The sequence below is a fragment of the Corythoichthys intestinalis genome, chromosome 22 (genome assembly GCF_030265065.1).
Source record: "Corythoichthys intestinalis isolate RoL2023-P3 chromosome 22, ASM3026506v1, whole genome shotgun sequence".
Lineage (NCBI taxonomy): Eukaryota > Metazoa > Chordata > Actinopteri > Syngnathiformes > Syngnathidae > Corythoichthys > Corythoichthys intestinalis.
Window position 1 is genome coordinate 7,890,289 of NC_080416.1, and position 66,387 is coordinate 7,956,675.

The window sequence follows — 66,387 nt, forward strand, 5'->3', positions numbered from 1 at the left end:
AAATAAACCAAACTACTATTTTAGTATCAAGTTACCGGTTAAAAACAGTAAATAAAGTACTCAAGTCCCCATTCTGTATCAGCAGCTTTAAACTACATTCAATTAATTTAATGTGAATCAACCGTTAAAGTTGTTAAAATTGCGCCCGTTATTCCATAATTTCCCTCATGTCTACTTTCGACATGTGAAAGTTTCAAAACTGTTTCATCATTTAAAGATAGATTCAAGTCAAGATTTTGCCGATGTAGGGGTATTTTAGATAAAAAAGTAATTAGGTTCTCTACAACAGAGCCTTCTAGAGAAGTCTACTGCTTTAAGATGGCGCCTGTTTACTAGCGCGGGAAAGTCTGTCATTTCACATCTAGTCTAGATATATGTGATATCTACCATAGCCTTATGTTGCCGTATGTTTGTAGCAACTAGCAACTGGGCGCTGTTTGTAGCGGCTGACGGCCGCAGTCAGGTATTATTGTTTTTTTTTTTTTTTAACCAAGCGGCATTAGCTGCACATGATATTTACTCTCGGTCCGTTCCTCATTGCGTCCCGAAGACCGCGCTGACTGCGTTTTATTTCCGCTTTACCTGGTATAATTCAATAATCGGGTCCTGAAGACCGTGCTGACTGCGTTTTATTTCCGCTTTACCTGGTATAATTCAATAATCGGAATTTGGATGTTTGTGAATCGTTCTCGAATCTTCCACGGCCGAATCGCGAATAATCTAAGAATCGAAAATTTTGCACGCCTCTACACATAACTATCGCTAAATTGTATTTTTTTGTTACTGTCGCATTTTCCTCGATTTGTTAGATAATAAATAATCGATCCAAACAAAGAAAATTTGAAAAAAAAAACGTTTAAAGGGTAAATATATGAAAACGAAAATTTCGACCACTCCTTGATGTGTGTGATTTCTGCATCGCGACCCTTGTTATATTACCATGTTTCACCAATGAAATCCCCAAAAAATCCAGTTGTGGCCATTCACACATGTGTCTTGACACTCAGTGATACATGCGACATGGAGTTTTTGGATCGAAACAAGGTAAGTACGTGATAATATCTTGTTAAAGTCATGGCATCTGTAATTCTGCTCTCGCGTGCTCTCGCCTCCAGATAGGGTTTTGCTGTTTAAAAAACTTTTAAAAAAAATTTTTTTTTAAAAACCCTCATGTCCAAAATGTTTCTTCCCCCAGAAAGTTGAGATTTTAAGCTTTCCAATGATGTATCACACATACATATTGGACAATTTTGAAATTTGGCCAAATTGGGGGTCTCACAGCGGAACTTCAAGTCACTTGAGTGGTTTCCGCCATATTTTATTTCTCTCTATCATGCTTATTTTTGGTGGGGGGGGGGGGGAAATCCAATTTATACTAGGAAATATATGTTTAAAAAAATAGCCGCATGAGTTAGCAGTGCATCTAGGAGTGTTTATTACTGAAAAAGATTGTTTATTCCGATAATATTTTTTTAAAAATAAATATGATATAAAATGGATTGTATTGTCGTGTAAAAAAAATAGACAAGAACAGATTGACTATGAACGTAAAAACTACAAAATATTAAGTATAATGTCATGTTCTCCATTCTTGTATTGCCATTAATGTCCAGCAGAGGGCAGTCAGAACATTCAAAATCTCAGAAAGCATGTGAAAGAAATGAGGAAGTATTAAGTCATAAGTATGATAAATTAATGAGAATTTACTTGAGTAAGAAAAGTAAAAACAGTATAAGGTTATTTTAATTGGATTCGCTGCCATTGACGGCGATAGACGTCCAATCCAATTTGACTGGGAGGCTTGGCAGCGATCAAACTCACTTCTAGCCCGCCAAGTCAAAATGGATTTGACGTCTATTGCTGTCAATGGCATCCAATAATATTAGGTGTAGCTCTTTTCTCCGGCAGCAATTTTAAGCTTCATTATTTGTATTCATCCGCTTCTGCTAAACCTCTTTACTTCAAGTACTCTGCCCTTTTTCACACCATTTTGCAATCAACCCATACATTCCGATTTATACAACACTGCAACATTTTTCCACAAGAGAAAACACTAATGAATACATGCGAGAAGCAAATGTCAGGTAAGGATTTAAAGAGGCCTATGAGAATGTAGAGATGCAACGGCGATTCCCAGCTGAGTTTTGAGAGCTTCCTCTCTTGTCCCTCGTTCCCTCGACTGGAGATTAAAGCCGGCACAATAAAAAGGGGAGAGCCGCCCACCTCTAAAGCGCTTTGAAGGGGAAACTTCCCTTTCTATAGTCGCTCCTGTCCTTTCTTCGCTCAAATCGGCTTTCGGAAATTAATCCCTGCATTATGGCAGAAGTGAGTAAACAAACCGGGAGGGACAGAAGAAGCAAACGTTGAAAGTTTTCGAGGTAAAAGCTCGCCATGAAGGTTACGTACGCTCGTGTGGGAAACGAGGGAACAAAGCGACCAAGGCCCGAAAGAAGGGGAGGAAAAGGCGGCCGGTCTCTAGGGGAGCAGAGCGGAGCGGCTTTTTAACAGCTTGATCTTAAAGCACCTCGCTCTGTCTGGTCTACGTCCAGCTTAGGGCTGGCTTTGTCTTTGCCGGGCTTCGCTCAGCCACTTTGCCCGAGTGGTGAAAAGTCATTGTCTGCAAATCCTCCTCTTGAAGCCGTCGCCGCTTCCCATGGCATCCCTCCGCTGAGATGTACTTATGTGAGGCGGCATAGGTTCAGTCTGACAAAATCTGAACTTCACACTGAGCTGAGATTAAACTCGGAGTGACCGGGCTGATAACTTCTCTTTCTGTACTTTGCTGTGTAGAATTTCTATCTCGATTTGTGGAGACTTTTAACTCATTGGCTGCTACTGACATCTGATCAGTGGCGTTCCCTGTGCCCTGGTTGACAAGACATCCTCACCCCCACTAAAAACAAAAAAACAATTGCGAAAATAAAGGTAAACCCACAAAGTATAACTAGCACAACCCAACAGCCAAAACAGTATTTCATACCTGTCAAGTTGTACGGTTTCGAAATAATTTGTACAAGTGAGCACCGATTTTTAAATGTGTACGCCGTACATTCAAAATCTGTACGTTTTTCGTGCATTATGGGTTTTTTTCCCCGTTCGGATTTTGTCACCGTTTCGGCAATGTGCGTCCCCGTTACTACGTTGGTTGAATGACTCGAGAAAAGTCAGAGACACTGAGAGAGAAGAGTGTTTTGACGCTGTAGCAAACGCGACGCTAGGCTAGGTGGCTCCAATATTTCCTGACTGTAGCCCACAATCTACGCCTAGATATCAAATGCTTATAGAACTACATGCAAAATGACAGACTGCAGCGTTAATAAACAGCCGCAATTTTGAAGCAGTAGACCTCTCAGAAAGGCTCTGTTGTAGTGAACCTTCCTAGCGAACTTAAGTAACTTTAATACTCCTAAATCGGCAAAATCTTGACTTGAATCGATCTCTAAATGATAAAACAGTTTTAAAAGTTTAACAGGCGGAAAGTAGACAGAAGGGAACTAATGCAAAAACGGTAGCAATTTTAACAACTTTAACAGTTGATTCACAACATTAAACAGTTTCCAAACATAGCAAAGGTTACTACTTTTTTTTTTTTTTTTTTTTTTTTTTTAATGAAAAAAAAAAAGATGAAAGGTAACACCAGTTACTTACCAAGTAACTAATTACTCTTACCTTCAGGTAACTGAGTTACTAAGTCAATTACTTTTTGGGAGAAGTAATTTGTAACTAATTAATTATTTTTTTAAAAGTAAGATTACCAACACCGGTCATATAGATGAAGTCTGCAGAATGTAAAGTGACGAAAGCAGAGATTTCATTCTGCCAATTTGTTGCCGAACACAATTTGCCTGCAACTATTGCTGATCACTTCTCAGAATTAGCAAAAGAAATGTTCCCTGACTCAGATTGCATCGGTAAGTTAATTTTATCGCGTGACCTTTTTAATTTATAATTGGACACACTAACAAATTACCTTCAAGTCAACCTGAATTGCGAGCTGAAGTGCCGTGAAGTGCAGCCATCAAGACATGATAGGAATTGTGCCACATACAATTATAACAAAAGTCACTGTTAAATTTTAGTAGTCATGATTTTGCTGATATTGATTGTTCTTTGATTCCACCAGGTTATATGTTACAATATTAAAAATAAATTCATGTTATTTTAAAAATAGTTTTATTATTGTTTCATATTGCACGCTATATAGAACGTTGTAAGATTAGTCACCAATTTGTAAGGGCATACGTCACTTTTTGTAAGATTACCAACGGCCTAGGGTTGACAGGTATGGTATGTGCTAAGTTACATTTATTAACGCTATCAAAACAGTTGAAAGTGCACATCACAAACATTAATAAAACAATTGCAGAAATAATAAAGTGTGGGAGATTCTACCTGTGACCAGTGTTGTCACTAACGCTTTACTAAGTATTGCGTTACTGTAATCTGATTACATTATTTCAGTAACGAGCAATCTAACACGTTCATTTTTCCAAATGAGTAATCAGATTAAAGTTAGTTTCCTTAGTGTCTGTGCGTTGCTATTTTGTTATCGGCTCATAATGTGCAGCGGGGCAAATAAGTATTTAGTCAACCACCAATTGTGCAAGTTCTCCTACTTGAAAAGATTAGAAAGGCCTGTAGTTGTTAACATGGGTAAACCTCAACCATGAGAGAGAGAATGTGGCAACCCCCCCCCCCCGAAAATCACATTCATTTCCAATTAGAGTGGAAAATAAGTATTTGGTCACCTACAAACAAGCAAGATTTCTGGCTGTCAAAGAGGTCTAACTTCTTCTAACGAGGTCTAACAAGGCTCCACTCGTTACCTGTATTAATGGCACCTGTTTTAGCTCATTATCGGTATAAAAGACACCTGTCCACAACCTCAGTCAGTCACACTCCAAACTCCACTATGGCCAAAAGACCAAAGAGCTTCGAAGGACACCAGAGACAAAATTGTAGACCTGCACCAGGCTGGGAAGACTGAATCTGCAAGAGGTAAAACGCTTGGTGTAAAGAAATCAACTGTGGGAGCAATTATTAGAAAATGGAAGACATACAAGACCACTGATAATCTCCCTCGATCTGGGGCTCCATGCAAGATCTCACCCCGTGGCCTCAAAATGATAACAAGAACGGTGAGCAAAAATCCCAGAACCACACAGGGGGACCTAATGAATGACCTAGAGAGCTGGGACCACAGTAACAAAGGCTACTATCAGTAACACAATGCGCCGCCAGGGAGTCAAATCCTGCACTGCCAGACGTGTCCCCCTGCTGGAGAAAGTACACGTCCAGGCCTGTCTGCGGTTCGCTAGAGAGCATTTGGATGATTCAGGAGAGGAGTGGTCGAATGTGTTATGGTCAGATGAAACCAAAATAGAACTTTTTTGGTAGAAACACAGGTTCTCTTGTTTGGAGGAAAAAGAATACTGAATTGCACCATACCCACTGTGAACCATGGGGGTGGAAACATCATGCTTTGGGGCTGTTTTCCTGCAAAGGGACCAGGAAAACTGATCTGTGTAACGGAAAGAATGAATGGGGCCATGTATCGAGAGATTTTGAGTGAAAATCTCTTTCCATCAGCAAGGGCATTGAAGATGAGACGTGGCTGGGTCTTTCAGCATAACAAAGATCCCAAACACACAGCCAGGGCAACAAAGGAGTGGCTTTGTAAAAAGCATTTCAAGGTCCTGGAGTGGCCTAGGCAGTCTCCAGGTCTCAACCCCATAGAAAATCTGCGGAGGGAGTTGAATGTCCGTGTTGCCTAACAACAGCCCCAAAACATCACTGCTCTAGAGGATATCTGCATGGAGGAATGGGCCAAAATACCAGCAACAGTGTGTGAAAAGCTTCTGAAGAGTTACAGAAAACGGTTGGCCTCCGTTATTACCAACTAAGGGTACATAACAAAGTATTGAAATAAATTATTTAAAAATCAAACAATGTGATTTTCTGTTGTTTTTTTTTTTCACAGTCGGTCTCTAATGGTTGAGGTTTACCCATGTTGACAATGACAAGCCTCTGTAATATTTTCAAGTGGGAGAACTTGCACAATTAGTGGTTGACTAAATATTTATTTGCCCCACTGCATGTAGAGTAAAAAATATTGTAGTCATGTACAAAGCATTTTGAATAGACAATGTTAGAAAGGTTCCCACTACGCGTTAGTTTCCATTGTAACCGCTCATAGTTACTTCCTGTTTTAGTCTCGAGTCACACATGCTAGGTGCAGCCACATGTTGAGATGTGCGAGGGAATGTTGATTTGTGTGCGTCCGTGAATGAACGTTAGTATTTTTCCTTCATTCTGGAGGGTTCCAGGTATAGGTTGGAGCGGGCGGGTAGTCATCACTCCAAGTCGGCAAGCATTGTTTACATCATATTCTGTTGCACATTTATGCCCTGAGGTGACGTGTTCGTTTAGCATCTTTGGGATGTGGTATAAGTCCGATGTGGTGGCAATTTAGCAAAATTACAGCTAAGCTAAATTGACAGCGTGTGTGTACGAGGGTACTTCTGCCTAATTCATGCCTGCCCCCACCTTAGTGTTTATTGCACAATTCATTTTTGTGTTGATAATTATTGTGCAGTCAATTTGCATTGTTTTACATTGACACTGATCTGCTGTTAACCCTAACCGCTAAACCCTAATCCTAACCTAATTACCTTATATAGTTAAAAAGTGACTCAGACTTTGGTCAAACTCTATTTAAACATTTATAATGTTATACTAGATTGCAATATTTAGTCACAATATACAAACTATGATGCTGGGAGCCATTATCAGGAGTCTTGTTTGTTGTGAAAACAACACTCAAATGAACATAAATCACAATGCAATCGCACTGAACAGGAAACTACAGCGTCGGTCGAGGGACAAAACGCACTCATTGGCTTGATCTCTTATTAATTTAAAACTTGCCATTGACACCTTGTGGTGTATGTAAATCACTACTTTACGTAGTTAAACAGTGACACGGTAAGGCACAGGTGTCAAACCGATTCTAGAAAGGGTCGAGTGGGTGCAGGTTTGCTTTCCAACCAATGAAGAGGACACCTTTTCACCAATCAGATCTTTTCCGTGTGTAATCAGTTAAACTTTGTCAGGTGCTGCTTGTTTCAGTAGGAAGTTCATTGGTTAAACTCTCTGCATGGTATCTGTTGGAACAAAATCCAGCACCCACTTGGCCCTTTCTGGAATCTGTTTGACACCTGTGCTGTGTAAGGTATGGCAGTGTGGCCATGTGATGTCACCGCCCTGCGACGTCAACAATAAGAGTGTGACAGTATCTCGATACAGCGATATATTGCGATATTTTGCAACCTGATCGGTTTATCGATATGCTCCCGCCAAGTATCGATACTTTTATTTGACATACAATGCAGTATGGATACTGTAAACTGCTCAATGTTTGTTGAGCAATTCCTTGGCGGTCCTCTAGGGGCGCTCAAGAATGACGGTGAAGGTAAAGTGCACACAAGTCGTCTAGAGAAGAAGAGCAGAAGCTCCATGTAGGTTGAAAAAAAAAAAAAGCTTTGTGAGAACTGTGGAGGAAAAAGTGAGAAATATATTGCTACAAATCACACATGTGGACACACTTTAGGTTTTCACCAACAAAAAAAGAAGTAAGGTGAACAAGGATTTTGCTGTATGAAAGAATTGTCTAACAAAAATAAGGTTCACTGGCAGCTGGTGACGAATTGGACACTGGATTTCTTCACTCCTTCCCTTTCATCACTTGAAGTAAGAAAATTTTACAATGTAATTTATTTTTTAATTTAAATGTATTATTTTGATGACATTTGGCGTTGATTGATATAAAATAAACCAGGACCCTAAACTGGAGGAAAATGAATATCAAACAACCTACATTAATTAACTGATTTATTTAATATTTTTTGAGAACCACTTTCCATCTAGTTTACGACACAAACTGTTATTCCTGCCATTTTGATACAATAAGCTATAAAGATGGTTTGAATAGCTTCCCAGATATATAAGGTGATGTGCATGATAATTAATGTAGCCTACATATTAAAAAGAGGTAATTATTGAATTTTTTCTATACATTCAATTAATATATTTTTTTTAATTCACTCAATACTTCCTACACAGAAAAAAAATCAGGATTTCAATTCAAAAGCTATTAAGTAGCTGATATGTTTGGTTTTATTTTGTTGTTTTTAAGGTGAGGAAGAATGTGACTGACTGAGTCCGACATCTCAAAAGCTGAAGTAGATGGTGGAAGTGCTCAAACCCATGCTTTGGCAACAAAGGTAATATACAAAGAAAAGACCCACCAATTTTATCCCCACTCCAAGCTCAATTGCTGACTGACACCTACAGCACTGTTAAATTTTCATTTTAAAAGATTTTAAACTTTAAAGAAATTAAGGGTGCCATTCATCATGATCTCTCCAACAGATATCAGTGGTTGTGGTTTGTTTTCTTTATATGTACAGGTACACAATTTGCAGTAGATTTATATTTTACAGCAATGTTGCACAGAAAAGGTGTCACTGTTGAATCAATGACCTAAACAGTATTTTTTCTATTTTGAAATATCTATTTTTTCCGTTTCAACAGTTGTATCGTAGAATATCATGTATCAAATTTCTGACCAATATATCGATAATCGCTGTATCGTGATATCGTGAGATAATTATCGTGAACCTTGTATGGCGAGGTGCCCTGAGGTTCCCACTCCTAGTCAACAACAATGGCGAACCACTAGTTTATTTTTTGATTTAAGATTTTTACAAATTTTATTGAAACGAAAACCTTAAGAGGGGCTTAATATCAACTCGTACTAACATTTTTCTTTTAAAAACTACATGTCTCGCTATCCTCGGTACCCTTTAAGACCTGCGGTCTGAACCTAGCAGTAATGTCTTTAAACTAGGAAGGCTGGTAGCAAATGATAGACTATTTAAGTGACAAATATAATTATCTGTGATCGATTAAGCAATTCATTCTGTCTGGGAGGGCTGCCAAAGATTGATACGGAAAATTAAAATGACTATCACAATTTTCTGTAAGTATTCTCGATTAATCGTGATTAATCGAGCAGTGGGCGTCCATTTGGACAGCAAGGGCTGGCAATAAAAGCTACGGACCATTAAAATGAGTATTACAAATTTCTGTAACTAATTGCAATTAATCGTGATTTTAAAAAATATATGTTTTACTTCCAACCAAATCTCGTTAAATAATGTACTGAAAATCATGGAATTAAGGCAGACTCACCAAAATTATATTGATATTTAAAAAGATTCAGATTAAACAACGCTTAATCCCAAAACTCCCAATGTGAGCACTTTGCGACCCTAGCTAACAGTCTGTATTCTCCCTCTTAGTGTCATGACATTTACAAACAGGCTATTCATCACTGTCCTCCATCTTACTTTTCCTGCACCATTCATCATAGATATTGCCTTCTTTTCTTTTTCAGTTATTCCCAACCACAAATCACCATTCTTTTTTTGTTTCTACAAATTGTGCATCCAAATTTGCCATGAAAGCACACAGGGAGAGTTTCGGCAGTGCCACATTGCCACATAGTGGACATTTAAATTACTACAACACGTACAGTAACCAAACATTCTGGATCCTCATAGATATTCAGCATCTGTATGTGCAGACATTACTTATTAATATATTACTTTAGATTTCCTTTTAAGATAATCTCAGAAAACATATAATACTACACAAAATAATATCTGCAAATCTGCAAGAAAAACATCATTAGAGCTTTTCGATACTGTGCCAGACATTGTGAATAAGTAGAATTTAATGAGCTGTTTAATAGCCTTATTAATTGCAGCAGTGCAGCTAACTACTGTTAGATTATTCAGACGTGAGTAATTAAACTAAGACGATCGTTCAAGGGATTGTTCCGTTGCCTTTCATGCATATTTGAGGGGGAAAAATCGTGTAAAACAGTCCAATGTGTAGATATTAAGTATTTAATTTGTTAGCTCCCATTGACGGTTATAGACATCCAATCCATTTGAAATGAAGTTTATGCCGCCAATGGCGACTGGCAGGATAAGGAAAATATGACTCATATTTATCTAACTCGCGCAGCGCATATTGTCATGTGATGTGATAACACAAGAATAGTGACTAAAATGCAAAGTGAAAGTGCAGAGGGGGAAATCAAGGTAAAATTGTTGTGATTACATTTAATTCATTGGAATGTAAGGTGAAGGTTGCAGTTTGGAATTCTTCTTCGATGATATCATTTGTCATTTGCCATCTTTGGACAGGTTTTGGTTTTGATTTAGTCTGTTAGTTGTTGTGTAAGGATCTAATCTATCTGCGTCACATTCAAAAGGTTCAGACTTTTGACCTCAAGTACAGATTCAGGTTTGAATTTATGGATATAGATATGTGGATTTAGTCATACGTAGAGATTATGGGGGGTGGGGGGCCGAAAATATCATTGCATGTAATTGACTTTCCATTATATGAATTAGGGATGTCCCGATCCAGGTTTTTGCACTTCCGATCCGATACCGATACTGGCCGATACCGGCCTATCTGAGCATGTGTTAAAGTTTAAAGTTATTTAGCCTCCTTGCTTAGTTGTCAGACTCATGTTGAAAAAGGTTTGAGTACTCTTGATAACAACTAGCCAGCTGAATTAGGTGAGTTTGAATAACAAACAACGGTTGGTAACAAGAAACTGACCTGTTTATTCAGTGACAAACACTAAACATTATAAATAAACAGAAATGGTATAGTCAGTCAGTAAAACGTGCAAATAATATTGTAAACTGTCTTAAAAAAGCAAAACACACAAACAACCTCAGTGGAAAATCCCACAACCCCCCCAAGCTATTAGATGCTTTTAATGTTTTGTGCATTAGTTACAAAAATTGTATAAAAAGCCTCTCAGGTTTAAATAAACGACTATTTCAGTATCAAGTTAACATTTTAAAACAGTAAATAAAATACTCAAGTCCCCATTCTGTATCAGCAGCCTAAACTACATTCAATTCATTTAATTTTGCGAATCAACTGTTAAAGTTGTTAAAATTGCTCCCATTATTCCATAATTTCCCTTCTGTCTACTTTCAACATGTGAAAGTTTTAAAACTGTTTTGAAGATAGATTCATGTCATGATTTTGCTGATTTAGGAGTATTTTATATAAAAAGTTAATTAGGTTCGCTTGGAAGGTTCACAACAGCCTACTAGGGAAGTCTCCTGCTTTGAGATGGCGGTTGTTTACTAACGCAACTAGTTTTCAATCCTTCAATGTTGCTAACGCCGTCGAGTCTGTCATTTTGCATCTAGTTCTATATACATATGATATCTATTATCTACAGTAAAACGATGTTGACGTAGTTTGTATCGGCTGTCAGCAGCAGTCAGGTATTCTTGTGTTTTTTATCCAGCGGCATGAGTTGAGCTAAAGCCGTGAGTTGAGCATTGGCATTACCCAGGTCTATGACGAGCATGATGTTTACTCTCGGGACGCAATGCGGTCCGTTTCTCATTGCGTCCCGAAGACCGCGCTGTGTATTGGTTCCGCTTTACTTGACATATTTCAATAGTCGGAATTTGGATGTTTGTGAATCGTTCTCGAATCTCCCACGGCCGAATCGCTCAAGGATGTAATGACGGCTGGGCATGTTGTACCGTGGTTCTAAGTGTTGGATGGTGCGTCTTTACTCACGAGAGATAATTGCTCGTCATCCAGAATGAATTCTTCGGCAATGACTCTTGTTATTCCCTGGGCTTTGGGACTGTCGAGTGCCAGTTTGTCACGCATAGCAAAAGTTTCTGCCAGTGTTAGTTGCGTAGGACCTTTCCTTTTGTCTTCGGTTTTCTTAACATAATTCTTGTATTGTTTGTGGTAGTATTTCGCTAAATGCTTGATTAGGTTGGTTGTATTAAAACTTCTTACAGCTTTACCACCATGCTTGACTTTATTGTGGCATATGTTGCACTCTGCCTCTTCGTCATTGTCGTCCTTTAAGGTGAAATGATCCCACACAGCTGACATTTTTACCGATAAAGTCTCTGGGTAAATTGGGAGACGGTAATGTAAGTAGTGTGTTAAAGGTGTGCCGTAAAATGCAGACCGGATTTTAGGGAAACCGAAACAAAAACTGGAATGGATTATGTAAATTGGTGCGCTGGAAAACCTGTACCGGACTTCAAAAAAAAAAAAATGGATCGGAAGTCTGGATCGGAATTTTTCCGTGTTGGCCGATCCGAGACCCACGCTCATTTTTTTTTGCCCATATCGGCGTCCGATCCGATCCAGTCGGATCGGGACATCTCTAATATGAATTTAAAATGAAGACTTTGCTGATAAAGTGTTGTCTATAAAAGTTGTAAAGCAATAAAACCACTAATAAAAATGAGGAAATAAACCAAAAAAATATTTTTATAACAGGTCAAAATTAATTTTCGAACAGATCACGTGACTAGCACCTTAGAGAAGGTCATTTGTTTTGCCAAAACTACCTGAGGACAAAAGAAATAAGATGGATATATATTCAATAATCAATATACTGTATATATGGCGGAAAACAAGACTGAAAAAGCAGTTTCTGCTCTTGCAACCTTCTATAAAATAAAGTGCTCTATTTTAAGGCAAAAGAAAGAACTGTTGTGTTTGATAGAGCAATATGTCTATATGCTGCTAAAGCAGATTCATGGCGCATTAAGCCCCCGAATTATTTTTAATTTGTTGCTTTTACCCTGGAAACCCCCGCTTACAGACGTCGCGCAACCGTTTTTGTTTTAACCCAGCCATAAAAAGAAGGTAAGTAATTATATTTATTATTCAAAATGTCTTTCATTTTTAGCTTAGAATCATTAATCGATGTCCAATACTTGCAGTGAGTGATTTCCAGCGCATTTCCCTGCCTGATATCCCGAGGAAGTGTCCCTGAAATGTCCCCAAATCAACAAATAGGAACCCCAAAATGTCACATAATCAACAGGAAGTGACTCCACAATCAACTAGGCGGGTCTTAGATCCTGTATCTAGCAGAGCAAAGCTCCCATCGCCATTTTTGTTATGAATGGTTTACAGTAGTTTCATTTTCTCTTCATTTAATTTGCAGTCTGAATTTACGTACCAAGGTTGGAGAACAACATGTCGGGCCTGTGGGAAGCAAAAAACAACAAAAACGGAGATCCAGACATGTAATCTGTCTAATCCACAAAGCTGTGAAAACGACTGGGGAGAAAAGGGGGTGGGAAGTAGAGGAAGAACATGAGACTGGAGTTAGTAAGAGGGCTAATTTCAAACTAATTTGGCTAAGGTGATTAAGTGAGACTGGCTTGATGATAAATTATCGGGAAAAAACAGGCTGGGGTTGTTTTGCTACTACACAACCTGGACAACTAGCTTTTATATGTTCTTTTTTTGAGGGGTGAGGGCTTCTGATTTATTATGTTATATGAAATAGTGAAATGTAGCATTTGTGAAGTATAGTGTAAAGAAAAAGTTAGTCAGAAAGTAACCCATTTAAGCCAATCACAGCCAACACTTTGGTGATTACCCAACAACCGTATGGCAAAAGGTGGTTTAATTGCCAGTCAATTGAAGAGTCGCCTTAATCTCAGGAGCGCTTGGGGATGAAAGTGGACCAGGCCAAGCGGCGGGCAGATGGACTGTTACGGAAGAAGATCTTCGGGGCCTCCAGACAGCCTGAGCCATGTCCGGGCCGGGCCCCTACGGGGCCTGCGCGGCTTTGACCTGGCCTGCATAGCTTGCTGTGCATATGGGCCTCTAATTGGCTGGAGAGTAGCAGGTAGTTTACTAGTCTGTGGAGACTGAGAGATTAGATTAGCCATGTCAGATTACTGCTAGAGCGCAGTCAGACGGTGTCGTCGCAGACTCGCCCACTGAGAGAGAGGGACGGGGGCGGGGGATAAACTGTTGATTGTTGTGGGATTGGAAATATTGCAAACATTGTAAAGATAAATTAACACTCGCTTTAAATTATTGAAATCCTTAGCCGCCGTCAACAGGGATAAATGTCCAATTTTCTGTAACAAATCGCGATTAATCGAGTGATGCAAGTGATCTGGGATGGTTGGCATTAAACGATACATACCTTTGGTGACTTCATTACAGTAGTCTAGAACTAATGTCGATTAATCGAGTAATGTAAGTGATCTGGGAGGGAGGGCTGGCATTAAATGATACAGATCATTCGTGGCTTAATTACAATTTTGGGGAATTTATGTCGATTAATCGAGTGAGGTGGGTGATGTGGGAAGGCTGGCAGTAAATCAGTGACTTCATTACAATTTTCTGTAAACAAAGTCAATTATTCTAATAATGTAGTTGATCTTGGAAGTCTGCCAGACACAGAACATTAAAATGACTTTATTACAATTTTCTCTAACTTTTCTGTAGCTTTTTGTGAAACTATAACTACCTAATTATTCTTTTAGAACAATAACAATAGTGTGCAAAACGATGAGATTAGTTCAGAACTCCTTATTTCTGTTCAAAATTTTAATGACTGAATTTATGCACTTCATGATGCTTTATGGTCTACAGTAGGTGCTTATACGGTGGTATGAAAAAGTATCTGAACCTTTTGTAATTTCTCCCATTTCTCCATAAAATCAACATCAAATGTGATCTATCTTTGTCAAAATCACACAGATGAAAATAGTGTCTGCTATAACTAATACCACCCAAAAATTTATAGGCAATTGAAACCAATTTTTACCAAACATTTTGTCAGGTGTGTGCCCAAGCACTGATGAGTGGTTTAGTGAGCTGCCCTGCTCACTATCAAACACACACCTGATAAGAAATGTCTTGATGAGAAGCATTGTCTGATCTGCATCACGGCTTGGTCAAAAGAATTGTTTGAAGACCTGCAATCAAGGATTGTTGATTTGTATATAGGTTGGAAAGGATACAAAACCATCTATAAAACTCTGGATGTTCATCAATCGACAGTCAGAGAAGTTGTCTACAAATGGAGAGAGTCTGGCATTGTTGCTTCTCTTCCAAAGAGTGGTCGTCCACTAAAGATGACTCCAAGAGTTCAGCGCAGAATACTCAGAGAGGTAAAAAAGAACCCCAGAGTGTCTGCTAAAGACTTACAGAAATCACTGGCACAGTCCAATATCTCTACACACATCAACTATATGTAAAGCTACGGCCAAGAGTAGTGTTTATGGGAGGAAGCCACAAAGGAAGCCACTGCTGTCTAAAAAAAATTAAACATTGTTGCTCTTTTAATGTTCGCAAAAACGCACTTGGACACTCCACAGAGGTTTTAGCAAAGTATTTTATGGACTGATGAAACCAAAGTTGAAATGTTTGGGAGTAACACACAACGTCATGTGTGGAGGAAAAATGGAACAGCTCACCAACATCAACACCTCATCCCCACCGTGAAGCATGGCGGAGGGAACATCAGGATTTGGGGGTGTTTTGCTGCCTTAGGGCCTGGACAACTTGCAGTCGTTAATGGCAGAATGAATTCAAAAGTTTATCAAGATGTTTTGCAGGAAAACCTGAGGCCGTCTGTCAAACAGTTGAAGCTAAAAAGAAGATGGATGCTGCAACAAAACAATGATCCAAAACACAGACGTAAATCAACTGCAGAATGGTTTCAGAAGAACAAAATACAGGTTCTGGAGTGGCCAGGTCAAAGTGCAGACTTGAACCTCATTGAGATGCTGTGGCATGACCTAAAAACAGCGATTCATGCCACACATCCCAGATATCTGAATGCACTACCGCAGATTTGTAGAGAAGAATGGGCCAAGATTAGTCCTGATCGATGGGCCTAAATGATCTGCAGCTAAAGGAAGCGTCTGGTTGAAGTTATTGCTGCTAAAGGGGGGGGACACAAAATATTAAATGTGATGGTTAACTTACTTATTTTTTCCCCCCTTCTGTCATTGTCTGCATACTATCCTCATTAAAATATGAAAACCTACAACTGTTTGGGTGGTTTTAGTTAAAGCACACTTTTTTTCATCTGTGTGATTTTGACAAAGCTCACATTTGATTTAATGCGGAAATGTGGAAAAATTCCAAAAGGTTCAGATACTTTTTCATACCACTGTACACTCTTAATAAAACACAGTAGCTTCTATAAACAACTACATTCTTTAGATTGTAGAACTAGAGTGAATACTGCATATTTAGCATAAGCTAAGTTGATTGGTAAACACACACAGTGAACATCACCCACTGTACGCTCTCTCAACAGATGGAGCTGCAAGCGAAGCAGATAATCCGTTATTGTTGTGCATATTTTTGATTATACTCGTGGTTGTCATTTCAAAACCATACACAAATCACCTCCTAACCTCGGCTTGATCCAGGTTTTACCCCGCCGCTGCCAAGCTAATATCCTGAAAAGGCCTGTGTAGTCATTCGTATAAACGAGAGTTCCCCATAAGCTCCTCATTTACGACATTGACAACCTAAAGATTTGTCTTATTTAGGAAGCATAAAAAGCCGCTTTACAGCTAGATTTGAAATGTGTTTACAATTCATGCTTTCTGGATGGTTTTAATCCACGAAACCTTCTAAACATGTCACTGGATTTATAGTGAATTTCCTCATCTAGAAACTGATACAAAGATTTAAAAACAGCCCCGCCCCGCTTTTATTTCAGTGTAAATAATCAATAGAGACCATCCTGCCTGTCCAATATTGATTGTTTTTGTTCTGCGGGTCCGCATGACGCCCCGGGGACAATAAAAGACGAGTGAGATTAAGACAATTAGGGGGTTGATTGTTATCCAAAAGACGAGAAGGAGAAGATTAAATGAGGAGATTTAGGTCAAAGTGGGGATGCCCAAGGAAAGGAGGGGCCAAGAAAAGGTGGGAGGATTGAGGTCAGAGAAACTGATCGCTAAAGCGCGCAAGCTAGGTTTCTTCTGATTGGAGAAGAGAGTGATCCTTGGTAGAACTTCATTGGATTGACCCAGTGAGTACGACAGGTTGAACTTCACCTGATTTTCAAGTCGGCACGCCAGTCTGGGGCCAATTCAAGCTCGTGAATCAGCATCGTACGTTGTTTTTCCCGTATCGCTGTCGTCCCTAATGCCCTGCCTTCTTTGGATAACAGCCCTAATTAGCAGACATTTTTATTGATCCACTGGATTTGGTGCTGAAATCCCCTTCGCTGTCTGCCAGACGGATCCTGTAAAGTCGTTCTCTATCTGGTGGTCTGGGAGATTGGGGGGAAATGGGGGGGTCGGGGGTACCAGGCCCACCTGTTGACCACAAGCCAGAAGCGTGCAGACTTTGTTACACCCTTACATCACCCATTTCTTATCCGATCTTGTACTCTGACACCCCTCAGCCCAAGTTTTAAATCCGTAAATCCTCTGTCACCCCTCAATAATTTTTCATGAGCTGGACAGATTTTAATACCACGTCTTAGAATGAAATGATCACATTTTAGTGCCAATGACGGCTATAGACGTCCGAGCCATTTGAATTGGGGGGTTGGCAGCGATCCCGGTTCAAATGGATCAGACATCTATCATCTATATCCCCTAAATGTTGGCTAATTTGTGAAAAAATTAACTCTCACCTTAGAAACTTTTACTTTGACTTAAACATGATAATTTAACACTAGCGCTGGATAAAGCATTAGATATACAAACTGCTACGTCAGAAACTTTCACCTAAACATGATCATTTAACACTAGCGCTGGGTCAAGCATCAAATAAACAAACTCCTACCTCAGAAACTTTCACTTAAAGATGATCATTGAACACTAGTGCTGGATCAAGCATCAAATAAACTTCTACCTGAGAAACTTTCACTTAAACACGATCATTTAACACCAGTGCAGGATTAATCACCAAAAAAAATCCTACCTCAGAAACATTCACTTTAACACGATCATTTAATACTAGCGTTGGTTCAAGTATCAAATAAACAAGTTCCTACCTCAAAAACTTTCACTTAAACACAATCATTGAACACCAGCGCTAAATTAAACACCAAATAAACTCCTACCTCAGAAACCTTCACTTAAACACGATCATTTATTGCCAGTGCTTGATTAAACATCAAATACACAAACTCCTACATCAGAAACCTTCACATAAACATGATCATTTAATGCCAGTGCTTGATTAAACATCAAATACACAAACTCCTACCTCAGAAACATTCACCTAAACACGATCATTTAACACCAGTGCTTGATTAAACATCAAATACACAAACTCCTACCTCAGAACATTCACTTAAAAACGATCATTTAACACCAGTGCTGGATCAAAAATCAAATAAACAAACTCCTACCCCAGAAACGTTCACTTAAACATAATTATTTAACACTAGCGCTGGATCAAGCATCAAATAAACAAATTCCTACCTCAGAAACTTTCACTTAAACACGATTATTTAACACCAGTGCTGGATCAAAAATCAAATAAACAAACTCCTACCTCAGAAAGGTTCACTTAAACATAATCATTTAACACTAGCACTGGTTCAAGCATCAAATAAACAAACTCCTACTTCAGAAACTTTCACTTAAACCTGCTCATTTAACACTAGCGCTGGATTAAACACCAAATAAACAAACTCCTACCTCAGAAACATTCACTTAAAAATGATGATTTAACACTAGCGCTGGATCAAGAATCAAATAAACAAATTCCTACCTCAGAAACTTTCACTTAAGAGTGATAGTTTAACACCAGGACTGGATCAAGTATCAAATAAACTCCTTCCTCAAAAACTTTCACTTAAACACGATCATTTAACCCTAGTGCTGGATCAAAAATCAAATAAACAAACTCCTACCTCAGAAACTTTCACTTAAAAAGATCATTTAACACTAGCGCTGGATTTAACACCAAATAAGCAAACTCCTACCTCAGAAACTTTCACTTAAACATGATCATTTAACACTAGCGCCGGATTAAACACCAATTACACAAACTCCTACCTCAGAAACATTCACTTAAAAAGGATCAGTTAACACCAGCGCTGGATCAAGCATCAAATAAACAAACTACCTCAGAAACTTTCACTTAAACATGATCATTTTACACTAGCAATTGATCAAACATCAAATAAACAATCTCCTACCACAGAAACATTCACTTAAACACGATCATTTAACACTAGCGCTGGATCAAACATCAAATATACAAATTTCTACTTCAGAAACTTCCACTCAAACATAATCATTCAACACTAGCGCTGGATCAAACATCAAATAAACAAGCTCCTACCTCAGAAACGTTCACTTCTACTGAAACATGATCCTACTTCAAATGTATTGTGTGTATATGGTCCTTAATGGCAACCAAAGAAATAGTAGTAAACTCACAACAGAAAGTTTCATTTCCAATGAAACATGACCCTGTTTAGAATAGCCATCAATGGCAGCTAATAAGTTAAAAATAAACTCATACCTGAAAAGTACTTCCACTGCCACACGATTTAACAACACCGCTCCCAGCTCAAATGAGTTGGACAGATGGATCAATTCCAGCATAGGGATATGTGTTTTAATCAGAGTATGTGTTGTGGTAGTTAACAAAACAAGAAAAACATTTATATTGAAAACGGTGATATTTTAAATAGTTATATTTTTAGTAATTAAGTAAATACACTAGGGCTTGGCGATATGGCCTTAAGTACGTATCACGGTAAATTGAGCAGAATTACCTCGATAACGATAAATGACGATAAATTCAGCCAAGCGGACTGTTCTGTAATTTAAAAATTTGAATCAATGCATGGAATATAAATTAACCGTTTCTCGTTAATTTACCAGCTTTCAATTTAACAATTGCACATGCAGTCTAAACATTAAGTATAAAAAAAATATTGTAAACAATAAGAATTCTAGTGTGAACATTTATAACAGCTTGAATGACTTGAAAAATGTACAACACTATAAAAATCAATCTGATGACTGTGCAAACATGTCATTGTAACACAAATGACTTGCAGCTTTAACAGTACACTTCAGACAACTTATTGGTAATGGCTGCTGTGACATAATTATTCAACACAAGTGTTTACGTCAAGGTTTCAGTTTTTTTTTTCCAGAACATTTTTTAATACATGCACCCCCACACAGACACAGCTAGATTAAAGCTGTATTGCTCTGATGCCAATGAAACATTTAAGATTTTATGATGGCAGAATAAAGCAAACACATACAGAAAAATAGCTGTGGCCATTAAACTGTCTTATTATATATAGGCTTCACTGTTTGATTATACTTTATGCTGAGTGCTTTACCATCATGAAAGCTTTCAGAGAAATCACACAGAGATAACAAATAACGCGACATAATGATTGCTAGATGAAGTCCGTGCCCAGTCCACTCATTAATTTCAGCCGTTTCGACAAGGTTGGAGTGGCTATTCGACTCCATCACGTTCATTTCGACAAGGTTGGAGCGGCTATTCGACTCCATCACGTTCATTTGTAGCGTTAGCAGCTAGCGTTAGCCTGTGGCTTGGCTACCAGGAGAAAGCACTGAACGCATCCTCTCCTGAAATCGTGAGAACCAGGGAAGACAGTGGGTGAAAGCCCGTCTGGAACCCGCCAAGAGTTTAATGTCGGGTGAAAATTTGGCGAAGCTCTCTTAAGCCCGACTCCATCACGTTTGCTTGTAGCGTTAGCCGCTAGCGTTAACCTACCGGGCTTTTGTTTGTTTGGCTTCCTGAAAACCACGTGACTCCATACGTAAGCACACTGACTGCTTTCTTAAAGGGGAATGAACATAGCCGAACAACACAGTCAAAGCGGGATGAAAAGACTATATTTTCTTGTTTTATTAAATTACCGAATTTACCGACATGGTCAAAATTACGTCGGTCATCGTGAAGAATTTCGGTAACGGGAAATTTTCGGTTTACCGCCCTGCTCTAAAATCCACCCACACAAAAATAAAAACAACAATACGAAAATTGATACTGTAAGATTTTTTGTAAGATCTTTTGATGTCATTTCAAAAACTGCACAACACATTCCCCATCAGTTCTGGAGTATCAGATCAAATTTGTGTTTCAAATGATGGCTAGATTGTACAGTATACGTTTAACCTTTTGACCTGAAGATCCCATGTTTTTTTCACGCTTCATTTGACAAACAGAGCAGACTCGCTATCTTTTACATTGTATAAATGTACTTCAATTAATCTTCCGTTTTAACAAGAATCGACAATACACTGTATCTCGACTTAAGGATTTATAGTTGACCCATTAAGATAAAAAAGCCTGATAAAACACAGATGCTTCTAGGAAAACAACCAAAGTCATAATGCCATCTTACATATTTAAGGTTTACAGATAATCCCTGTGGTTAAAACTAGGCTGACCAGTCAGTAAACAACAAGATGTTTGAAAAGTGACTGTCACAGTAACAATGCATCAATCGTATATAATCCTCTTTTTTTTTTTTTTTTTTTGTTAAGATCAACCGCTCGGCTTTTACTGTTTATCAAGACACGGACCTCATGACCAAAGTGTAAAAACAACAATGTCACAATGATGTGGGCATTAAACCAGGAGGTGGACAAATCACAAGAAAATAAGTTGCATTTCTTCCTTTAGCAATTTATTTTTACTTTCGTTACCAAGAACGAAAATAAAAACGGAACAACAGAGCAAAATTCATCATTTAAGCCATTGGTGACGATGGACTGCCAACCTATTTGAACTGGGAAGTCTGAACAGTAAATGATACACCATTAAAAAGACTTGATTACAATTTTTTGTGACTAATCTAGATTAACGGCAATTAATCGAGTAATTCATGTGATGATTTGGGAGTCACTAACAGATGATTAAAATGACTTGATTACTTTCTTTTTAACTAATCTATATTAATCTCGATTTATAAAGTATTGCGTGAGATCTGGGAGTGCAAGGGGTAAATGCTATGGACCATTAAAGTGACTTCTTTACAAGTTTTTGTCATGGATCATGATTAATCTACACAACACAATGGATTATTCTTATTGTTTTCTTGCCAAGATTAAAATTATGGAATTGACAGTGAATGATCATGTTTCCGTGCCACTGACAGCGATAGACGTCTGTGGGCAGCGAATGAGTTAGAGCATTTTTAACTGTATTTTTTTCCCCTAAAATCCATTGATTTCATATTAACGAGGCAAATTTATTTGTATCGAGCAATTCAACACTAGGAAACTCAGAGTGCTTTATATCACATACGATCCCAAAAACATAAATTATTATTTAATATTTTTATTATATCTTTTTTATACTATATATTATAATATATAGAAATGTTATGTATGTATTAGAGCTGAAACGAATCCTCGAGCAACTCGAGTAACTCGAGTTTAAAAACTGATCCGAGTAATTTTATTCACCTCGAGTAATCGTTTATTTTGACAGCTCTAAGCATCACGTTTTGCTCGGACTACTTTTAATGCGGGACAACGCGCTGATGTAACGTGCGTAGAGGAAGAAGCAAAAACAAAAACTTACTGCAGCAGACAGCCGCTACAAACGACGCCGACGTTGCTAAATACTAGCCTGCACATGCTACGTTAGTTGCCGGTAGCGTCTGATGAGTCTCATAGAGATCACATGTATGTTGAACTAGATGCGAATTGACAGACTAGGCCACGTCTGGGCAGCGTTAGCAAACAGCCGCCATCTTAAAGCAGTAGAGCGCTAAGCGCTAATATATAAGATTAACGTTACTGTCACGACTAGCTCACGTAACGTTAGCCCTGCGGAGGGCTAGGTTTCTATTAATTAAGACCACTTTCGATGCGTGGCTAACGTGTCTTACATACAGGCTTGAACATAACATAGCGTTGTGGAGTGATGAGGGTGTCAAATAAAAACTCAATAATGCTAACTATCAATTTTAGCTCAGTAGTCAATGCTGGATAAAACACCAAGTAGCAGTAGCACTGGTCCCTAATGTGCTCCAATACAGCCTGTATCATACATTTATTTTGAACACTGCAAAAATTCAAAATCCTATCAGGACTTACAGTTTAGACTAACTTAAAACTTAACTAGAACTTAAAAATGGCTTGACACAAATAGAAATTCAATTGAAAACGTGGGGGGAAAAAGTTTTAAGTGATGTGTGTTATCAAGCGTAAAAGCATTTTTAGGTATATATATATATATTTTTTTAATCTAAAGCTTTTTTGAGTGAAAGCAGTGAATTAGTCTTTTTTTTTTTATTCTAGTTACATCTGAGATGCAATTGTTGGCTGTTTTCAACAATATACATAAAAAAAGACATTGATTGACTGAAAATGATAAAATGTCTTGTTTTCTCATGTATATGTATAATTGCTCTTCACCTAAAAATATATTTGTTTTATCCGATTGCTCGATTAATCGATAGAATTTTCAGTCGATTACTCGATTACTAAAATATTGGATAGCTGCAGCCCTAGTATGTATATTATTCATTAATTTAATAGACATTTGTTTAGACTGAAAACACATTTTTTACTCACTATAAGGCGCGCCTATATGCCTTCCATTTTCTCAAAAGCCGACAGTGCGCCTTATAATCCAATGCACCTTATATATGGATCAGTATTGGCTAAACATGGCATGACCTTCGCTTTTGCAAGGATCCATCTAGTGCTGACATGTCCAAAGTCCGGCCCGGGGGCCAAATACGGCCCGTGGTCAAATTTCATCCGGCCCCCAGTCTCTGTCATAAAATCAATAACATCTGGCTCGCACACAGACTTAATAAATTGGTCATCAGTACTGCCACCAGCATATGAAGTAGCTTACACACTAAATGCTGCTCCTCATTTACCCACTAAAAGGCAGTAGCACTCTAAGCAACATTACCCCGTGTGACCCTTACCTCCCAATTTTCTAAAATGGCGACAATCAACAAAAAAAGTTGACTGCGACGGCCGACGCTTCAAGGATAGGTGGAAATTGGACTATTTCTTCACTAAAATACGCAACAACCGTGTCTGCCTCATTTGCAAAGAGACAGTCGCTGTTTTTAAAGAGTTCAATGTGAGGCGATATTACCAAACAAGACACGCTGACCTGTACGACAACATTACAGGCAGCGAGAAATTGAAGCAACTTGAAGCTAGTTTAATTTCACAGCAGCAGTATTTCGCAAGAGCCCAAGAGTCGAAAGAGAATGCCACAAGGCTAGTTGCGAGATTGTTAAAATTATTACCGTACTAGCCCGATTATAAGACGGCCCTGATTATAAGACGACCCCCTCTTTTTCAAGACTCAAGTTTGAATAAAAACTTTTTGAACACCAAATTAATTTTTATACAGAAAATAAATACAGTACATCTGAAACAAATGATAACAATATATTTGAGAGAAAAAGCAAGTTATTTTGCCTCATTCAAATCTTAATATCTGAACATTTAAATATGTAAACTAAAGTGCAATCACATTCGTAAATGAATGGCTTCTGGTTTTTGAAATGTAAATAAACCAATCTATTGTGATAAAACAACAAAATTGCAATAACTGCATTAACCATCAAAGTGAAGTCGTACTGTATCTGTAGTCTTGAAACAAATCTGTAAGGAAAAACATTGCAATAAAATAATGCAAACTGGTTAAATTTGAGAGTAGCTGAGATCTGTCATGACAGAACATCGCTTCAATAAAATCGGGCGCCATCTAGCGTCGTGAATGGGTATTACGTCTAGACCGCAAATATAAGACGACCCCCACTTTTTCAGTCTCATTTCAATGCAAAAAACACCGTTTTATATTAGGGCCAATACGGTAATTAATTATGATAATGAGGCAAATGTGACACACAGAATGGCTTGCTAATATTTGCTGAAATATATTGTTCTATGTAAAGGTTGTCAGCCAAGGTCGGCCCCCCGCATTTTTACCACAACAAATCTGGCCCCCTGAGCAAAAGGTTTGGACACCCCTGATCTAGTGGATGCATAACGCAAACCCAACTACTACTACTACTGCTACTACTACTATTGCGCCTTATAATGCAGTGGGCCCTAGGGCCCTACATATGAAATTTGTTTTAAAAATAGACCATTCATTGAAGGTGCACCAATGCACCTTATTGTGCGGAAAATACATAAACTGTGAACTAATGAATGTTAGAAGAAGAAAAAAAACACAAATTCGCAAGTTTGATGTTTTCTTTAATGTTAACTGTTCTTTAGTTTTAGTCAGTAGAACAAACTTTCAAATGTTGAGCTTTTTTGTTTTCTTTTTTTACCAAACCCGTAATGAACCATGCACCGTTACATCACTAATGTAAATTTATACATTGTTTGTTGAAAATTACTGCAGTACAAAAATTGACATAATTTCTAACATGATACATGATAATGCCATAACTCTGCAGCGCTATTTTATCTTTAAATGATTGAAATCTATCTTCTAATGATTAAACATAACAAATTAAATTCCCGTAATTTTCGAACCATAAGGTGCACCTGGCTATAAGCCGCCACCCACCAAATTTGACATGAAAAAAACATTTGTTCATAGATAAGCCGCACTGGAGTATAAGCTGCAGCTGTCCTCATTTTATTATGGGATATTTACACCAAAAGATATTAACTGGTAACACTTAATGAAAAACCATGAAGCTTGAACCAATCGGCTGCAAAGCTTCATTTGGCCATCACTGCTCCCAGTCAACCTCTGCTCCCACCTGCTGTCAACACTGTTGTTGTCTAACATGCCTCCTAGCATACATTGCAGCACTACAGATGTAAATAATGTAAATTCATCTTCTGTGCTCATTATTTCTTCAGTTACTGTTCCAGTTGTTTCATTAATTGCTAGTTATTGTATTTGGTAACACTTATTTTACAGTTGTGCCTTACGACTGTCATAAAACAATCATAATACGGACATGACACTGTCATGAGCATTAATGAATGCTTATAACTAGGATTGTTCCGATCATATTTTTATTTATCCCGATCGTTTTAGTTTGAGTATCTGCCGATCCCGATATTTCCCGATCCGATTGCTTTTTTTTGCTCCCGATTCAATTCCAATCAATCCCGATAAATTTTCCCGATCATATACATTTTGGCAATGCATTAAGAAAAAAATGAATAAAACTCGGACGAATATATACATTCAACATACAATACATAAGTACTGTATTTGTTTATTACGACAATAAATCCTCAAGATGGCATTTACATTATTAACATTCTTTCTGTGAGACGGATCCACGGATAGAAAGACTGGTGACTTGGTATATTGTGACTAAATATTGCCATCTAGTGTATTTGTTGAGCTTTCAGTAAATGATACTGTAGCCATGCCCAAATGCATGATGAGAAGTGGAACCATGACTGTGCGTAGTGCTACCAATTAATATATCTTCTCTGCGTTGGGAAATACCATAAGGTGTTAAGAAAAAGATCAATTGCTACTTTGCTTTCCCACATTGCTTCCCATGATATTTCTAACCGTAGGGAGAGGGATTGTAAGGCTTTAGCCAATTAAAAAAGGCTCCAAAGACTGCCAAAATTCACTCTACTCATTTTACGCTGCCTTTTATCTCTCTATATAGGTAAAACGGCGCCATTACAGATTGAGCGCGACAATGCGTGAGTGGGTTGTGCAGCGCATGCATTAATTGCGTTAAATATTTTAACGTGATACATTTTTTTTTAAATTAATTACCGCCGTTATCAGGATAAATTTAATAACCCTACCTTAAGCTTCAACTAAAGACTCTGGATGAGTGTAACATATTATGTCTGTAACGTTAAATACAATTAGAAAACGATTTAATTTAAAATATATATATATTAAAAAAAGGCATGGCCGATATTGTTTTGCCGATTCCGATACTTTGAAAATGACAGGATTGGACCCGATCGATCGGCCAATCGACTGGGACATTTCTACTTATAAAAGATGTAATTTAGTGTCATCCGGCAAATTATCTAACTTTTGAATGGATGTAAAAAAAATTCCGAGCTGGACATAAATGCAGTTAGTGACATAATTTTCCGGATGACATTAGTGACATCTGTCATAAGCATTCTGTACTGCCCATGATGGTGTCATGTCATAATTATGACGGTTTTATGACAGTCTAATGATGCTACTGTAACTTGTTGCTCAACAATAGTAGGCCCTATTACATCTTTTGACCGAAATGGAATGCTACCCTAATTAATCTCACTGCGGCCTTTTTTTTTTTTTTTTACCCAGTTACTAATGGAAATTAAAAGGAACTACAATAAAAGAAAATCCAACATTTGAATTATTGTAGCGGCCAAATATTGGAGATATGTTCCCCTTTGAGTCTATAACTGGCTTTTTAACTTTCTCTGCTCTTGTAATGGCACCTTTAAAGTGTCAGGTCACATCCCTTTGTCTAATTTTCCTGGTCTCAGACAGCTTCAGTGTAGCTGACCTAAGGTCTTTTCTTCACTTTATCCCTTCATCTCGTCTGGACTTCGATCCAACCCCCCCTCTTTCCCCTTCCTCTGTTACCCAACAAGAGTTTCCTCTCGCTCGAAAAGTGTGTCTGGAAAGCACCGTGTGCCAGATATAATAAGATCTACCCGCGCCAACTCGCCACTCCTTTGGAGACTTGAGCTTCTGAGCCTGAGCCTAGACTGTCTGCAAATTAGAGAAATTAGCCCAGTCGGGCTCGCGCCAGTGAAAGACCTGCACGTGCACGGGAAAACGCGCACACGCGGGGCTCCATCCCCCAAGACACACTCCGCTTTTCAAATAAGCATTCTGGCCATATGGCGGCCAATTTTCTATCTCAGTTAAGACGAGAAGGGTGGGGTACGTCTTGAACTTTAAAATCGAGTGATTTCATAACAATATTGTTTTTGAATGGATTCGGAATTTGGAGTCCAAGATTCTGTTTGGTTAATATTCTTAGTAGTAGTGCTAGTAATTGTAATTACACGTAGATTTTTGGTTAATTGGTTGGATTTTTTTTTCTTTTATGCCTGAACAGTAATAATTTGTGGTTGCTTAACACGTATTTAACAGAATATATTTAAGCAAATTTTGTTTTGGGCTTTCCGTCATTTATAATGATCAAATTTCAGATTTCCTATTCATAGATCCATGCCTTTTTTTGTATTAATTTGTTAATTAATGTTTAATGTATTGGTTTTCATAATGAATTACCGTAATTTTCACACTATAAGGCACACCTAACACGAAAACGACATATGTTCATAGATAATAGGGGTGCACGATATCCATTTTTTGACGCCGATATCGCTAATTTCTTGCTCCCCAAGGCCGATACCGATACGATAACCGATAATATGTCTATAATTTTTCAATGTATATTTACCTGAGTTTTTAAACACCTGTAGGTCAAAAATCTAGTGGTTGATTTAGCATAGATTTGCCTTTGACCAAACCAGAATTTTCATGATGACATGAACATTATTATCATGAAATAAACAAAGACATGAACAGTTTTGACTTAAAAAAAGTGGCCATATTAATTTCTTCAAATAAATATAATTTGAGTCAATCATAAATCAATCAGTCAATATCAATGACGATGTGTTCCCCTGAACAATGAGAACTGATCTAAAAAAACATAAACCCAATATGTATTGTGCTTTGTCAGCAGATAAAACATTTTGTGCAACAGGAGAGGAGACTTTTGTCGTCTTGGTCCATGAAACAACTTTCTTAACGTGGCAATTAGAGAACAGCAAGCCTATCAATAACCAAAAGGCCTCTCAAGAACTTGTAAACCTAACACTGTAAAATGCAAAATTTGCTAATTGCCATAGTAAAGTTTATATCTAATTGAAGGAAAAATACGGCCTGTAGAACACTAACAAAACTTTGCATACTGGCAAAACAGGAGTGGAAACAAACGCTCACATCCCAATCCGACACCGTGCCAAAAATATTACCGATATATAATTATCAGACCGATAATTACCGTGCACCTCTAATAGAGATGCCGCACTGGACTATAAGCTGTAGCGGTCCTCAATGTATTATGGATTATTTACAACAAAAGATTGTAACCGGTAACACTTTATTTGAAAGCGGCATCATAGGACTGTCATAAGACCAAATGAACCACCATAAAGCTTTGTACCGATTGGCTGCAAAGCTTCATTGCTTCAAGAAGCTTCATTTGGCCATCACTATTTCCTTGGGGGAGACAGTCAACCTCTGCTGCCATCTGCTGTCAACACTATTGTCATCCAGCATGCCTCCTAGAATGCATTGCAGCGCTACAGATTTAAATAACAAATCAAAATTTATGTTCTGTGCTAAATATTTCTTCAGTTACTGTTGTAGTTGTTTCAATAATTGCTAGTTATGGAATTTGGTAACACTTTATTTGACAGTCGCATCATCACACTGTCATAAGACGATCATAATTATGACATAACACTGCCATGAGCAGTAATAAATGCTTATGACAGATGCCATTTTGGGGGAGAATAATAAATATTCAATTCAAAACAAAGGTTTTCCACTTCTATAATTCTTAATTTTGTATCACAATTTTTTTTTTTTTTTTTTTGATTTAAGAAAATTCTTTCACACTTTCTTAGTCTTTTTTTATCTAGTTCTGTAAAAAAAAAATAAAAAAAAAAATTTTAAATCAAAACAAAGTCATGAATAAAATTTGTGATATATTTAAAAAAAATTAAAAAATCAGATTTTCATTTTTGGTCATATTGCCCACCCTTAATGTGTTACTATATTACTAATATTATTATTTATTGTATACATGTATCTTATTGTTATTACTGTTCTATTATTAATGTATTACTATTTTAAACTATCAAAAACATGACATTTTAAAATCTTTGCATTACTTTCTTATCTATTTATAGCTTCCAGGTTTGCGTGCCTAAAAGTAACCGGGATTCTCAGCAGACTGCTCTCTAATTCTCTTTCCTCTGCACTTAGTTGACCTGCCCCACATCTTCATTTAAGCACGAGAAAGTAGCACAAACTTGTAGACAACTCTGCAAAAAAACAAACATGAGCGCAGTGTCATTTTTAAGCAAAATTTAGCATTTCTATTCCGTACCATATGTGAGAAATGATTTAAACCTTGCTTGAAAATCGATATTTTTACACAGAAATATAAGCGTTTACAAATATTTCTACCCATTTAGTTAATATTTGTTTTGGCAGTCAGTAAGAGAAAATGAAGTTTTATTTAAAGTACCCATTAACAGCAATCGACGCCCAAGCCATTTGGACTGAGAGGGTTAACGCACTCACTCATTTAAATACTACGAATTCAAAAAATGAATCAGTAAACTTGTGTCATTGGATGCCTTGACTGAGTTTATTTCTTATAGAAATGGCCTAAAATCAATAGAAGGTTAACCAGTTTCGACTCAAAACTAGAGTTGTCCAATGATTTTTAACCATAACCGATACTGTCCAACTCCAAAAATCTGATTTGGATATCAGAACGATACTGATTTATGCAGTCGTGGACTTAACGTGGATGCTTTAATAATGATAAATGTAACAACTTTAATGTTTTTCCAAATAAACATTCTGTGAAAAATAACAGAACACCTTCGACTCATGTTATGGTAAAAGTGCCTATATTGCACTACTCACTTAACTCACTCAACACTCACTTATCCAATCACAAGCATCTTAGTTTGGAGACATCTAATGGTCAATACGCATAGCTGCTGTGCTAAGCTGTAGCCAGCCCTTGTACAAAGGCAGAAGGCTTCACACATTCACTTTGAAAGCAATATGCATATTGTCCCAAAACTGATGTGGATATTATCTGATATCATTTTAAACTGCTTTTATCGGCCGATATTACCGACTGTCCGATAATATCGGACAACTCTACTCAAAACTAATCGGAAGTGACACAAAACTGTCTCATAATTAACTGGAATTGACCAAAACAAATACAGCAAGTGACCAAAATCAACAGGATATCACCCAGAAATTTCCTAAAATCAAAAGGAAATGACCCTGAAATGCCTCCAAATCTTCAGGAAGTGACCTAGAAAAGCCCTAAACTCAACAGGAAGTGACCTTTAAATGCCCCAAAAAACAGCAACTGACAAAAATTAACAGAGTATCACACAGTAATTGCCTAAAATCAAAAAGGAAATTAGGAATGCAGCTATCGATTATTTTAGTAGTCAATCAATCAGTGACCCAGTTAGTTCGAATAATCGAGTAATCGGGTAAGGAACATACAAATGACCTGAGCTGAGCGTCAAACGGTATTACAAAAAAAAAAAAAAAAGAAATAAATGAGGCTCTAAGTACAACAAATGAACAATTGGCTTACTTACATAGCAAAAGTCCGCTAGCTTAAATGCTATAAATGCTCACGTGTTGTTTTTTTGTTGTTGTTTTTTTTTTTTTTTTTTATTAAATGGCTCAAACACATACCACCACCACCCCCCCTGCAAAAAAAGCAGCTAAATATACCTATAAACTACATAACGAATGCAATAAAACACATAAGCTCAAACAAAATTTTAGCCTATGTTAGTCTTAACAGAGAGCAGCTGGATTCAGCCATGTGAAATGAGTTATGTCATATTTCCTGTTGCCACCAGAGGGCAGTGTATCCACCCAAATCAATACAACTAAATGCAAACACTTTCAAAACAAACCATTACAACGAATACTCGAAGCAGCAAAATTTAATTTGTATCTTTTTTCTAATCAAATTACTCGAGTTAATCGATTAATTGTTGCAGCACTAGAGGAAATAACATGGAAATGCCGCAAAAACCAGAAAGTGACCCGAGGGTGTTTACCAATGAGCAGAGCAAAGCATCCTCGAGCAATTTCTTGCAATTTTCTTGTTTTTGTTGTAGTTTCATTGAGTTTATTAACTTATAAATGTAGGTATTATTTTTTTTTAATGAGGAAAAAACATAATTATTTAATAATAATTAATTATCTTGAAATTTTTAAATGACCAAAAAAATAGTCACTTGCTCTATAAAGGGTTAAAGTTGCTCTTCAGCAAGATGTAGGTCAAGGAGATACAGTGGCAGCAGATTGCTCATTAAGTGGCAAATCGAGCAAAATTCTTGGAGTGTGTTTTCCAGTGGCAACAGGCCGGCCATCTGCTCCTCCTTTATTCATTCATTATCATCTCATCATCTCTTCTTTGTGTGTGCGTGTGCGCATAAGCATACATCACAACAGACACTTGCTTGACCGAGTATGCAACGTCACCCGTGTTGTTGCCCCGAACCAACAGTTGTGTGTCAGATGCTTCCGTCACGTGACCGCGGCCGATGGTCATTGGTCGGGCCGGAAAGCTAAAAACCGCTTGGCGCTCTGCGGGCTCAAGAGTTTCGGGCGAGAGTGGGAAGAGAGGAACTAAACGAGAGAGGAGAGCGATTGAGGTCAGAAGAAGCGTGGACGGGATGGTCTAACCAAAGAAATGAGGAGCCAACAGCTGAATGAATGTGAAGAAGTAAGATTTGAGTTTGTCTTCTGCTTCATTTTGATTTATGTGAAAAAAGATAGAATTATGGATATAATGAAATAATTGTTAAAGTTACTAATTGAGATTCAGATATTTTTCCGTGCTTTTGACCAAATGTCCACAAATTTGGACAATATATTTTAGGTTATATAGTGTGTTTTTAATTATTTCGGCGTCATTGATGATGTTGGACATCCAATTGTGTCCCTTGATAAGTGAATTAAAACTCTTTAAATTTGTCACTAGTAGAAGTCCAATCCATTTAAACTGGAAAGGCTGATAGAGGACTGTCAATGGCGGGCAATGAGTTGAATTAACTATGTACTTCTAAAAATATACTTAAAATAAGCACTCTGGTCTTATTTTTTGTCATTTTCTTAGGGAATCTTTTAATGAAATTAATACTTTTAAAAGTCTTGCGTTAACTAAATTTGGTAAACTGTCTTAAAAAAGCATTGAATTTCTCCTGATGGGTTATACGGTTTGTTGTTGTTTATCTGTGACCATTTACCCTGAAAATACTTGAAAAATAAGCATTTTTGGTTTTTGACTGACTAATTTTTGGTCATTTTGTTATGCAAATGTATTTATTACCAGGTTTTGTGCAGGGACTTAAAAAGTAATATCTTCTCTTAAACAGTCTTTAACTTACTGCAATTTTCAGACTATTAGAGGTTATGTAAATAACAACATTCATGTTCTGTGCTAATTATTTCTTCAGTTACTGTTCCAGTTGTTTCATTTCATTGTTTTCGTTGTTTCATTGCTAGATATGGTATTAGGTAACACTTTATTTGACGGTGGCACCATAATACTGTCATAAGACTATCATAATTATGACATGACACTGCCATGAGCGGTAATGAATGCTTATGACAGATGGCATTTAGCGTTATCCATTACATAACTCAAATAAATTAACAAATAAGCCGCACTGGACTATAAGCTGCAGGATTCCAAATGAGGGGGAAAAGTAGCGGCTTTTATTCTGAAAATTACGGTACTCATCTTGATCAAATAACTCAAAAAGCCATTGATTTTATGTCAGGACTTAAATTTTAACCAGAGTCGATAAAAGCATTTTAAAATGATGTCGGTTAATATTCACATCGGTTTTTCATGATCAGTTTTGAACCCATTTGCCTGTTGTTTTTTGCCTTTCTACAAAGGCTGGTCACAGCTTATCACAACAGTTATGCTTATTGACCATTAGATGTCTCCAAACTAAGATGCTTGGGATTTGTTATGTGAGCATTATCTTTATTTAAGCAAATAATTGGGTATCACAATACAATTAGCCAAGGGGCCAAGTGTTCTGTTAGTTTTCACAGAATATTTATTTGGAAAATGCTGAAGTTGTTACATTTATCATTATTAAATCATTATCATTAATATCCAGTGGGGCATCACAATACAATTAGCCATAATATGTTAAGTCCTCGATAGCATATGTCAGTATTTGTTTGATATCAATGTCAGATTTTTGGAGATGGACAATATCGGGATATCAGTTAAAAAGTATTTATCGGACAACTCGAATTTTAACCGTTTCAGGTAAAGTGGCCACTACTGTGGACACCTATTCAAAAGTTGACACTTAACACCTTTGTAAACTGTGCTGCGTTATGTAAAATTGTGCTACGAAATGTTGTAACATTCAAGTAGTTTTTTTTTTTTGGTCTTTAATTCCTTAATGTTTTTTCTTCTACATCCAACTTTTCCAGAACCTGAGCTTTAACCAACAAACCTAAGACTGCGGGACTCCAGTCCAAGCAAACCAAAGCTTTTCTCAATACCAAAGCGAACCGAAGCACTTCCATCACCTGCAGTGTATGTCACGGCATCCCCCAAAAATGAAGGGTGATAGTACACAGGGAGACATGAGTACTTGGAGGGAAGTTGACTTCGCTCTCAACTGTACCTACATCGTGCCGGATCAGGTGTCCAACCTGAGTTTTAACCTGCCCAAAGCCATGACATCTATTCCACGCAATCTAGCGTTCGAGCACAACAAAGACAACGAGGTGAGAGCAATTTTGGTTCAAGCAAAAAAAAATGTATTGCTCTTTAACACTTTAAGGACAGTGGTCACTTCGGTGGCTACCGCTGTTCGGAAGTTGGCATTAGATTAACTCATTCACTTCTAGCCCAGTTGATGTTTTGTGTTTATATTCTGGAGCGAACAAAAACTATTGTTCCAAAAGTAAAATGCGATTGTGCTCATGTCCAGGGGCGGATTCACTAGGCTGGCACGCGGGGGCAACTGCCACCCCAGTCGGCACTGTTGAAAATTTATAACTTAATATTAGGGCTGTCAAACGATCAGAATTTTTAATCGAGTTAATCACAGCTCAAAAATTAATCGGAATAATCTTTAATCATATAATTCATCTATAAGATATGCCATATTTTTCTGTAAATTATTGTTGGACTGGAAAGACACAAGACGGATATATAAATTCAACATACTGTACACAAGTACTGTATTTGTTTATTATAACAATAAATCAACAAGATGGCATTAACATTATTAACATTCTGTTAAAGCGATCCATGAATATAAAGACGTGTAGTTCTTAAAAGATAAATGTTAGTAAGAGTTATAGAAATTTTATTTTAAAACCCCTCTTAATGTTTTCGTTTAAATGTGTAAAATTTTCAATCAAAAAAATAAACTAGTAGCTCGCCATTGTTGATGTCAATAATTACACAATGGTCATTGTGCTGAAACCCATAAAATCAGTCGCACCCAAGCGCCAGCAGAGGGCAACAAAACACCAAAAAACACAAGTAACAAGTGGACATGACACTGTGCTGTCATTTTAATCTGTTTGAGCGGGGCATGTGCGTTAAATGCGTCAAATATTTTAACATGATTAATTTAAAAAATTAATTACCGGCCGTTAACGCGATAATTTTGACAGCCCTACTTAATATATATATAAAATATCAAAAAAATATGAAGCTAAATTTCTGTACATCACTTTGAAAATGTCACATTGCCTTTTTGTTTCATCTACTTACGAATACAGGTAATCCTCGGGTTACGACGTACTCGACCTACGCGATTTCGACTTTACGACAACGGCGTCTCCTCCGCCATTGTCTCCAGTCATTTTGTTTTTAAACAGTACCTTATTGCAGGGGTTTTCAACCCAGTCCTCAAGGCACACTGTGGGTCCTGGTTTTTGTTCCAGCCGATCCAGCAGAGACAGTTGAACCAATGAGGCTTCTGCTAAAACAAGCCACACCTGACTGCAATCAACTGATTGCACTTGTAAAACACCAGATTGGGGAAAAAGTGTTGTCATCTTGTTTGGTAAGAATGAAATCCTGCACCCACAGTGTGCCTTAGTGGAATAGGTTGGGGACCCCTGCCTTATTGTACTACACAGTATCTTATTTTTAACTTTACTAATTTGACGTGTTCTGCCCTCACCGAACGTGAAGTTGTTCAACTTGACTGACAATTGTGATTTTTGAAGCTTTTTCCTTCCTTCACTTTTGACAATTCGTAAAGCTGTAGCACACATATGTACTATTATGTTCAAAGCGACACACATTTTAACACTAAAACACCTGACACAAAACACTTGCTGATTGTCTGATCAAAATGTAAATTTAGTAGCTTAAATTAGCCTAATTTGCCCAGCGAAAAATCCGCTAGCTTAAATGCTACGAATGCTAACTTGTGTACAATTGTGTGTGTGTTCATAGCAAATTGCTCACATGTAACTCCACAAACTGCAGCTGCAAACGTAATTACGTAAAAACATATATTAGCTGAAACATCTTACAGCCTTATATGGTCCAAACGAAAAGAGCAGCTGTCCTATTTCCATATCAGATGAGTCTCCTACTTAGCACAGAAGCCAAGGCCAAGGTCCAGCCACACCTAACGCTGTCATCAGAGTGCAGTGTATCCTTTATCATTAAACAAAATGCAATACTTTTGAACTTTTTGCATAGTTTTTTAAGGGTTAATTCCGATTTATAATGAAATTCAGGTTGCGTTGCTAGCGTAGGAAAGGAACTCGTTTGTAACCAGGGGACTACCTGTACTCTTAGAACTCATAGACATCCGCCATATGTTGACACTAGGGGTACGATAATTAATCCATGTGGAGCAACAGATCAATTCGTTAAGCACTATTGAACGTTATTCGATCAAAATGCAAAATGATGCTATTTTCGGAATACAGTTTTGAAAATAAAAAATTTCATCAACATACTTGTTGTTGACCTCAAAACTTATTGATATTTTTATTGCTTTAGGTAAATTGGAACTGATTGTGTTCATTTTCTTCATAAATTTGTATTGAATCAATTAAACGTCTTTGAATCAAATCGCCGCAGAATATCATATTATTGTCCAAAGAATACTAGGGTTGTTCCGATCATGTTTTTTTGCTCCCGATCCGATCCCGATCGTTTTAGTTTGAGTATCTGCCAATCCCGATATTTCCCGATCCGATTGCTTTTTTTTTTTTTGCTCCCGATTCAATTCCAATCATTCCCGATAATTTTTCCCCATATACATTTTGGATATGCATTAAGAAAAAAATGAATAAAACTCGGACGAATATTTATACATTCAACATACAGTACATAAGTACTGTATTTGTTTATTATGACAATAAATCCTCAAGATGGCATTTACATTATTAACATTCTCTCTGTGAGAGGGACCCACGGATAGAAAGACTTGTGACTTTGTATATTGTGACTAAATATTGCCATCTAGTGTATTTGTTGAGCTTTCAGTAAATGATACTGTAGCCATGCCCAAATGCATGATGGGAAGTGGAACCATGACTGTGCGTAGTGCTACCAATTGATATATCTTCTCTGCTTTGGGAAATAACATAAGGTGTTAAGAAAAAGATTAATTGCTACCTTGCTTCCCCACATTGCTTCCCATGATAAAACTAATTTTATGGAGTGGGATTGTAAGGCTTTAGCCAATTAAAAAAAAGGCTCCAAAGGCTGCCAAAATTCACTGTACTCATTTTACGCTGCCTTTTATCTCCCTATATAGGTAAAACGGCACCATTACAGACTGAGCGCGACAATGCGTGAGTGGGTCGTGCAGCGCACGCATTAATTGCGTTAAATAGTTTAACGTGATACATTTTTTTAAAAAATAATTACCGCCGCTATCGGGATAAATTTGATAACCCTGCCTTAAGCCTAAATTAAAGACTCTGGATGAGTGTAACATATTATGTTTGTAACGTTAAATACAATTAGAAAACGATTTAATTATAAAATATATATACTGTATATATTAAAAAAAGGCATGGCCGATACTTTTTTGCCGATTCCGATACTTTGAAAATGACGTGATCGGGATGCCGATCGATCGGGACATCTCTAAAGAATACCATAAAGAAATTTTTGCCACCCTCAAAAAGTTCCTGCCCCCCTTTCGAGAATATTTTTTTAGATCCGCCCCTGCTGACGTCACTTCCACAAGTGTCTTAATAGCATTATTGCAATTTGAATGTCGCTCAAGCCCTTCAGTGTCATTATTGTGTATAAATGTTTCATATTTTCTCAGGGCTATATATATATATATATTATTTATTATATTATTATATGGTAAATTATATAATTGGTGCATGAAAGAGTTAATACAGTGGCATCATGAGTTTTGCCAGCTAGTCTTATCACTTTGTTTGCGTTCTTTATAACCTGGCACACCTTATTCACCTACTACTAAAAAATGTTGCACTTTGCTCCAAGTAAAATTGCCAAATGACGTATTTAGTGCAGTGAAAGTAAGGATGGCATGCAAACTAATCTTTGCGGTGGCGTCGAATGGTCTCTTCCTCTTTTTTATGATCAGAAATTGGACCTTTCCGCAAATGTAACTTGCTTGATTGTTGGTAAACCATCAAGGGTAATTTTAAACTGGCACTGTTTCCTTTCTTCGCATTGTTATGAAAGTAAAACTTTCTTCCGGGCTCATTTCTAGGCCATCATTTGGTGAGGCGGTTTTTGTTTGTGACAGGGTGACTTCTGGGTAAGTTACATTTCCTAGGAAAGGATTGGCAAATTGTCACGTGCAGGGTTTTTCACTTATTGCTTTTCAAGGAAGACTGGAAATTTCAATTGACTGAATTTAGGATGGGGGATATCTGGCAGTAATTCTTGTATTTTTCTTTTAATTTGTATTATTTATTTAATGTATTTTTTAATATACTGTATATTCTTTAAATGATCCTATTTCACTGCCATTGACAGAAATGAATGTCCTATTCATTTGAACTCGTTAGCAGTGAATGGTTATGTTTCTTTTCTTTTTTTAAATTTGTTATATATTCAATATGTATTTTAATATACTGTTCATTTTTAAATGATCCTGTTTCACTGCCATTGACAGAAATAGATGTCCAATTCATTTAAACTGGGACAGGTTGGCAGTAAATGTTTATTATCATTCTTTTTTTTTTTTTTTTTTAAATAAACATTAATTTTTGTATTATTGGTTCTTTTATTTTTCTTTAAATTTATTATATTGTATTTTCTATTTTTTAAAAAAAAACTGAGTGACTGCCAGTAAATTTTTTTTCTTTATTTTTTTTTTACTTCTATTTCCCTTCTAATTTTTCTCAATTTTTACATTTTATGTTATTTTTTTTAATATTCCACAGCATTAGCTAGATAATAGAAGTGGGAGGAGATGGTAATAAATCCTATTTCAATTTTTTTTTTCATATTCAATTTTACTTTTGTCTTTCAATTTATTTAACATATTTTATTTAATTTTGAAGATCAGATTTCAGTGCCATTGACGGCAATATACATCCAATCCTTTTACATTGGAATGAGTCGCGAATAAACACCCACCTCAGAAACTTCCGCTAAAACATGATCATTCATAGCTCACCCTCCCATTTCAAATCGATTTGACATCTATTGCTGTCAACGGCGGGCAATAAATGATGACCAAACTCTCACCTCAGAAACTTTCACTTCTTCCGAAACATGATTATTCACCGTTAACTCTTTCAATGCCATTCACTCATTGGATGTTTTTCATTTTTCTGCTGTAATTTTAATTTAGTTTGTCACTGGTAGATGTCCAATCTATTTGAACGAGTAGGGCTGGCAGCAAATGAACATTCGTTCTAGTGCCGTGAATAGCAACCAATAAGAAATTAATCTAGTCTGATTGAATAATGGATTTGTACTTTATAACTCGAGTCCATTTTGAACAAAAATCTCCACTCTTGAGTCTGAAGTGTGCCCTGAAAGTACGGGCACGTGGCAGATGGGACATTTAGCAGTGAGTGCCAGTTAGGGGGAGCGGAGCGTGTGCGTGGTGGGGGGGGGATTTAGGTTAAAACCAGATGATTAACTTTCGTTGGGAACAGGCTGGCCAGCCAGGCATCAGGCCTCAACCTGGCAGGCACACAAGCTATTTCCAATTCTGTCAAAAAATAGAAAATTAAAAAAAGATTGGGGGATGGGGCGAGTATGATAGCGTGGGTATCCTCAAGATGTTGCGGTTTTCTTCCACCCCCACTCATGCTTGGCCTCCGCCTTCCTCCCAACAACCTGAGCGGTTGAGCAGCGGCGGCACAGCGCTTCGTTAGCCACGCAACGCCGGCTTAGCACAATACGCGCTGTCACACCAGTTCATCACCTCACTTGAACATGTCCTCACTGACCTGTTCTTGCTTGAATTTTATTTAAAATAAAAATTCAAGACACGAGAATCATCAAATCTTTGGTTTTCAGGTCGTGCTGTTGTTTATAATAGTTGATCTTTGCGTAAGATGATTCTGGTAATGGCAGGAAGAGGCAGAGTTTGTTTACGGATGGGGGTTAGTGGATTTGGGGGGGTTGATTTTCAAGATGGAACACAAAGCTCTTGAAGACACTGAGGCCAAGTGTGACACAAATGCGGCAGCCTGTTGAGCGTCAACGGGGGGATTGCGTAAGGTTGACCCCAAGCTTATCATGTGACGAATAAGGGCATGTTGTGTTTTCAAACGTCATGTAAGGTCTTCTCAGGTCATTATTTCTGGTATTCTACGTAAAAAACAAGGTTGTATTTTTGGATTTTGTTTATTGTTTAGTTTTAGTCAAGTCACATTTATTTACAAAACCATTAAACACTACAAATGTCTCAAAGGTTTTCACAAGCGCACAGCTGACAGTTATGATATCCAGTTTGTATTTTTTTTTTAAATTCAATTCATTTTAAAGGGTTTTCAGAGTAAATCTTTTAGTTTTTTTTTTTTTTTTTAAATCACTATAATTCTAAAATGCTAATATTCGTTTTTTTTTTTTCATATTTTGTACAGGATTCTAAAATAAAATAATAAATAAAAAACAGTAATTACAAAAAAAATTGCCAAAAGAAAAATAACAACGGGATTAATGTCTTAAATTTCAATATATATTAATTATTTTGTTAACACAACCATTTTTATTTATTTATTTATTTATTTTAAATGTTGATAGATGTCCAATCTATTTGAATTGGCGAATGATTGAATGTCAACAATTGTTTTCATTATTTTTGTGAGCAAAAGATGATTAATTGTAGTAAAAAAAAATTTTTTTTAAAGGAAAATATGTGATTAATTGTTGTAAAAAAGTAAAATATGCCAACAACATAGCACCCGGTCCAGATGGTTCTGCTGAATTTCCAAACCTTTTTTTCCCAATACTTCCAAAAAAAGTTCTATTTTCAATACATTTTCTTCTTTTTGGTTGCGTGATATGTCAATGCGAGTCGATAAATTAACCCTGGCTTGTTTTACTTGGCGTCGCATTAAAGTGACGACGAGGTCAGGGATCAGTGGGCTAGTAGGTGAGGGAAAGTGGACTGCAAATCCATTCACTGGGTGAAGTCATTAGTGCCCAAAGTAGGCCACCTTGGAGGTTTAAATTTGCCTTTTGATCTGTCTGGGTCAGCGTGAAGAAGCCTCAAACGTTACCACACAAGAGGAATGAATAGTGTACTCAAGTCTGAAAGAAATCAGAAGAAATGTTTCATCATTTTCCATGTGATCTGTTTGTAGGTGAGTGGTGTGTTCAGCAAAGAGTATATCCCTCGGGGGACCCGATTTGGACCCCTGCAGGGAGACATCTACACCAAAGACAACGTCCCCAAACAGGCCAACAGAAAATATTTCTGGAGGGTAAGCACAAAAAAAATGGCGAGCTAGATGGACGTCATGTTGTAACACTCGAAACTAGTTTCGGATAGGAATGTGACAATATATAGTGATGAATCGCTCTGTCACTGAAGACACTCTTCAATGAAGAAATTCGACTAAAATTTTCCACCTGGCTAAATTTTCTTCTAGCGGTGTTGTTTTTGGCAGCCATTTTAATTTTTGTATTAGTCTTAGTCTTTTGGGCGAAAATACTTACCATAATTTTCGAACTACAAGCCGCTACTTTTTTCCTTCATTTTGAATCCTGCGGCTGTCCAGTGCAGCTTATTTTTTTATTTATTTGGGTTAATAGGTAAAACTTTTTTTGACAGTGGTGTCATAACACTGTCATAAAACCGTTATAATTATGAAATAACACAATCATGAACATAACTGAATGCTTAAGGCAGTCGTCATTAAGTGTCATCCGGCAAATTTTGTCACTAACTCCATTTATTTTGTCTTTTCCATCCATTTAAACGTGAGATAATTTACTGGATAACACTAAATGACATCTGTTTTAAGCATTCATTAATGCTCATGACAGTGTCATGTCATAATTATGATTGTCTAATACCAGTCTTAAGGCGCCAATGTCAAATAAGTGTTACCAAAAACCGTAACTAGCAAAAAAAAAAAACTGGAACAGTAACTGAAGATATTGGCACAAAACATAAATTTTTATTGTTATTTACATCTGTAATGCTGCAATGCATGATAGGAGGCATGTTGGACAACAACAGTGTTGACAACAGGTGGCAGCAAAGGTTGACTGTCTCCCACAAGGGAGCAGTGATGGCCAAATGAAGCTTCTTGAAGCAATGAAGCTTTGCAGCCAATTGGTTTAAAGCTTAATGGAAGCTTCATTTGGATGACAATCGTATGATTCCGCTGTCAAATAAAGTGTTACCGGTTAATATCTTTTGGTTTAAAAATCCCATAATAAAGTGAGGACAGCTGCGGCTTATACTGTAGTCAAGTGCGGCTTATGTATGAACAAATGCTGTTTACGTGCCAAATTTAGTGGGTGGCGGCTTATAGTCAGGTGCGCCTTATAGTGCTGGAATTAAGGTATTAGTCTTAGTAATTTTTTAGTCATTTTAAAATGTTTTCATCTTCGTCTAGTTTTAGTCGATGTAAGTAAAAAAAAAAAAAGTCCTAGCGTTTGACATCCTGACTTACTGACCAGAGAAGCCAAGCGGCTCTGCTTTAGCCTGGCCATTCTGTAGCTAATGCTAACACGAATGCTATGCTAACACTAGCAGTTACATTTAGCGTCTGATGATAATCCAGCACAGATCATTCAAGGCTAAACAAGATTGCATATTCTCTTGCCAAGATATTAAAACAAATCTTACCGTGTTTTCAAACAAGCGAGCTGGAACGCAGCTGAGCTTGAAACACATCCTAAACTCCAGTGAGGAGAGTGAGGCGCTGCACATGTCACATGAGTGACACGACGTAAACAGTGCCACGATCCAAGCTGACGTACTCCACGTACAATATGAAAATGTCACGCATTTGTGAACAAATGACAGACACAATGTCGCATTTTCCTCTCGTTGTCGTTTCGTCATAAGAAAACTGACATTCGTCTCGTTGTGTTCGAGACTCCCGAGCCACGTTTTTAGCTCGTCATTGTCATGAAAAAAATGTTCGTCGACGAAATATCTTCGTTATTGTCATTGTTGACGAAAACAACACTGTCTACTAGAATAGTGTCTATGTTGTGATCAAAATCAACAGAAAGTGACCTGTAAATGCCCCATTAGATTAGTTTATACTACATTAGTTTTATAATCTACTTTTGGCGCCTACCAAAAAAAAAAAAAAAATTTAACAAGAAGTGACCAAAGAATGCTTCAAAATCACCAGAAAGTGATACAAAATTCATAAGGAAGTGAACCAAAATGAATTGCTTGCAATTGAAAACAATAGACGTCCGGTGTATTTTAACGTTTTTTTTTTTTTTTTTCCCCAGTGCTATAGGTCCAAATTCATTTTGACTTCCGGTCAAATTCAGTGTTGTTTTTGGTAGCCCTTTTAATTTTCGTTCTTAGTCTTTTGGACGATAATACTTCTAATCTTAGTCATATTTTAGTCATCTCAAAAATTGTCTTCGGCTAGTTTTTGTTGACGAAAAATTTAGTTTTACTCGACATTTACTCAAAATGTTTTCGTCTGTAAAATTAAAAAGTTTTACTCCCCCCAAAAATATAAATAAATTAATAAACAAAGGTTTCCAACTATTTCGAATCAAAATTGACAGACAAGCACATATTGTAGCGTCCACTTTGGTGATAATACACACTCGGAAGGAAAACAGTACATTATAGTTGATTAATTATACCCACCTGGACGCTACGAACTGTATGTTAAAAAAAGAAAAGAAAAAAAAAAAGTTGCCCGAGAGTTAAAGAGGACACGTGCCATTAGCATTAGCCTAATGCTAACGCTTATGTTATGCTAATGCTATGAGTTACATTTAATGGGGTTATGATCACTCAGCACAGACCTTTAAAGGCTAAAGCAACATTGCACATTCTCTCTGGCAAACAAATCGTACCGTGTGTGCAAGCTCGGAGACTGGAGAGCAGTAGCACATCACTTGAGTGTTTCAACCAAACACTGCTACGATGCAAGCCAACTACACATAAAATGTCACACATTGAGAACATGTGACGGAAGCGCTTGTCCATTTTCGTTTAGTTGTCGTCTCGTCAGATGAAAACTGGCATTAATCTATTATCGTCTCCCAAAACACGTTTTTAGCTCGTTATCATCTTGTCATCGTAACGAAAAAATTGTTCATTGACGAAATATTTTCGTTATAGTCATCGTTGACGAAAACAATCCTGGTCAAAATAAATTGGACGTCTAGCGCTGTCAATGGCACACAACCATGAGCATTTAAAGCCACTTCTCCCAGTTCAAAAGAATTGAACATTCGGCGCCATCTATGGCAGGCAATGAGTTAGGAACTCATTTATTTAAATAAATAAGATAAAAATTGCCTATTTTTTCCATTTAGAAATAGGGAATTCGTTGTCATAGTTGTGTCGTCGAATGATTTCCCGACCCGTGTAACGATAATTGATGCATCGCCATATTGTGAGATCATCGCTGTCACGAGTCTTGATACCCAGAGGTTAACCACATTAAGTTTTGAGACCACATTTTGTAAGTTTGGTCTCATCTCGACTCCAAGAAGTTTCAGTCTTGGTGACTTCTAGTCTTGGTCTCGGACTGTGTTTGGTCTTGAACCTAACACTGATTCATCTTCTCTTGACGTGCAGAAACACTGTTTATTTCATGGGTTGGCCTTCCTTAGCCCAAAGGCTTTGTTTAAAACTAAACCAGTGACAAAAAAAACTTCAAACAGTCATTACAGTTTTACCGGCAATTGCTGTGTCAGTCGGGAAATGTCATTAGTCCCAAGTGAATCCCCATCCAATCTTTTCCCCATCAACGGTATTTCCATTCTGGCTGCATTTCCTGTAAACAGAAGTGTGACGATTTACGAGCGCAACAATACTGCTGACTTCATTCAAGTACATGCTTGTATCGACTGGGCTAGCGGCCAAGCGTGTTTTTTTTTTCCTTCTAAGAAAAGTGGAACTATTTGCGGCTGTTGACAATTACAAGAGTGAAAGGAAAGAAGCGAAGGAGCGTGACACAGCAGAATTGGCCACGCCTCCAAGCTTCAAATACAATGACAGTTTGAGCGCTAACGCACACAGGACTCACAGAATACCCACGACACTTTTGAAGGACAAGAATAGAGTATAGATTAAAACGGAAGGCGGACGGAAGATACTTTACTGTACATGGCAGGGGTCAATGTTCGTATTTTTTACTCCCTTTTTCCAACATTAGATTAATTTTTGCATTAAAAAATTAGGATAATATAGATTTATACCATTACATCGAAGAAATTTGATTGCTTTTAAATTAAAATAACTTCTTAAATAGATTTAAAGCATTTTATTAATTAGTCTTTTAGGCAAATTTATGGGCAGTTTCGGAATTTGAACTACCAAATTTAATTAATTTGATTTTTTTTTTTCTTTTAATTAAAATCTTGAGTAGATTAAAAGCATGAGATTAATTTGATAAAGTCTGGGTTTTGCTTTGTGCTTTAGTTTTTTAAGCAGATTTACAAGAAGTTTCAGAATTTAAACCATTATATCTAAATAAATTCGATTTAAATGTTTTTTTGATTCATTAATTTAAAAAACATTAGATTAAATCCCTTTTTTTGTGTGTGTTTTTGGTAGATTTTTAACATGCAATTTCCGAATTTCATCGACAACCACATTTAAAACAATATATTTTCTTAATTTAAAAACATTAGGTGAATAAATTTGATTAGATTATTCCTTTTTTGACCGATTTATAATCTACAGCTTCAGAATTTATCGACTACTACATCTAAAAATGTTTTAAATAGATTAAAAACATTAGATTAATTAAATTTTTTTGTCATTATTTTGGCAGATTTACAACAACGGCCAGCTTCAAAACTTCATCGACGGCTACGACGTCCACAGGAGCAACTGGATGCGCTACGTTAACCCGGCCCGATCGCTAAGCGAGCAGAACCTGGTGGCCTGCCAGAACGGTCGAGATGTTTACTTCTACACAATCCGGCCCGTGGAGCCCAAACAGGAGCTGCTGGTGTGGTACAGTCAGGAGTTTGCCCAGAGATTGTGCAGTCAGCAAGAGAATACCAAACACAGTGAGTATGTTCAAAAATTGCCATTGATAAACGTCCATTTGGAAAGAGATGGTTGGCAGATGAAATTTTTTAAAAATAATTAAACTTTTTTTTGCTTATTGGTCACACATGCATGAGAATAAGGAACAACTGACTAGCAGTGTATCAAATTTAAGAAGCATCTTGAGACCTAATGGCTCTTTTTTAAATTAGACACCAGTAAAAACATTGTTTCATATTCCATTCAAGTATTTTTACAGGTAAAATAAAGTCAGAAGGTGGGTAGAGTAGCCAAAAATTTTACTCAAGTAAGAGTAGCGTTACTTCAAAATAATATTACTCAAGTAAGAGTAAAATTAGTCATCCAAAAAATGTACTCAAGTACAAGTAAAAAAGTATCCAGTGAAAAAAAATACTCAAGTAATGAGTAACATTTTGAGTAACTTCTTATTTTTGTTTGGGCTGTCAAACGATTACAATTTTTAATCGAGTTAATCACAGCTTAAAAATTAATTAATCGTAATTAATCGCGATTTAAACCATCTATAAAATATGCCATATTTTTCTGTAAATTATTGTTGGAATGGAAAGATAAGACACAAGATGGATCTATACATTCAACATACGGTACATAAGTACTGTATTTGTTTATTATAACAATAAATCGACAAGATGGCATTAACATTATTAATTGTTATTAATATTATTATTAATATTATTAATATTCTGTTAAAGCGATCCATGGATAGAAAGACTTGTAGTTTTTAAAAGATAAAAGTTAGTACAAGTTATAGAAATTTTATATTAAAACCCCTCATAATGTTTTCATTTTAATAAAATTTGTAATTTTTTCAATCAAAAAATAAACTAGTAGCCCGCCATTGTTGATGTCAATAATTACACAATGCTCATGGGTGCTTAAGCCCATCAAATCAGTCGCACCCAAGCGCCAGCAGAGGGCAACAAAACTCCAAAAAACACAAGTAACAAGTTGGCATTGCACTGTGCTGTCATTTTAATCTGTTTGAGCGGGGCATGTGCGTTAATTGCGTCAATATTTTAACGTGATTAATTAAAAAAATTAATTACCGCCCGTTAACGCGATAATTTTGACAGCCCTAGTTTTTGTATGATTTATCTATATGAACTGTTTTATAATGATACTTTACAATACCCATTACATAACCACATTAAGCCAAAAAAAAAAAAAAAACATTAAAGAGAAGGGGAAAAAAACAATAATGAAACATTATTTATCCAAAGAGCATGAGTGCCCTGCCCTCTAGTGGAGACAATAGTTCCTAGTTTGAAGAGTGAATACTGTAGTTCCTTCATAGTTGCTATTATGAAATTAAAACGATCATATCTCCGATTTTCCGTGGTCAATCGGTGCCAAATAAAAGCTGGGAGAGAGTTATAAATCCATGCTTTTGATTCATGTTGAGGGCAGCGCTCTATGTCAAATACTTCATTTGTTACGGTGCTTTAAAGACACCACATGATAGAACAGGCTTGCGTGATCATAGAACGGTAAGCTTGCGCCTGATTGGTGTTATGGAGTCATGTGATTATTGTTGCGACATCTCATTGGTGAAATAAGTAGCGCTACTGTTGGCAATAGCATCGCTAGCAAAAATGAAGAAAGAGGAAAAATGTAACAACTTGTGTAGCCCAAACTAGTGGAGTAAGAGTCGTGTTTTTTCTTCACAAAACTACTCTTAGAAGTACATTTGTCTCAAAAAGTTACTCAAGTAAATGTAACGAGTACACATAATGCGTTGCTACCCTCCTCTGCATGAAGTTAATGAACAAGAATTACGTTCGCGGGCCGCGCAAAATAACACGAAAGGCCTGATCGCCCCCCCCCCGAACCTTGACTTTGACACCCGTGATCCAAAGTATTTGCGATTTTGACTTTAGTTTTGCTCTGATTTCCATCTTAAGACTGAACAAAACAAAATCAAAGGCAGCTAGCTGATGGTCATCTGTCAAAAAAAAATGTTCTTGATCTTTTTCCGCTTCGAGATCTGATAACATTTAAAACCCTTTTTAGATGTTTTCCACTGACTTGTGATTACACGGAAAATTCCTTCACGTAACATGTAACAAAGACGCATTCTACACTTCCACAGACACATGTAGTAAAAAGACGTGTAAGCATGACGGTTGTTTGAATCCACTCGGTGAGTCATTTTAGATTTAAAAGCTATTTATACAAAATAACTATATAGTACTACAAAGTCTAATGATTCACGCCAAACGAATACAAGCAATGTGTTGCTACTCAACATGGTGACTAATGCTGTTGCAGTGTAATTACATTCGAAAAGGCTTAAAATTACTCAGTGAATTCTTGCGCAACACGTCAGAGCCGATATGATGGATTTTAGCTTCGAGGTAAAAACACAAAATCTGACAAAGAGAGGCTGAGCAGTTGTCGGGGTAGTTGTTCACAAAACGATCCGTGACGGAAGACAAATCAAAAACGCTGACGGCGTATGTAAATTATCCTGTAATTATCAGTTCAGAGTCTCCGTGTGACATGACACATGCTCATTTTACCACCGAGCAATTCTCCCACAGGAGTAGAATTCAAACAGAAACTTCAACTGCATGGTTTTATGTGTTATGAGTCAAACCTGATACTGCTATCATTTACCATCACAAGGGAGCGGCATACGTGGGTGGATGTATGTCTCAGCATGTCCTCAAATTGGATGGACACTGAAAAAAAATTGGGGCTATAGGCTACTTTTAAATTTATTCTTGGATTGAATGTGTCTGACAATGAGATTAATAGTAATTGGAGTGAAGAATTATGATGACTCCCTAATACCACATGCGATTAATGGTTTATTTTTTCATTGACATACTACTTTGGAATAAAATTGGATTGTGTGTGTAAAACAATGTAACTAATACATTGTTAAATTGAGATTAATCTTGATTAGAGCAAATTATTCATGATTATTTCGTCACACTTTTTTTTTTTAAATTTAGAATATACAGTATACTTAAGGAAATAATGGGTCTTAGTTATGTATAACAGTGCGGATCATCATGATTAATTACGACTAATTGCAAGACCGTCGTACGATTAATTTTAATTGCCATAAGCTTTTTTCTAATACATCAACTACTTCTGAAAATTTTGGTTGTTGTGTGTGTAACAATGATAATAAGTAAAGTTGATCATGATTAATCGCACAGCCCTCATGCGATTAATCGTGTTTCTTTAAAAAAAAAAAAAAAAATCATATTTCATTGATATACTTTCGCACAACAATACAAATAGTTGTAATTAATCGCAAGGCCTTCATATGATTAATTACAACTTTCATAACATTTCCCAATTCATACAGTACTTTTGAAAATATTTTTTGTGTGTGCAACAATACAAATCATTTTGATTTATTGTGATTAATCTTGATTAATTTTCGGACTATTAGCCGTTAATATTAGCAGCTTATTTGTTGATTTATTTGGGTTAATAGGCAACACATGCCTCCTAGCGTGCATTGCAGCGCTACAGATGTAAATAACAATCAAAATTCATGTTCTGTGCTAATTATTTATTCAGTTGCGGTTCCAGTTGTTTCATTAATTGCTTGTTATGGTATTTGGTAACACTATTTGGCTGTGGCGTCATAAGACTATCATAAGACCATCATAATTATGATATGACACTATAATGGGCATTTCTGAATGCTTATGACAGATTATGGCAAAGTATGTTACTAAATTCATTTGTGTCCAGCTTGGGTCTTTTACATCCATTCAAAAAGTGAGATAATTTGCCGGATAACACCAAATGACATCTGTTATAAGCATTCATTAATGCTCATGATAGTGTCATGCCATAATTATTATTGTTAAATGACAGTCTTATGGCATCGCTGTCAAATAAAATGCTACCAAATATAACAATTAATGAAACAACTGGAACAGTAACTGAAGAAATAATTAGCACATGAATTTTGATTGTTATTTACATCTGTAGCGCTGCAATGCATGCTAGGAGGCCTGTTGGACAACAACAGTGTTGACAGCAGATGGCAGAAGAGGTTGACTATCTCCCCCAAGGGAGCAGTGATGGCCAAATGAAACTTCTCTAAGCAATGAAGCATTGCAGCCAATTGGTTCAAGGCTTCAAGGTGGTTCATTTGGTCTTTTGGCAGTCGTATGATCCCTCTGTCAAATAAAGTGTTACCGGTTAGTATCTTTTGGTGTAATTATCTCATAATAAAGTGAAGACCGCTGCGGCTTATCGATGAACAAATTTTAAAGTTTTCGTGTCACATTTGGTGGGTGGTGGCTTATAGTTAGGTGCGCCTTATAGTGCAAAAATTACGGTAATCGCAAATACTTACTGATTTTTTTATTTTTTTTTTTTAAATCCAATTTTGTGTGAATAAGAATGCAATTGATCACAATTTTCTTTGTTGTTGTATTGTATTCTAACCAATGATTTTGATACTTTCAGAGGTTGGTGTATGCATTAACCCTATTAACAGCGAAAAACGAGGATCACTGTATGTATGTAAACACCAATTATCATCAATACTGAACATGTTTTATTATTTTTTTCTTACAGAAAGCATGAATGTTGACGATGAGCAAGAGCACACCAAGCAGCACGTCCCTCAACAGATATGGCCCAAGGAGAGAACGAAGGAAGAAGTAAAAGAGGAGAGAAACGATGAAGAAGTGGATGTGGAGATGTTGGGAAGAGATACCCCTCCTGACACTCCTGATGACCAAATCATGGATTTCAGCAAAAAGATTGAAAAAGAAGAGAAAAGCGATCCTGAGAATCGCGTCTTTGCCGCGTCCCCTCAACCTGAACAAAAAGAAACAACTCACGGAGTGAATCCGCCTTACTTACCCGAAAATATTGCGGCGTTATCAACCGATCAACGAAATATACCTCTTCACCTGCACGGCCTTTACGGCCACAGAGAAGGTTTAGTGTCGTCTTATCCTCTTTACTCTCAATCCAGACCTCTCCAACCGGCCTACCAGCTCCTTCCCCCATTCACTTCGCACTACCCACGCCTCCTCCTCCCTTCATATTCTCCTCCGTTTCCCGGAATGCTTCCCTCAAGAGGAACCCTCAGATACGGCAACTATCTGGGCACGGACGGAATCCCCTATCCGCATCTCAGCACCCCTAACCTCCTCCCTATGACCCTCCCTTACCCTTCGTCCCCGCAGGGTGGTCTCAAAGAACTCACCCCTAACGTATCCCCGCCACGGGGCGCCCCGGCCACGCCCGAACTTTCACCTGTCCCCAAGCCAACCAACCAGATTCCTTCACCTGAGCATATTTCTTCTCACTGCGAGGAGGCGATGAACCTCACGTTGGACATTACCAAAGGCAATTCCGGACTGCGAAATCGTCCCGGGCATAAATCTTTGCCCTATCCGCTGAAAAAGCAGAACGGAAAGATCAAGTATGAATGTAACATCTGCTCCAAGACTTTTGGACAGCTGTCAAATCTTAAGGTGAGATCTTCCAATTGTTCAAACGTCTTGAATGTTATTTCATAAATTCATAGTTTCATATACATTGGCAAATCTTCTTTCACTAGCTACCACAACACATACTATACTCTGTGAAAACTATACATACACTAGTGTTGTTTCAGCAGCCATTTTAATTTTCGTCTTTTGGACGATAATACCGTATTGGCCCGAATATAAGACGGCCCTGATTATAAGACGACCCCTTCTTTTTCAAGACTCAAGTTTGAAAAAAGACTTTTTGAACACCATATTAATTCTTATACAGAAAATAATTACAGTACATCTGAAACAAATAATTATAATAACATATTTGAGGAAAAAAAGCATGTTATTTTGCCTCATTCAAATCTTAATATCTGAACATTTAAATATGTAAACTAAAGTGCAATCACATTCGTAAATGAATGACTTGGTTTTTGAAATGTAAATAAACCAATCTATTGTGATAAAACAACAAAATTGCAATAACTGCATTAACCATCAAAGTGAAGTCTAACTGCAACTGTCATCTTGTAAAAAATTTGAATAAGGAAAAACATTGCAATAAAATAATGCAAACTGGTTAAACTTGAAAGTCGCTGAGATCTGTCATAACAGAACATCGCTTCAAAGATATCTGGCGCCATCTAGCGTTGTGAATGGGTATAATGTCTCGACCGCGAATATAAGACGACCCCACTTTTTCCATTCTTATTTCAATGCAAAAAACACAGTCTTATATTCGGGCCAATACGGTACTTATTAGTCTTAGTCGTATTTAAGTCATGTCAAAATGTATAGGTCTTGGTGTAGTTTTTTGTAGACGAAAAATCTAAACTAACTTCGTCTAGTTTTAGTCAACGTTTACTAAAAAGGTTTTTGCCTGTAAAATTTTCAAAAATTAGGTTCCAACTACTGTATTCCGAGTGAATATTGACAGGCGAGCACATATTGTAGCGTCTACAAGGACAATGGCAACTTTGTGGTGATAATACAGGGTGTTCCGAAATGTTTGACCCCATTTCGTAGGCCAGTAATTTTGACAATTTTCATTGGAATGACCTCAAATTTTCACAGCTTGTGTAGAAGTTTTTGTGTGTAACGTTTGGCATTTCTGTCTTTTTAGGTGAAGAAATGCCGTTCACTTCAAAAGAAAAGGCCTTTTGATAAGGCCTTTTGCAGGCGGCGCTCATATTGAACATATATGAAAATCTGTCATAGAACCAACAAATATTTGTACTTTTCTTTATAAATTTAACCAACAAAATTTAAGACCTTCAACATAAAATGTATTTAGTTTCATTAAGATCCATCTAGTAGTTTCCGAGAAATGGGCATTTAGAATGGGGTCAACCATGGAACACCTTGTACTCACTCAGCAGGAAAAGCAGTATATTATTTTTAATTAAAACTACCGAAAAGCCATAAACTGTATGTTAAAAAAAAAAAAAAAAAAAAAAAAAAAAGTCTGAGCGTTAAACATCGTCTAGACTTACTGATCAGAAAAGCCAAGTGGCTCTGCTTTAGACTGGCCAGTGTTTTAAGAGGACGCTCGCCATTCTGAAGCTAATGCTAACGCTAATGCTAACGCGATCGCTACGCTAACACGCCAACGCCAACTATGTAAAATAAAGTTGTCAGAGAGTTTAAGAGGACGCTCGCCGTTAGCATTAGCCTATTGTTAACGTGAATGCAATGCTAATGCTATGAGTTAAATTTAGTATGTTATGTTCACTTAGCACAGACCATTAAACGCTAAAGCAACGTTGCATATTCTCTCTCGCCAAGAAAACAAATCTTACCATGTGTGCAAACCTTCATGGTGACTGAAGACAACTTCACGAGTGACACAACCAGACACTACAACAATGCAGGCTAACTATACATTAAATGTCACACATTGTGAACATGTGACGGAAACTATTGCAAATTTTCGTCTCGTTCTCATCTCGTCAGACGAAAACTGGCACGCGTCTCATGTTTTAGTCCCCCCTAGCTCGTTATCGTCTCATCGTCATGAAAAAAGTTTAATTTGACAAAATATTTTAGTTGTCATTATCATCAGTGCATGCCTTTAACGCTATTGACTCTCTTGTAGGTTCATCTTCGAGTGCACAGTGGCGAAAGACCGTTCCAGTGCAACTTGTGTAAAAAGAGTTTCACTCAACTGGCCCATCTACAGAAGCACCACCTCGTTCATACAGGGGAGAAGCCACATGAGTGTCAGGTAAGAGTTAGGTCAAAGTTATGGTTTCATTCCTCCAAATGTTTGCAAGTGAAGGTGACAACTTTTAATCGAATAATGCATTAGCCAGTGAATCGACAACTATTTTAATAGTGGATAATTTGTTTGGAGACGTTTCTCTTTATTTCGGGGCCTTTTACAGCAAATATTCTCTTGCACTTTTATTTATTTATTGGTATATTTTTGTTGTTATTTACATTTTTTTTTTTTTTTACGGAAAACATTGGAATTGGTAAATATTCATTTTTTTGATTTTTTTTTTTTTTTGGATTAAAAAGTTTTTGTAAAAACAAATAATTTTCTTTTATTATACAGTGATCCCTCGCTACTTCGCGCTTCAAACTTTGTGACCTCAGTCCATCACTGATTTCTTTACAATTAAAAATAATAATAATTAAAAAATACAGTATTCTATTTAAAAATGTTAAGGTATATGCATGTATACATGTACAAATTATTCTTGTGTTTTATATATATATATATATATCTCATTGAAATTATATTTATTACATTTGCAATGATTAAAAACCATTTATAAAAATATGCATACACATAAAAGTTTTTTTTTTTATTATTATTATTATACTTTAGGAAAAACATCTCTTTCCAATAGTGTTAAATCGGAATAATACATTGAACACACACACACACACACACACAAGCAAAAAAAATTTTTTTTTTTTTTTTTTGGTCTTGTTTTTTTATGTAAATAAGCTCCGCCTCTACTACTAACATTTTTTATTTTATTTTATTTTATTGTTCACCTTTAACTGCAAAAAAAAAAACAAAAAAAAAAAAAAACAAGGGATAACTGTAAATACTTTTAATTTATTTACATTTTAATAATAATAGGGGAACAACGTGCATATTCTATTTAATTTTTTTATTTTTATTTAAACTGTATATTTTAAAACCAATATGTTCTATTATTCTATATAAATAATTTACATTTTTTTAAAAAGGGGGTAGTAAATATCTTATTTTCAATTTAATTTTTTTTTAAATTGTTTTCTATTTTTTTAATATATTTAAAAATGAAAGTATTAAAAATAAAAAGTGAATCCGTTTTTTTTTTTGTATTTTAATACACACAGCACATATTCTTTTTTTCTCTTATTAGTTCAAAAAGGGGAAAAAAATAAAAAATATTCTCTCATTTCTGTATTTCCTTTTTCATTATTTGAATTTCATTTAACAAAAAACAAAGTCGATACATGATTTACTTTCACCTGTCACACAAAATTAATTAGTTTCACACCTGGGCTGTGGATCAAAGTTCAAACTTCATGGAAACAAACTCTGCCCTTGATTGCTCTTGTTTGCTTTCACGACAAAGTGGGCGTAACCGCTGTCAAGCAGAACGAGAATAGCTGCGTTGAGAACAGGAATAACACTAACATTACGTAATTCCAAGTCTCATCCAAAATAGTTACTTTTTCCTACTTCGCGCGTCACAAGAGTTCCGTTGCGTTCTCTTAACCTTTCCTTTCCTTTTTCCAGGTGTGTCAAAAACGTTTCAGCAGCACCAGCAACTTAAAAACTCACCTCCGACTTCACTCCGGGGAAAAACCTTACCAATGCAAACTATGCGGCACCAAATTCACCCAATACATTCACCTCAAGCTGCACCGCCGCCTCCACAGCGGCCGCGAACGTCCTTACCGCTGTCCGCTATGCTCGCAGGCCTTCTTCCACCGCTTCTCCCTTCGCATCCACCAACGCAGCTGCTGCCCGGCCAGCTCGGCCGTCGACGTCCACGCCAAAGAAACGCTGGAGCGCTTCGACGCCGGCCAGGAAGCCGACGCGCTGGCGGAAACGGCGTCGGCGGCACAAGTGGAGGAAGCGGTGGAACGCTGGCTGGCTCGTACTTTGGAGGGTGATGGGAAAGAGGACCAACGAGAGGCTACGTTTCTACTTAAAGCGCTGAGCCTGGCCATCAACGCTCCGGAGCGCGGGTCGGCGCCGGTCTATCAGGAAAGAGCTAGCGTCGTCCATCTTCACAAGCGCTCGGCGGTGAAAGTGGAAGCTTAAACATGGACAAGTAACTAGAAATTGCGTGGGGATGCTTTGCTGTCTGATCTATCACTTCCTGAATATTTTCAGTCACTTCCTATACATTTTGGGGCACTTTCGGGTCACTTCGTTGGTTCATTCACCCTTCCAACTCAAAATGGTTTGGACGTCTAGCACTCTCAATGGCACCGAAATAGTTTAAATGTCTATGTTGTCAATTGCAGGCAATGAATTTTGTTCACTTTTATAGGCCAAGATTGAGGGAGGCAGGGGGGCAATAAGAATTTTTCACGTAAGGCCTAATTTTCGAGTTAGCAGGATTTAATTAGTTGACGGAGTTGATTTCAACAAATTCCATGCAGTTTTTTTGTAGTTATTTGTTAGTTTCAGAGCTCCGGAGTGGCTAAGCTAGCGCGAGTCAATGGTGCCTGCTTAGCATACCAGTAAAAAACAACGTATGCACACATGAGAATCAACGATGACCCGTGCAATCAATTGTGTTGGCTATGTTTTCAGGATAAAGTTATTAAAACTTACAATTACATGTAAGTAATTGTAGTATGAACAACATTATTTGTAATCCAGCAGCTCTGCAGGGAACAGTCTGTCTAGGCAAGCAGGGCGGAGTAATCTAGCATCGGTTTTTTTTCATTGCTGATTTTTTTTCTTGGGAATGAAAAGGACTCCCCAGCAGAATGAGCACGAGTGGCAAAAGCAGTCCTCTCTGTAGTGGTCGCATTACGCATCTAAAAAAAAATAGTCCCACAAAATAAAATGAATGACGGCAGTTTGGTGTGACATTGTTTTGGCAGTTTTTGCAATTTGAATTGATTTGACTATATTAGACTCATTTAATATCATTTTTTAATTGTTGGGCTAAACGGGCACCATTGACTTGCGCTAGCTTAGCCACTCTGGAGCCCTGAAACTGACAAACTAGACGTTAAAATGTTTTTTTAAAATAGTTGCAAAGCAATTAAACAGACAATAAAAATGAAAAATTAACAATAATCCGACAGTATTTCATAATGGGTCAAAATTATTTTTCGAACAGATCATGTGACTGGCACCTTTGCTTTGCTTAGCCAAAACTACACCCGTGGAGACAAGACGGATATTTAGAATTTCTTTAAACCCAAGATTTCAAAAGCTCCCACAACAACAGATCTTGAACAGAGGATTGAACACAAACAGTGTCAAGATGTATATACATATATATAATGTAAGTTAATTTTATTGCTGACACTGCGTTTCAGAGTCATCAGTCATGTTTTGCCCCCCCCCTCCCCCCCCATAAAAAAGTCAAACTCCGCCTATGGTCTCTTCCTTGTGAATTTCGAAACATTTTCTGATGATTTTGGGGCATTACTTAGTTAATTCCTGTTTATTTTGGGTCACTTTTTTCTGGTAGTCAGTTTTTTTGGGTGGGAGAAAAATAGTGACCAGGAGACGGAGTGGCGGAGATTTTTTGCAGGTTCAAAAAAGTCACTTTCTGTTGATTTTGATCACTTCCTGAGGATTTGGGGCCATTGCCAGGTCACTTCCTGTTAATTTGAGGGTTTTTTTTGTGTGTGTGTGGGGGGGGGGCTTCAAAAATAGTACCGACCCAAAAAGATTTTTTTGCCGGCTCAAGTTGAAAATCAATAGGAGTGAATAGACACATTTTTGTGTGTGTTAATGTGCCATTGGAAATAAATAGGGCCATTGAAAATGTATGGGGAAATTTTTGTCAAAATTTTTTTGCGCCTTGATTTCACGATTTTATTTGTGTGTGTGTTTTTGATGAATTATGTGAATGGGACAAAAACTGTAGTAGCAGTGTTTAAAATTTGGAATTTTATGTTTTTGCCCCCCCAAAAACGTCAACATCAGGGGCAAAATTGACATGAATTTTGGGATTGAATTAAAAATTTCTTTGCAAAGCATCCCCACAAAAAAAGTCGCCAAAAGTAGCCTCTATGTTGACTCGTTTGTTTTAGTGAGAGCAGAACCAAAATAAGAGCATTCCAAAGTCAGGATTTAGGGAAATACTTGATATCTTATTAGATAAAACAGAAAATTGAGGATTTTCTTAAACTGTGAAGTAAATTGCTTTGACTCAGGTAGTTTTTTTCTGTGTTAACTTATTGATATTTTCACTTATGTTTAGATATGTTTATTTATTTATGTGTTTGGTAGATATTAAAAACTCAGGAAGAACAATTGATTAGTTGATCATTTTTTAACTTATTTATTTATAACCAATTTGCCATGTTTAATTTGTGTTTAAAGAGCAATTGTCAAAACATTAACGTCTGTGATGATAAGCGTCATTTTATGGGTTTCTTTTTGTATCAGGTTGGACCCTGTAGTTAATTTCTTTGTCAACAGGTTTGAGATTGTAAGAATTTATATGTGAGAGACTATTTTGCTAATTTTTTATATGTAGCATAATAAAGATAATGTTTCTGAACTATACGTTTGGTTGGTTTAGTGCAGCGGCTCGCGCGACATATTTAATAGCCTCTTGGTATTGGTGAGAGTATGTGTGTGTGTGAACCTGTTTTTTAAGCTAATCACTTGAGAACAAGCTAGCATAGCACAAGCTAGTTTTCAGCGATGTTTGTCTGTTAGCCAGAGATGGGCCGTAACACGTTACATATACTCCATTACATTTACTTGAGTAACTTTTTGAGAAAAATGTACTTCTAAGAGTAGTTTTGCTAAGCCATACTTTTTACTTGAGTATATTTGTAAAGAAGAAACGCTACTCTTACTCCGCCACTTTGGGCTACAGTAGTTGTTAGTTTTCCTCTTCAGTCTAAATATAAGATTTTACATCAGTGGTGCTACCAGTTTCACCAATTAGACGTTGCAACAATTATCACATGACTCCATAATGCCAATCAGACTCAATCAGGCTTCTTCAGTCATGTGGCGCCTTTAAAGCACCATAAAAAAAATTAAATATTTGACATAAAGCGCTGACATGAACATGTCTCGAAAGTGCGGATTTTAATGTTTCTTCCAGTTTCTATTTGTCACTGATTGACCACGGAAAACCGGAGATATGATCCTTCCAAGTTTCATTTCTGTAGATTTTTTTTATCTCACCCAAATTCAATGTTTTTTTTTGTTTCATTGTTTTTATTTCATTGGCTTAATGTAGTTATGTAATAGATTGCAGTCTTATTATACTTCAAAGTATAATAATAATAGTTCAGATAGACTAGAACTACCAAGGGTGGATCAGTTGATACAAATCCCTTTTGTATCCAGAGAAGGGTCATCTCATCATCCTAATCAGCGTATCTTTTGTAAGCACTGAGGTCCTCATTAGTCATTCCCATTCATACTCGCAAAACCACAGGGTTGGATTGCTCCAATTAGCATCTTGAGTGATTGCAGGGCAGGGCTGCCTTGGCTTTGTCGGACAGTGGACCGCTCAGGCAGGCAATCGGGCGGACAACCTTTTTATATTTTCCAAAAGTTGTCGTTTGCTTACAGTACAAGGGACGGTGTAATTAAAAAAAACATTTTCTATCTGACGACAAATGACACTTCGCCCTTTTCCCGGGGCTAGGCTTGGGAGGTTGTTGCCAAAGCAATTTTTCCTTCTGCGCCTTCTTTGCGCCCATATGAGAGTGAGCCAATTCCTTTGGAAGACCCACCAAGAAGTCCACCCGTCTCTCTTATATACAAGATGCTAATTGCAGCTATCCAGAGTGAAACCCCCGCTTCACACCTAGGCAGCGACTCCACAGGAGTGTGTGGGGGGGTTGTCTGCTGGATTGCTTGTTTGAGTTGTCTGTTGTTTGACAAAGCCAAGTAGTCAGTTTAGTATCGGGGTAATTTAAAGCATTTCTGGTCTTTCTTTATAGCCAAAAAAACCCCAGGAACTTCCAGTGTTAAAAAAATAAGCATTGTATTTAAAAAAACATCATAAGCAGTTACTCACAATGTTACTCATTACTTGAGTATTCTATTCATCAAATACTTTTTCACTAGTACTTGAGTAAATTTTTTGGGATGACTACTTTTACTTGAGAAATATTATTTTGAAGTAACGGTATTATTACATGAGTAAAAAATTTTGGCTACTCTACACACCTCTGCTGTTAGCCTAAGTGAATTCGTTAGCCAAAGTCGAAATGTCCTTAAAATCCTCTTTTTGAGTCTCTAAAAATGAAATATTTTCTTTTTCATTTCAATTTAATTTAAAAAAAAGAATAATAATAATATATATATATATAAAACTAAACTATATAAATATCATTTTTTTAAATTCTTTTTTTTAATGTTAAAATTAAAATAATTTTGTTATATATTTTTTATTTTAGTATATTTAATCATATATTGGATGATTTTATCGATACATAATTAAATATCAATAAATATTAAATACCTAATAAAGGTATTTTATTATATTACAGGGGTGTGCATACTTTTAATAGCATTGCACAGCCATTTTTGAAAGCATGATAAGCATTTATTTTCCCAAATTTTCCACTCTATTGACAAATATTCTCTCACCAAATCAAAAGATAATGCTCTTTCTAGTAATTGTTTCACTTTTGTGTGCGTTGACCTACATCAGACGCATAAAAAAATAACATATTTCCTCTCACTCTGCGTGGGAGAATCCACCATAGCGACACCTACTCACAACTAAAATCTCAAAACTCATAATTTATGATGTCATACAGCAGCAATGACAGGAAATTGTGTTTCTGCTGAGCTGTCGTTTACGAGGCAATGCAAATTACTCGTCATGTGGAAGTGGTGGAGGTGCTTTTTTTTCTCAGTTCCACTCATTGACCGTGTGAACGGTTCAATCTATCATGTAAAAAGACTCAATCTATAGATCAGGAACGTGCGTGAAGTTTAATGAAACCCTTTAACCCTTTCATGGACAGTGGGCACTACAGTGGACAGCTATTAAAAAGTTGACTCTTAAGACTTTTAACCCTTTTTAGGGCAAATGACTCTTTTTGTTCAGTCAAAAATATATATATATAATAATACTTGGTGTTAGAGTTTCTACTACTACTTTTACTATTTTTTAAAAAAAAATGCATTTTTTTTCTCAATGATTAATAATTTTTATTTGTTATATTTTGTACAATATAGCAACTGTTATATTATTATACAATATAAAATATGAAAATATCCATATGTATTGTTTTTTATTATATATAAATATTAATTTTATTATCAATTTAAAGCAACACAAGGTAACTTTTCAGTTTTGGTTGATTTTAGTGACGCAGGTGGACAGAAGCGATAGTGTTTTGCCTTAACTGCGTTTTCCATGAGGACCAGCGCATGAGCGCACAGTGTTGTAAAATCCTGATCTACCGGTTGCCTGTAGATGGATTAAATGACATTTCTGTTTTCAGCGGCTGTGTGAAAGATGAATAGTAATGAGGTAATGAATCCAGTTGTGGCTAAACAACAGCATATGACGATGTTGAACTAGAAACATTTGATTTTGTACCATATTGCCCCTACGACCCCACACCCGAAATCGTCAGGAGTTTGATTGGGGGTGAGGGTTTGGTTGGGGGTCATGCCAGCAAGAGAAAACCGGACCAATAGTTAATTAGCGCCGGTGAAAGCGATACAAATCCCCTCAAGATACAAAAGAGGTGTCATTAAACTAGTTGTCAGTTGACAAATCACAAATGTTATGAAAATATTTCATGAGGGTTGCTAAGTTACCTAGTGTTGCTTTAATATACAGTGGGGCAAATAAGTATTTAGTCAACCACTAATTGTGCAAGTTCTCCCACTTGAAAATATTAGAGAGGCCTGTAATTGTCAACATGGGTAAACCTCAACCATGAGAGACAGAATGTGGGGAAAAAAACAGAAAATCACATTTATTTGCAAATCATGGTGGAAAATAAGTATTTGGTCAATACCAAAAGTTCATCTCGATACTTTGTTATGTACCCTTTCTTGGCAATAACGGAGGCCAAACGTTTTCTGTAACTCTTCACAAGCTTTTCACACACTGTTGCTGGTATTTTGGCCCATTCCTCCATGCAGCTGTCCTCTAGAGCAGTGATGTTTTGGGGCTGTCGTTGGGCAACACGGACTTTCAACTCCCTCCACAGATTTTCTATGGGGTTGAGATCTGGAGACTGGGTAGGCCACTCCAGGAACTTGAAATGCTTCTTACGAAGCCACTCCTTTGTTGCCCTGGCTGTGTGTTTGGGATCATTGTCATGCTGAAAGACCCAGCCACGTCTCATCTTCAATGCCCATGCTGATGGAAGGAGATTTTCACTCAAAATCGGTCGATACATGGCCCCATTCATTCTTTCCTTTACATAGATCAGTCGTCCTGCAGAAAAACAGCCCCAAAGCATAATGTTTCCACCCCCATGCTTCACAGTGAGTATGGTGTTCTTCGGATGCAATTCAGTATTATTTCTCCTCCAAACACGAGAACCTGTGTTTCTACCAAAAAGTTCTACTTTGGTTTCATCTGACCATAACACATTCTCCCAGCCCTCTTCTGGATCATCCAAATGCTCTCTAGCGGACCGCAGACGGGCCTGGACGTGTACTTTCTTCAGCAGGGGGGCACGTCTGGCAGTGCAGGGTTTGAGTCCCTGGCGGCGCAATGTGTTACTGATAGTAGCCTTTGTTACTGTGGTCCCAGCTCTCTGTAGGTCATTCACTAGGTCCCCCCGTGTGGTTCTGGGATTTTTGCTCACCGTTCTTGTTATCATTTTAACGCCACGGGGTGAGATCTTGCATGGAGCCTCAGATCGAGGGAGATTGTCAGTGATCTTGTATGTCTTCCATTTTCTAATAATTGCTCCACAGTTGATTTCTTTACAGCACGCATTTTATCTATTGCAGATTAAGTCTTCCCAGCCTGTTGCAGGTCTACAATTTTGTCTCTGGTGTCCTTCGTCAGCTCCTTGGTCTTGGCCATAGCGGAGTTTGGAGTGTGACTGACTGAGGTTGTGGACAGGTGTCTTTTATACCGATAATGAGTTAAAACAGGTGTCATGAATACAGATAACAAGTGGAGCCACGTTAGAAGAAGTTAGACCTCTCTGACAGCCAGAAATCTTGCTTGTTTGTAGGTGACCAAATACTTTTTTTCCACTCTAATTTGGAAATAAATTCTTTAAAAATCAAACAATGTGATTTTCTGTTTTTTTTCCCACATTCTGTCTCTCATGCTTGAGGTTTACCCATGTTGACAATTACTGGCCTCAAATCTTTTCAAGTAGGAGAACTTGCACAATTGGTGGTTGACTAAACACTTATTTACCCCACTGTATATATTTATCTAATTTTATTTACACAAATATATTCATACAATGTTCATTTCTTTTAAGATTCAGAAAATGAAATCAATATGAATAAAACAGAAATACACACTGGCTATGGCCCCAAGTAACACTATTTTTTGTCAGAGTAGTAAATTGCATGCTATGCTGGGCTATTGACTGGGATGGATTAATTTAAACTGCTAGGATTGACCGTTAAATGATCATCTTTCAATACCATTGAGGGCGCTACAACTCCAATCCATTTTGACTGGCTGGCAGCCAGTGACATAAAGAGTGCTCACTACGTGTTAAAAAAAAAAAAATCCGTGCATGAAGGGATTAAAACTCAAATTGCCCAATTTTGGACATTTCAAAGAGTCATTGAATTAAAGGAATTTTACAAGACCTGTTTGGACACATCACGTGAGCTGGAAAGCTTGATAAGAGATATTGTCTTCCTAGAATTAATGACGAGGCTTCAGTGAGTCAGTGCACTAGAAAAAGACTTTAGGGAGGGGAAGGAAAATGAAAGACGAACAAAGGTAGTAGAGTAGTTTCACGATGATTTCGTCATTCTTGCGGAGAGTTGAAGTATGAATTGGTTAAAGTTTTCATTTCTATACGCGGTTGAGTAATGGTTTTTAGATCAACTGTGACAGGTTACTTCAAGACCCAGTGTTGTATGATGATATAGACTGAATATAACAAATGAAAGAATGGAGCGACTTATTATTAGTTTTATTATTAACTTATTATTCTTAGAACATGGCTGGTACAGGAGTTTCTTCCAAAAAATGGAAAGAAAAGAAATTAGCTTTTTTTCTAGGAAAACAAAACTACAGGAGCTTCCACCTTCCATCTAAGCAGCCAAATTCAAAGCATCACCATTCTGACATCTGTGACCTCGGACCCCTTCTCTTCTCATCATAGCACCTCCTAGAGGTGATTGCTCTAAGACAAGAAGGGAAGCTCAGCCCCCAAAGCCCCCAAAATGTCAAAAAAATAAGTGATCAAATGGACACTGTTGTGTGTACATTGACTTAGTGTTGTTTTGCCAGCCCTTTTAATTTTTGTCTTAGTCTTTTGGACGGAAATACAGATATTTTTCGTCTTCGTCTAGTTTTAGTCGACGAAATCTCATAGAAATTTCATCTAGTTTTAGTTGATACTTACTCAAAACATTTTCATCTGTAAATTTAAAAGTTTTAGTCCAAAATAACAAGGACAGACAAGCACATATTGTAGCATCTACAAGGACAGCGCCAACTTTGTGATGATGATCATACACTCAGCAGGAAAAGCAGTACATCATTTTAAATTACTGTATTGGCCTGAATATAACACGGCCCTGATTATAAGACGACCCCCTCTTTTTCAAGACTCAAGTTTGAAAAAAGACTTTTTGAACACCAAATTAGTTTTTAAACAGAAAATAATACATCTGAAACAAATGATTATAACAATTTATTTGAGAGGAAAAGCATGTTATTTTGCCTCATTCAAATCTTAACATCCGAACATTTAAATATGTAAACTAAAGTGCAATCACATTCCTAAATGAAAGACTTTTTTAAAAAAAAATGTAAATAAACCAGTCTATTGTGATAAAACAACAAAATTGCAATAACTGCATTAACCATCATAGTAAAGTCTGTGTAGTCTTTAAACAAATCTGAATAAGGAAAACATTGCAATAAAATCTTGCAAACTGGTTAAACTTAAGAGTAGCTGAGATCTGTCATGACAGAACATCGCTTCAATGATATCTGGGGCCATCTACCGTCGTAAATGGGTATAATGTCTAGAACGCGAATGTAAGACGACCCCCACTTTTTCAGTCTTATTTCAATGCAAAAAACACCGTCTTGTATTCGGGCCAATAAGGTAAGTCTGCCTAGAAGCCAAGAACTGTAAGTTTTTAAAAATGGTTGAGGAACGCTCGGACAATTTTTAAAAGTCCTCTAGACTTACTGACAAGAAAAGCCGATTGCCTCAGCTTTAGACTGGACAGTGTTTTAAGAGGACGCTCGCCAATGTGGAGGTAATACTAATGCTAATGCTAACTCGATCGCAAATGCTATGCTAACGCTAGGAGTTACATTTAGCGTCTGATGATGATTCAGCACAGACCTTTAAAGGCTAAAGCAAGATTGCATATTCTTTCTTGTCAAGATGAGAAAACAAATCTTACCATGTTTCCAAATAAGCAAGATGGAGCGCAGCCTAGCTTAAGATACATCCTACATCCTACATTCCCCTCATTGAAACGCAGCATCTGCCACTAGCATCTACCCTTCAAATTTAAGTTGAATGAATTAATCCATTATCAAGCTATGGTGAAAATTGTTTTCTGACCTCTGTGACCTTTGACCTTATTACCTCAAAATCTGATCACATCTTCCGTTTATTATTACAAACATATCCTGCGAGTTTGATGCCGTAATTTGTTCTTGAGTATCACAAAATTCCTTTTCTCGCTTGTTTGACCTTTGACCTCAGTACCACAAAATGTAATCAATCAAGGTTATTCCTACTAGCAGAGGTGACAATGACTTTTTTCTTAAATTTGTGTCAACTCTTAAAAGTGGTTTTATTTAAAAAGCAGCCAAAACTTTTTTTTTTAGTTTTTATTGACATTTTTATTTGCTCAAAAAAAAAAAAAAAAATCTAGCAATCTATACAAGTTTGGATTTTTATCACATGCTCAAATCATTTTGTCACTCTGTTATAGTGGCAATATCATCTGTCATATTCCCTTACATTTATCACGCAAGCGAAACCTTTTTGTGTGGGTGTATGGGTGTGTGTGGTGTGTGTGTGGATATGTGTATGTGTCCTTAAAATGGCGAGTAATTCCATCAATGGCAGAGAACGAGTTCATCCCAGCTTATTTAAAAAAAACAACAACAACAATTCCAAAAAACCCTTTGTCATGCTCAACAGCACGTAATGCGTCCAAATAAATGATGTTGGCCTTGTGTGAGTCATCCATGTTTTACTTTCAGTTGCAGTTGTTTGTTTGGCAGCGATGGAAAGTGTTGCAA

General features: G+C 37.0%; 1 protein-coding gene across 5 annotated transcripts; it reads left to right on the plus strand.

The window, feature by feature from the left end:
- The first annotated feature begins 1,965 nt into the window (after nucleotides 1–1,965).
- On the plus strand, nucleotides 1,966–57,876 carry prdm1b (PR domain containing 1b, with ZNF domain). 5 transcript variants are annotated; one of them, XM_057828294.1, is made up of 10 exons: nucleotides 1,966–2,378; nucleotides 7,610–7,749; nucleotides 8,195–8,282; nucleotides 32,183–32,401; nucleotides 34,138–34,437; nucleotides 41,452–41,571; nucleotides 46,087–46,327; nucleotides 50,901–51,811; nucleotides 53,910–54,038; nucleotides 55,557–57,876. In XM_057828294.1, exons 5-10 carry the CDS (start codon nucleotides 34,246–34,248, stop codon nucleotides 56,085–56,087), a joined length of 2,124 nt encoding a protein of 707 aa, XP_057684277.1. In that variant the 5' UTR covers nucleotides 1,966–2,378; nucleotides 7,610–7,749; nucleotides 8,195–8,282; nucleotides 32,183–32,401; nucleotides 34,138–34,245; the 3' UTR covers nucleotides 56,088–57,876. The 5 variants fall into 5 exon arrangements, with proteins under 5 accessions (XP_057684277.1, XP_057684278.1, XP_057684276.1 ...); XM_057828295.1 differs by having other exon boundaries at nucleotides 7,684–7,749; XM_057828293.1 differs by having other exon boundaries at nucleotides 2,172–2,325.
- Nucleotides 57,877–66,387: the final 8,511 nt, after the last annotated feature.

Excerpts from the sequence above, each read along its gene's own strand:
- prdm1b (XM_057828294.1), top strand. The coding sequence starts at position 34,246 with ATGTCACGGCATCCCCCAAAAATGAAGGGTGATAGTACACAGGGAGAC. Across the intron at positions 51,812-53,909 it reads GACAGCTGTCAAATCTTAAG|GTTCATCTTCGAGTGCACAG; the intron begins GTGAGATCTTCC and ends ACTCTCTTGTAG. Across the intron at positions 54,039-55,556 it reads AGAAGCCACATGAGTGTCAG|GTGTGTCAAAAACGTTTCAG; the intron begins GTAAGAGTTAGG and ends TCCTTTTTCCAG.